Here is a 69576-nt window from a genome sequence, read left to right as displayed (position 1 = left end):
CTGTCTCAAAATTTAAAAAACGACTTGGGGCGGGGGGGTGGGGGTGGGCAAGGATGTGGCTTTATGGTAGAATGCTTCCCTAGTATACACATGGTCCCAGGTTAATCCCCAGCACTGCAAAACATAACAGACAATCCCCAGCACTGCAAAAATAAACAAACAAAAAATAGATAAGCTAAATAAAAAGTAAGGGAGTGGGGATGTAGCTCAGTGGTAAAGCATCTCGGGTTCAATCCCCATAACCATACACATACAAAGTCTCAAGCACACTCTGAAAAGACTCCCACAGCCAAACATGGGACAAGATGAGCATCAATAAAGATCAAGATCAAATACACTTAAATCCATACATTCACAATGATGCTTTTAAAACCCAACTCATTGATCACCTTTGGAGGATGCAAAGGAATGAACTCATTATTCTGAAACCTGGCAAATAATTTTTCAATTTTGATTTCATGTTGAACTGCTAATATTTGCATCTATTGGGTTAAATAAAATATATTATTTAAATTAAAGCTGGGCATGGTGGTACATACCTGTAATCCCAGTTACTTGGGAGACCAAGGCAGGAGGATTGCTTGGACTCACAAGTCTGAGACCAGCCTGAGCAATATAGCAAGATCCTATCTCTCTCTCTCTCAAAAAAAAAAAAAAAAAAAAAAAAAAAAAAAAGATCCAGTCTCAAAAAGAAAAATATTTCAAAACTTCTGTGGTTTCTTTTTACATTTTAAAATGCAGAGCTAGAAAACTTAAGTGGTTCTCATTTGAGGCTTGCTTTACATTTCTATTGGACAGCATTGGTATAGGCAATGATCATCAACCACTATCATCTCAAGAAGAAATTAAGACGTAGAAATGAAACTTAGAGAAGTTGTAATAACTCGAGCTTTGAGTGCCTTCCTGGTGTCAGTCATTTATTTGAAGTTGGTAATACCAGGAGAGTGAAATCCAACTTCTACCCTTGAGTTTAAAGTCAGTGTGAGAGGTGGCATATGGGAGGGACACTTTCAGTCTGGTCCTAAGCGAAGTGCTTGTGTGCCTTAATCTAACCCTTCCAACACTCTCCGTGGTAGCCATTTTCTCTTTTTTTCAGATGAAGGCATTGAGATTCAGAGAAGTCAAGTAGCTTGCTCAAGGTCACTCAGTTTATAAGGGATAGAACAGGATTAACCCAGATGGTCTTATTCCAGAGCTGGTGGGTCAGGGCAGGAAGCTCTCCTGGAGGAGGTGAGATTTGAAGGACAAGTAGGAGAAATAAATGGGCATCTCTTCTCTGGTTTCTGGAAGGTCTGCTTACCGTGACCAAAATCTTGGGCTGTCCTGGAAAGGTTTTATTTCTGTAGCTTCAAAACTGAGGGCCAGACCAATCATGGTGATCAGTAACCAAAATCATTGCAGCCAAGACATGTTACCTGGGCAGCCAGCTGGTCTCCTTCTGTGGCTTCTGCTTAAAAACTTTTAATAGTGAGATATATTTTCACTAAGTCTTCAAACACTTCTCTTACTGAGCAGCTCTAAAGTACTACAGTAGTTGAGTCTAATTTTTTTTAAAGACTTGAGAATAACTCATAAGTTTTTGCTTTCAACCTAGTTTAAGCAGATGACATTGGGCAAGATTGGGGGGAGAGGGTTACCCTATTTCCAAGCGTTGCCCCTAATAGTACCTAGGATTGCTATCATACAAGGGAGGGAAAATGGTTTTTAAATTTGGTTTTATTGTTGTGCTTATTTAACTTAAAAATTAGCTAGTTTTCAATTGACAAGTAATATACCCACAATAAAGAATGACGCCCTTTTCCTCACCAGAAACTTATAATTACCAGCTTCTTATGTGTTGCAGGGACCATTTTAAGAGGAATCTCTCAGGTAGATCACACTGGGAAGGGACAGGTGGCTGATGTTTTGTCCCCTGTAGTGGGCCGCTGACTCTGCAGAAGAGCCCTTGGCTGGGGTCTGGTGAGACAGGCTCTCCTCTTCACTTTTAAGGGGTTACGAATGATGTCCACATAAAAGAAGCAGCAATTTGAATCTTTTTCTGAACAGACCTACCTAAACAGACCATGGGGCCTGATTTTGGGGTCTGGAGGACATACTTCCTCAAAAGCTTTTTTCAACCTTTGCCTTCTTTCTAGCAAATTTGGATTCATGAAAGAACAGTGCTTTAAAACAAGCTGTGGCAGAAATGCCTTACCCCAAGACAGTGCCAATGGAGGCAGGTTCAGGACTCAGGAAGAAATCACTAGCAGGTTGCTGGTAAGAGGTGGACGAGTTGCACCTCAGATAGAGCACTAATCTCCAGGATCTATAAAGAACTCAAAAAACTTAACACTGAAAAAACAAACAACCCAATCAATAAATGGACTAAGGAACTGAACAGACACTTCACAGAAGAAGAAATACAGGTGATCAAAAATATATGAAAAAGTGCTCATCATCCCTAGTAATTAGAGAAATGCAAATTAAAACCACCCTAAGATTTCATCTCACTCCAGTCAGAATGGCTATTATCAAGAACACAAGCAATAATAAGTGTTGGCGTGGATGTGGGGGAAAAGGCACACTCATACATTGCTGGTGGAGTTGCAAATGGGTTCAGCCACTCTGGAAAGCAGTATGGAGATTCCTAAGAAAACTTGGAATGGACCCACCGTTTGACCCAGCTATCCCACTCCTTGGTTTATACCCAAAGAACTTAAAATCAGCATAGTACAGTGACACAGCCACATTAATGTTTATAGCAGCTCAATTCACGATAGCTAAACTTGGAATCAACCTAGATACCCTTCAATAGATGAATGGATAAAGAAAATGTGGTACATATACACAAGGGAATATTACTCAGCCTTGAAGACGAATGAAATTATGGCATTTGCAGGCAAATGGATGGAACTACAGAATAACATGCTAAGTGAAATATGCCAATCCCAAATAAAACAAAGGCTGAATGTTCTCTCTGATAAGTGGATGCTGATCCTTAGTGGGGGGTGGGTAGGGAAGAATAAAGGAACTTTGGATTATGCAGAGGGGAGTGAGGGGCGGGGTGGGGCAGGTGGGGATGAGAAGAATGGCAGAATGAGACAGACATTATTACCCTCTATACATGTATGAAAAAATTTTAAATATCACTGTCAAAATAAAAGCTAATGTTAAAAAAAATAAATAAAAGTTAAAAAAAAAAAGGTGGACAAGAGAGGAATGAGTGGTCCTGAGGACCACCGAGGTGAAAACATGGTTACAACACAGAATTCTTCTCTTCATTTAACACGTGGCAAATACTTTTGACATCCCAAGAGTAAAATGCAGTGTGAGTGTGTCATGGTGAGGTGACTGGATTTACTAAAAGCCTATGAAACCATGAGGAGATCCCCCCATGCACCTGTCAAGAGAACCAAACACAGAAGTGAGAACAGAACTGGCTGCGTCAAGTTCAGGAGCCACTCGACAAGACCCTGTCTCAAAATAAAAATTAAAAAGGGCTGGGATGTGGCTCAGTGGTTACATGCCCTGGGTTCAATCCCCAGTATCAAAAAAAAAAAAAAAAAAAAAGAGAGAGAGGGTCATTCAGGAAAAAATGTGGGCAGTTTCTTTTAAATCTAAACACACATGGACACATTATCCAGAAATCTCACTCTTGGGGGTACACCTGAGGGAACTGAAAATGTGGGTTCACATAAAGCCTGTAAAATGGCTTTATCTACAACCACCCCAAACTGGGAGAACCAAAATTCCTCAGCTGGATAGTGGATGAACAAATTGCAGTACATCCATATTTGGAATACTTGTTAGCAATAAAAAAGGATCAGACTGGGAGAACACACAGCAAACAGGGCTACATGGTTGTCAACAAGGGTGCTGAGACTAAGGGACTGTCTCTTCAACAAATGATGTTGGGAAAACATGCAGAAAAATGAAAGTGGACTGTTGGGGGCTATGCCATGCGGACTACGCCAAGATGGCGCCTGGCAGCCAGCCAGAAGTTGTTTTGATCACATCGGCGGTGAGGAAGTCGGTTAACATAAACACACTCAGGTGCTTTATCATTGGCCGTATTCAAGTGAGTCCATGCACACAACGTGTGCACATGTGTTCCCGAGTGCTCCTGCTCATGCCTGCTCATCTTGACCTTTGCCGTGATTGGGCAGCTGGGTCCTCGCCTGATCTTCGCTTAACTGGCGTGGCCCTACCCTCCGCCTCCTGGAGGGAATATAAGCGGGCAGTAGGCAGAAGGCAAAAAGCAGTGGGCAGATGGCAGATGGCAGATCGCAGAGTGGAGGACTAAGAACACACCTCTAGGTCGCAGATCACAGATCGCAGTACCCAGGACGTACCACTAAGAAGCACCACGGATAGACAGCGCCTTTAGCACGCACCTCTAGCACGCACCTTTAGTTCGCAGGATGCAGGACGCACCTCTAAGAAGAAGAAGCAGAACTCTAAGAAGAAATAGATCTCTGAAAGCATAGCAAGCCTCTCTTTCTCTAAAACTCCCTCTCAAAGCCTCTCTTCCTCTAAAATCAAGCAAGCCTCTCTTCCTCTATAAGCTAGAGAATAAGCAAGCAAGCAAGGAAGCAGCTCAGGAATAGAAGTAGTTTATTTCCAGTCCACCTCCGATAAATACCCGCGAGATTGTTGCTGCAGGCGGTAATAGTGGACTCTTACCTTAGAGCATGTGGAAGAATTAACTCAAAATAGATTTAAAACCTATAGTACATCATGGCCTAGTATGCACAAGGCCCTGGGTTTGATCCCCAGCACCAACAGCGGCCGGGGAAGAGAGTAAGGTGGTAAATGTTATACCTAAAACTACTAAACTCCTGGAAGAGAACCTGGGGGGAAAACTTCAGGACACTGGGCTTGGCAATGGATCCAACATTACAAGGACAGGCAACAAAAGATACAAACTCCATCACACTTAACAGATTACCCAGTTTAGAAACGGGCAATGGGCTGGAATAGACATATCTCCAGATAAGGAATACAAGTGGCCAATAAGCCTGTGGAAAGTTGTGCAACCTCACTAGTCATTAGGAAGTGCAAATCAAAACCATGAGCTCTCACTTCATACCTGTTAGGATAGGCCACTATCCAAAGAACAGAAAATTCTAAGTGTGGGCAAGGATTTGGAGAAGTTGGGACCCCGTGGGCCTTTGGTGGGAATGTGAAATAGGACAGCCATCATGGAAAGCAGTATAGAGCGTCCTCCAAAAATTTAGCACAAATTACCACATGATCCAGATACCACTTCCGGGTAGATGCCCCAAAGAATTCAAAACAGGATCTTGAAGAGCGCACATCCATATTCGTCAAAGCATTATTTACAAGAGTCAAATGGTGGAAGAAACCCGGTTGTCCATTTACAGATGAATGAACAAAGAAAAGGTGGTTTTAGGCCCAGAAAGGAATGTTCCACAACCTTAAAAAGAAGGAAACCAGGTCACACGCCACAACGTTGATGTAGGATATTGTGCTAAGGTGAAGTAAGACAGACACAGAAGGATAAACATCATAGGATTCCCCTTATCTGAAGTATCTAAAGTAGTCAGAGTCACATATGGTCCAACAATGTGAATGTCCTTAACCCTACTGAACTGTGCACTTCATAATGGTGAAGATGGTAAATTTCCAGCTGTGTTTTTTAGCACAAGAGTAAAAAGCAATGAACTGTTGATAAATGCAAAGTGGATGAGTCTCAAAAGCTAAGTGAAAGAAGCGAGGCTCAAAAGCCAACTACCATAAAGGTGGCATTCTGGAAAAGGGAAAACTGTAGGGACAGAAAGTGAGTCAATGTTCTCAGGAGCTGGGACAGCAGGAGAGATTGCTTATTATAACAAGTTTGGAGGAGTTTTTTAAACATGTCTTGTTTGTTTGAGATAGGGTCTCTAAGTTACTGAAGCCAGCCTTGAACTTGGGATTTTCAGGACTTAGACTCCCAAGTAGCTGCGGCTACAGGTGGATGGCATAATGCCCAGCTATAGGAGAGGCTGATTATAAAGGGGCAAGAGGGAAGTTTGGAGTGGTAAACTTGTCCCATATCTTGATTGTGGTTGTGATAATCTGGCTGCATGTATTCGTTAAAACTCCTCAACTGTACACCAAAAATATCTATTCATTGATGTAAAAGAAAAGTTTATATGTCAAAAACTCTACACAAAAAATTTATACTGTATATAAACTCTCCCTCAATAAACCTGATAAGAAACGCGGGGCCAGAGTGACCACATGTCAATACCTGAATAATCCGTGTACGGTGTGTTCTTTTCTACCCCTTTCATTATGTCTGGAACGTTTCCATCTGAAAACGTGAAAAACAAAAATGATTTTTTTAAAAAAAGCCAACCAGTTTATTTGAACTGCAATTCAATCCAATAACAGGATGCAAGTTTAAGATTGTATGCACGACGAAGAATTCTTATTTCAATCCTGTCAGTGGGCGCCTGTAACCGCGTGTATGAGAAAAGGTCAAATGTAAATTCGAGACCTTTCAAAAATGTGAATTCTGTGCAAATAGCCCTTATGCCCCTATAATATTTCAGAAAATACTTGAACAAGAATGGTCCTTGCCTGATAAGGCACTCCAGGAATGGCCGATGTAGAGAAGCCAAGGGTTATTTTCTTTTGGTTACGTTAGTCAAATGGTAGGACACTTTAGCCAAGACCGTGGGAACACAGTCTTGATCTCCTGGTAGCAATAAGCAACCCCTCTACAAGGCTGGAGGATTCTGCCTTTCTATTTGTCACCTATTTGGGTATGATGAATAAAGAAAGAGACCAGACACTGTGGCGCATGCCTGTAATCCCAGCTACTCAGGAGGCTGAGGCAGGAGGATCACCAGCAAGTTCCATGCCAACCTGGGCAATTTAATAAAACCCTGTCTCAAAATCAGAATTACAAAGGGCTGGGGGCATAGCTCAATGGTAGACAGCCCTGGGTTCAATCCCCAGTACTAAAAAAAAAATCATGATTTTAACAACAATAATAATAACCATTTCACCTCAAGCCACATCAAGGAGCAAAACAGTAGTTGATGCTGCCTCATGAAGTCAGTCTTTGCTTTTTTTCTGCCTAGCTACTCTTCCTATCTGACTTTTCAGGCTTCCCCTATGTGGCAGTTTCCAAGTGCAGAACTCCAAAAAGCTATATTGCCTTGATTCCTCCCAATGTTGGCACAGACTACAAGGGACTGTGAATGCCAAAAGTCCTAGAGGGACAGATGGACATTTCAAATCACAAACATTTGTGCACAACCCAAATGCTGAGGCTTGGGCAAAAATGGAACTAAGTCTTAGCCACTGCTTGTGTCCTTCCATGCTAAGGAGGGAACTTAAGAAAAACCAGGGCAAAGGAAGAGAGAAAAATGCTTTCATCTGAAAGATGAGAAAAGCCTGGCAGAAATGGGTCATCCGTGAAGTGAAAAGTTACAACGTTCCTAAGATTTGCAAATTGTATCTGAGTTGATAACAATTTGCATTTGACTTTATAAGAAGTTGACTGTCATAAAATTTACTTTTGGGCCATCTACTTAGAGTTTCAAGTTGGACAAAAGAGGGTAGTGAGATGATTTCTCAACTCTTGTCATAGTGTGGCTGGAATCATGTGGAGGTCGACTTGAAGAGGACCTAAAACATCACATAATTATAAAAACAAAAAACGGTTGAGCTGTAGGGAGCTTTATCCATATATTAATCCAGCCCAAATGAAGCCTAATTTAATTATAGGCTTAAAATTTCAAAACAGAAGATAGGACAAAGTGATTCACAGACATTAAGGAATAGAAAAGAAAGGAGAATTCTGGAAGTGAAGAGAAGGTTTCAAAAACAAAACAAGGTGAAAGTTTGGAAAACATAGTGGTTTTTTTTTTTTTTTTTTTTTTTTTTTTTTTTAGAGACCTGTTTCATCAATTATTAAAAGCAATCCAGAATTTCGCTGAAATGCTAACGCAATCCTTCGTAGAAAAAAATTGGAGTGTTATGTTTGAGTGACCCAATTATATTTTTATACACTGCTTCTGGAAGCCATAGAAAGGTACTAAATTTATCACTTTGATGATTTCATTTTGCATATAAATTTAATATATTTGGCATTCTTCTGAATGGGCCAATAAGTTTCTTGAATAAATACTGTGATATGTTTAGTACTTTGATATCTACTTCTGAATTGTTAGGTATAGCCAACATTCCTGAGTTTGGGTACCTCCTAAATAAGTCATTTTAGAATGGAGTAGCTTTCCTTAATCTTGCGGTCTCCAGGTCATTTCATAGAGTTATAGATTGACTTTGATTTTCCCTTTAAAACTTATAAATTATTCTACTTTATTTTTGTCAAAGTTTATCATCTGTTAAAAATGTTGCCATAGGGAGACGGAAGCTAGCTGGCGATCTCCTGAGATGCGTCTAAGACAAACAAGGGAAAGCCGGTGCCGACAGGGTCTGGGAGAGAATTCAAGGATTGAGCCCCCTGCTCTTTGGAAAGACCCATAGTCACCTTAGGACAGCGGTTCCTAAATTTCTGTCCAACCACCGGCTGCGACAGGGCATTGTTAGAAATACCGGTTCCTGGGTTCTGCCCTAGCTTACGGACGTAGGGCCCGTGAGGTTGTAGCTGGGAGTCTGCATTTTGTAAACAAGCGCAGCAGAACCAACAAGGAACCATAACCGGGATTTACGCGCCCCTGAACTCCGCCCTCGCTCAGTCCCCGCCCCTCACCCAGGCCCCGCCCCCAATCTCTCCTAGGCCCCGCCCCGCCGGCCTCGTCCAAGCCCCGCCCTCTACCGGCCTACTCGCGCGGCCTTGAAGGCTTCTTCCCGTGATCCCTCGCGACTGGATGTAGCGGTTGCCAGGCAACGCACAGTCGGGGCGCTGGCGGCGCGGGGATCTGCAGGGCCATGGGGCCACCGCGCCTCGCGCCGCTCCTGCTGGTGCTCCAGGGCTGCTGGGCCTCGGTGAGCGCCCAGGACGGAGCCACCCCGGCGGCGACTATCGAGGACCTCAACTCCACCGAGCCAGCCCCGGCCACTCTTGGACCCTCCCTGTCGCCCAGGACCCCAGGGGCCCCCAGAACCCCGGAGCCCCCCAGAACCCGGGAGCCTTCTTCCCGCCCCAGGCCCACCCCGGTTACGGACGGTGGGTACCAAGTGCTAAGTCCTGGGGGTCTACAGAGATCTGGAAGGGGTAGCCCGGTGAGAAGGTAATAATAGTGAGAGCTGAGGCTGCTGTGTGCTGACATTGAACGTGCCCTAGGCAGGAATCCCCCCAGCAGGGACCCTAAGAGGTAGATCTTATTCCTGCCACACAAATGAGGAAACTGAGGCTCAGCATAAGTGGGACAGTGTCAAATCCTTGAAAGTACGTGCAGTGGTCCTGGACAGCATGAATGCTAATGACAATAATGAATGAGTCCCTGCAGCTAAAGTTGACATGAAATAGAAAGTTTTTAGGCAGTGGTGGAGATTAATGCAGAGGTCGCATTGAACTTTTCACTTGAATTAAGAACAGACACCAACGTTCTAGCTTGTTAAGTTTGACTAGGTGAAGGCCCTTGTCAGTTGATTGGAATTTTAAAATCTCAGGATTCCTCCTGTATTTAATTGGAGTTGAGAAGGTATGAGATGAAGGCTTATGCCAGCTTCCTAGGATTTACATTTAGGGATAACTAACATATCTCTTAAAGTGATCATCTAATCCTGGAATTACAAATTTAAAGAACATATTTATGATCTGATTTGACACATGTCTTCAGGAGATGTCTGTGATCCCTTGAGATTGAGGGCAAAATTTTGGGAATGTGCATTTTTCTGGGATGAGAGTTCATAGCGGTCAACAGATTCTCACAGGGGTTCCTTGTCTCAAAAAAAAAGTGTTTTTTTTTTTTTAATCCTTTGTCTGGATTGAGATTATGACCAATAGGTGTACATGTATTTTTAAAATCTTTTTGAGAGAAACTTTTAACTGAGTAATGATGAGTATTAGTAAATAAAAAAGTTATTATTGGCTGACATCCTGAACTCTAGGACTTAATTTGTTACTGAACCATTATTTCTTGGAAGAGCCTCTTTTGTAAATTATGAGTAGTCAGTAAGAAAACGTACAGCCCAGGGATACGGCTCAATGGTAGAGCATGTACTCAGAAGGCAAAAGGCCCTGGGTTCAATCTCCAGCATCAACAAAAGTACAGAGAAATAGATTTGTACCTCAATATATAAACAAAGCTCCATTTTACATTTACCCTGTTGACCTGACAAATTGGTAGGGAAGTTAAATCAGTGATAAACTGGGACAATATAGCCAGCTATTCAGTGTCTGCAATTCTCTATAGAGTTTGTGGAATGGACTTTCATTCATGTAAGTACCCCATCAATTAAGCATTTTCTCCACAAAATGAAGCAATGCTTGGGTCATTATGATTAGGGCATATATTCAAGGTTTGTTTTCCAGTCTGGGTGATGAATTTGTACTTGCCTTGATCTTTTTAAAGGACCTTTCTTTAGGCCCATGACAGTAATAATTCTAACTATTTGCTGTGGGCAGGCGCTGTGCTATGCTTTTCACCTGTGATATGTCTTATTTAATCCTCCCAACAGCCCTGCACGTGGGCACTGTTATCCTGATTATTCAGGTGGGTGAATGCCTAACTTTAGGTTGCACAGCTTTAAGGTTAGAGCTGGCTCTAGAAGTAGATGGAGATTGAGTTGCAGGCTGTGCTGGTGGGAGAGTGATAACTGTTCATCCCAGTTCCCTGCTCTCCAAGTCAAGCATGCAGATGATAAGAGGCGTGGAAGAGCTGCTGAGTGCTACTTAGGTCTAGTGAGTGCTCAGCAGATACTTGGTGGATGATTAAGTGCACTTGGTAGAGACTTTTTTTTTTCGAGTCATTAAACACTATTGCTTTATCGTTAGCAGTCTTACAGCTACCTACAAGGGTTTTAAGTTTTGAAAACAAATCAAAATTGTAATTTTAAACACATAAGGCAGGGAGCCTAACTGCTCGTTTTATTTTTTACATTAGTGATTATGGGTTACATCATTCTTTTATGTAGCACACACCAGAGTCCTTGTCTAGAGTCAAGCATGTGACCTTAAGGGGGAAAAGGTTTGTAAGCATTGTGTGTTTATTTGCTAATAAAACCTTTCCCTCGTATACTTTTCTCTAGTGTAAACCTTTTTTGGGGCTACATTTTTCTTTCTTTTTTTTTTTTTAATGGATGTTTTAAAAACTTTATTTATTTATATGCAGTGCGAGGATCGAACCCAGGGCCTCACACATGCCAGGCAAGCGTTCTATCACTGAGCCTCAATCCAGCCTCATGGGTTACATTTTTCTAAAGCTCATTTTTACCACGAATTAATTCATATATGCAGATAAGAATCTTGTATGGACCCTCTACCAACATTTGCTTGAGACCCTTCTTTTGTTTGATTATTTTTAGGGTTGAGATACTTTTCTGAGAAAAGAAATAAAACACTATAGATAAGATCAAAGTCCTGATTTTATTCCTCTGTTTTTTTTGGTACTGGGGATTGAACACGGCGGTGTTTACCTGCTGAGTCAGGTCCTCAGCCCTTTTTATAATTTATTTTGAGACAGGGCCTTGCTAAATTACTGAGGCTGGCTTTGAATTCATGATCCTCCTGTCTCAACCTCCCAAGCAGTTGGGATTACAGACTTGCACACCACACCCAGAGATTTTATTCCTTTTATTTCTTCCTTCCAGGCAATAATCTCTACCAAAAATTCAGTGTTTTTATTCTCATGCTCTATTTCTTTGGAAGGGGATTGTTCCCTGTTTGAAAGAGAATGAATTAATAGAGAAGTTAAATCAGTGATAAACCGGGACAAAATATAACTGAGTATTCAGTGCCCCAAATTCTCAAGATTTTTGGATGGGGTTGTTTTTTATCCACCTAAATACCCCATCTGTTAAAAAATAGAGATAAAAATGTAGTAATTAGAAATCCGGATAATGATGAATTATTAATTAAAAGTTGCTAAGTGGGGAGATTCCTAACATCCCCTCTGTATTGTCTTAATTACCGAAGCTATTCTAAGCACCTGAGCCCATGTGATTCTTGTACAAGAACCTGTGAACATGGGTTTAGCTTCAAAGCTGCAGGTTACAGATGAGGAGAGGGACAGGTATGCAATTCTTTTTCCTGGAGGCCTTAAGTAGGCCCTTTCTCTGAACCATAATCTCTAGGAAAGGACTTGAGAATCTTTGACTGTGCATCAGTGCACCTCATGGTCAGGTTGGGGACTTAGGTGTGCTGTGTCAGTTATCAGCATCACCTGAAAAATTTTGGAAAACTGCAGGTGTCCACGTTTCACATTCAGCTTGCCAAATCAGAGTCCTTGTAGCTGGGCACAAACAACAGGACTTTCCAAGCTAGTCAAAAGATTAGCCACTTTGTGCAAACCTCTCATGTGGAGTGCTCAGACGACCAATTTCCACTTCACAAGTGCAGTAGGAAGAACAGAACAGACCTTTTGTGTGTTACTGGTTTCTGGTGCATTGTGGTGGCAGGGGGCAGTCGCTGCCTGCTGATGGCGATGCTCTGAATCCTGCCCCTCCTTTTTCTGTAGTTGCTGCTCTGTGTGTCTGTGACTTGTCCCCAGCACAGTGTGACGTCAACTGCTGTTGTGATCCTGATTGCAGCTCCATGGATTTTAGTGTCTTTTCTGCCTGCTCAGTTCCACTTGTCATGTAAGTATATGCCTTGTGGTTTTGATAAAATTTGACCAGGATAATAAAATTTGGGGAAAGAAAGTGAAAACTCGCCCAGGCCGAAAACCCCAAACCTGACTTCCTGTGTTTTGCATGGGTCACAAGGGAAACTGTGCAAAGCAATATGTAAACCAGCAGCTTTCCCTCATTTGCCTCCTGCCAGGTGATGGTGAAAAAGAGGGGGTGCATTTTGCTTCCCGGGAGTGCAGTGCCACCCCCAGTGTCCGGAGATGGTCACATTTCAATCTGAGTTGTGAACAGATATCAGGTCCCATTTTCCTGTCAGTGAATTCCTCATGCATACCTGAGTGAAGAATGCGGTTTAATTTTACCTCTCTTGTTTTGGACATAGTACTTGCAACAAACAGCTAGAAAGATAATCAATGCTTTGTTTATACTTTTCTGATAAATCTTCCAGGAATTCTCACAGTTCACACTATATAGAACACTGGGAAATGACATTCCCAGCGGATTACAAGATAAAGAAATCAGCTGTTCTGAAGGATTCATTCTCATATTTCAGAAATTTTTGAAAGAAATAGCATTTCCAAAAAGGTACATTTATTCAAGGGGAAGCCAATTTACTAGAGAGAGCTAATTTAAGTTTAGCCTTATAGCACCTTGTGGCAATCATGATAGGTTGAATTCTTTTTGGAAATATAATGGATTTTTCCATGAGAAACCATTTTATCAACCCAGTGGGAGATCAAATAGATTTCTAATACTGGAGAAGGAGTGTTCTAGTCTGATTAATTTTCTGGCTACCTGGTTGTCTTTGTTAAAAGTCATGTGCTCTCCTGCTTGGTAAGTACAGGAACCTGTGGGGGAGATTCCTACTCTAAATTGGTACCATTTTTTAAAATGAAAATTTTTTATTAGCTAATATGATAATTTTAGGTATAGACTATAGTATTTAGGTCAGGGGTCAGCAATTTTTTTTCTGTAAAGGGTCAGATAATAAATACTTTAGTCTTTATTGGTCCTAAGAATCTGAAGCTTCTCTACCTTTGTTGCACAAAAGCAGCCAAAGATAAGTCATTGAATGGACATGACTGTGTCCTAGTAAAATTGATAAAAATTGGTGTGTTTTGTAGACCCCTAGCATAGAAGTCAAGACTAAATCTCTAATACCCTCAGAAAAGGACCTTGATTTTTTTTTAAAGTTTTGCTTTTGACTTTCTCCTAAAGTACAGAAATAGCCAAAACAAAAGTCATGATCCCAATTAATAGAGCATTCTCATTACGTAGGTTTCAATTCACAAAAGGCTTGCTTAAACATTTTTAAACTATCAACAAATCCTGTATATCATCTAATAACTTGTAAATTTATCCATAAGCTGATTGGGTTAATGTTTCATGAGCACGCACATATTTTTTTAATCTGCCACCTGTGCACAGCCCAGCTTCTGTCATGTAGTTTTAATTCCTCATTAAAAAGGAATTGACTTGGGCTGGTTGTGGCTCAGTGGTAGAGCACTTCCCTAGCACGTGTGAGGCACTGGGTCCAACCCTTAGCACCACATAACAAAATAAAGGCACTCCATCCATCTACAGCTACAAAAAAAATAAAAAGTCGACTGGACTGGGGTGCAGCTCAGTAGTGAGGCGCTTGCCTTGCATGCATGAGGCCCAGGTTTGATTGAAAAAGTGGACTGGATGAATGAATTTCTCCCTGCCACCCCTAAATGTAGGCTGGAGGATCCCTGCCGTTTCCAGGCCTTTCCTGTGCACTAAGCAGTCTTTCGTTCCTTATTTATTTATTTTGATTTTGGACACTGGGGATTGAACCCAGGCAAACTTTACCACTGAATTACACCCCCAGCCCTTTTTATTTTTCCTTTTGAGATAGGGTCTTGCTAAGTAACTGAGGCTGGCCTCGAACATGCAATCCTGCCTTGTTCTCTTGAGTGCTCCTGGCTTCACTGTGCCTTTCTTGAGCACTCCTGTGTGCCTGTACCAGACAAATTCAGCCTTCGAGAACTTACCATTGATTGAGGGGGACAAACAAGTACATGGCAGTTTCTGTACCTGAGTCCCAGGAGAACTCTGAGGATTGGCATCTAACTCAGACACTAGGATAGAGAAGCCTTTCTAGGAAGATGATGGAAGCTGAGCTGTGTCCCGAAGGACAAGTTAGTTGGGCTAGCATGGAGTCTGGAGAGGGACATTCCGGGTCACATCCTAAGGAGGAGGAGGATGGTCTGTGCAGTTATCTGCACAGCTAGGGAGGGATGTAGCACAAGAAGTGTGGAGAAGAGCTTGGGACTCGGTGCTGAGGAGCCTGTGTGGTACAGATGTCCTGAAGTCCCATCTCGTGTCATTCAGCAGTGGTGTGCAAAGTGGACCACAGAGGCCAAGCCCAGTGGCAGGGAACCAAGTAAGACCCCACTGCAGACGTGGGTTGATGGCTCCCCTGCCTACCTGGAGGCTGTGACAGTGGGACTGGATGGGAGTATGAGATGTGAACTGAGATACTGCCGGGGCTGGAGTCTTCCTGCACCGGGGCCCTGGGTTAGCCCATTCCTACTACTTCCGCTCTGGAAGCTCCTGTCTCATTACTCACTCGCTAAAAACCCTTCAGAAGCTCTCATTACCTGTCGACTCCTGAGCTGGATTCCCATCCTCCCCCACCTTCTTCCAGGTCCAGGTTCCTGCTATCCTGCATCTCCAACCCCGGCCTTGGTACTGCAGGTTCCCAGAGACCATGGCTTGCTACTTGGTGAACGCTGTTGTAACCCTTGGATTAGCTCCCCATTCCCTCTGTGGATCCGAGTCCTAAAACAGTCCTTTAAGTAGAAAGGATTTTTTTTACAGTAAAAAGTAAATGATAATATCCAGTCTTTTCAAGGGTATGGGGAAATAGGCACACTTGAGACAGTGTTGGTGAAGACGGACGTTTGACCTCTATGAAGGGCAGCCTGGCAATGCCACAGAAGCCTTGAATAATGAATCCTTCTTTCGACTGGGCAGTTCCACTCCCAGGAACATAGCCCAAGGAAAGAACTGGAAACATTTATAAAGATGTTTGTATAAGGATGTCATTATAGCCTCAAATGTAATTGGGGAAAATAAGATACAACCTAAACCAAATGCAGAGGATTGGGTAAACACTGGAGTGTATTAATAAACTAGTGTACGATGAAGTCACTTAGTGACTTTCAAAGCATATCTGATGTCATGGGAAATATTAAGCATTATATATTGAGAAAGGCCTTAAGGCAGGAGGTAGATGATACCATGTTTATCATAACTCAATCATCACATCATATCTATATCTTTTTCAATTTATTTGGGTTCATCAGTCTAGGATTGACTGAAGACTTGACTGTACCATAATTTCTAAGCTTTAAACCTTCCAGATTTTCTTGTTCTTATAATCCTTTGAAGATAACTTTTTGGAAGACAAGGAATTTTGGATTCAGTCTGGGACTTACAAAGAATCTGAAGTTCTATAAAATTTTATATTTATGCTTTCAGAGTTTGCTAGGTTTGTTAACATTAAAATTGTACCCAGATCTGTTATCCTTACTTGACAAGATTTCCTTAAAGGCATGATACTTGACTTAATTTTTCCATGAGAGGAACGTTTCAAATGTCAGACATAAACTAAATAAGAATAGGTTCAGTTCTAACATCATGGTTTCATAAATGTCTTCCAAATAGCTGTTAACATAGTTCAGTACCAGCATCTGAAATTTGTTTGTTATGGTACTGCAGATTGAACCCAGGGCATTGTACTACTGAGCCACGTCCCTATCCCTTTTTATGTTTTATTTTGAGACAGGGTCTTGCTAAGTTGCTTAGGGCCTTGCTAAATTGCTGAGGCTGGTTTTGAACTTGTTATCCTCCTGCCTCAGCCTCCTGAACCTCTGGGATTACAGGTGTGCACCAACATACTCAGCCCCAGCTTTTTTTATTTTGAGACAGGTTCTCACTAAATTACTGAAACTGGCCTCAAACTTGAGGTCCTCTTGCCTTAGCTTCCTGAGTAGCTGGGATTACAGGTGTGAACCACCCTGCCCAGCAAGCATCTGACAGTTTTAAAACAATCTAAGATCACATGCTTATGCCTTAAACTTTATTAATTTTTAATTTTCAGGGGTGATAGCCAGTTTTGTAGTCAAAAAGCAGCCATCTATTCATTGAATTTTACTGCAAACCCACCTCAAAGGGTGTTTAAACTCATCAACCAGATCAATCCATCTATTTTCTGCATTCATATTACAAACTGTAAGTATTTGATGTTGATATATTTTGTGAAACTAAAAAGTTTTTCTTTTGAAGTTATTTTATGGAAAAATATCTCATTCAGTTAGATTTGAAGTGATCATTCTGTTTCGGCTATGTGTATAATGTCTATTTCCTGAGGCCATTTTACAAGTAGCTGAAAGTAACTTTATAGACCTGTGACCTCAACATTTTTTTTTTTTTTAAAGTGATCATGCTTGTATAGTTGTCTTCCATTCTCACACTTGATTCAAAGGTGTTTATATTCTGGAGACAGGCATAGGAGTCCAGATTTATATAACATACATGTGACTTTTTTACTTTATTTCCTCCTGGTGTAATGGTTCAAAATCAGGTTCAGTTTTTAACTTTACCTGTGGTTTCTATTTCCTTTTTCTTATTTTTGTTAAGTACATTTGCATGAAAACAGGATCTTTATTTTTATCTGAGTGTTTAGCTCCAGTAAGTGTCTCCATCCAAAGTACTTGTGAGTGTGAAATGTTATCAGGGTATCAAAGATCAGAGACACATTTATGGTTTCATCAGTTAAACTTCATTACCTTCATGAAATGGCTTTGTATATATTTTGGTATTGTTCCCTGTGACTGAAAACTTAGGTGGATGTACTTTGATTTGTTATCTGAATTGACAGCTGACCAGTGACTTTTTCTCTGCGAAAACATGAACCCAATAAACTTGCCAGCCCCTCCGTCCCCCTTGTTCTGTACACAGCATGTTTCCCTTGGACTAAAAGTGGGAGAAAGTGATGGATTCTTGTTGGCTTCTGTTGTGCTGTTCACCTGGTGCATGGGAAACCAAGAGTTCTTCACTGTTAGGAGGAGGCTGAGTCAAGTCACCCTGCTTTTGTAACAAGCCTCAGGGAATCCTGGGAGAAGTGAACGTGTAACAAGACACTGTGTCTTTTTCCCATCAGCCTTAATGTTTCTAAAAATCTGTTTCCAAAATGCTGTAGATGTCATATGTACATGTATATGACACATATATTTTATGCTGATTTAAAATGCTTTTTCTAAACAGATAAACCTGCATTATCCTTTATTAATCCAGAAGTGCCTGATGAAAACAATTTTGACAGATTGATGAAAACGTCAGCTGGTTTCACATTGAATGCAGAATCGGATGTTTCTTTCTCAGCCAAATTGGATGATGCGAATACTGCTAAATATGAGGTAAGCCAAGACTCGATTGAGTCTGCTCATTGTGTCACAGATACCCTGTCCTTGTAAGCTAATTTTTAATTTACCAGCAAAACTGATTTCCTGGGACATAGAAGAATTAATATCATAGACTAAAAAATTTAATATTTGTTCCTCTAAGTCAAAGATCATGAAAATTAAAATTGGATGTTTAAATTCTGCACATAGTAGTTAAGGTTGTTCTGGGATAAGGTTGTGTTTTGCTTCTGTAGAATTTGTTTTTCTCAACCTTAAAAGAGGCAGTAAAATGCTTGAGGCATGCTGCTGGGGACATGAAGTGGATTGGTTGGTGTCTGGTCCTCTTCTCAAAATTGTATTTACTTTATTTATAGACTTTAGGAAGATGTGTGCTATTTTATAGTACACCTTTAAAATGCGGTATGTATTAACATTGAATAAACTAACTTTTTCAGAAGCATCTTTTTTGAAAGGAAAGTATAAAATTAACATGTACTGGTTCTAAAAGTTAGAAATGTAGAGGTTTCTATGTAAAAACTGAAGTGCTCTTTGTCTCCATTAAAATTCACACTGCTGGGGCCGGGGGTGTAGCTCAGTGGTATAGCATGTGCTTAGTAGGCGTGAGGCTGTGGCGGGGGAACAATGCACACTGAAAATCACTGTGAAAACACTGGTGTGTTTTTCCCAATTTTTTAATGCATCTATAAAGCATACACGTAATATTATATAGACGTGGGATTTATAGTTACCTACATAGTTCTAGAAAGTTATTTTTTTGGTAACATGTCTTGTACATCCTATGTCCATACAGATGTTACCATTTCTTGAACCTTTTCCATGTGCTAGTCACAGTGTATAGATTTTCTTCTTTTTTCTTTTATTTTGGTACTGGGGTTTGAACCCAGGGGTGCTTTACCACTGAGCTACATCCCCAGTCCTCCTTATTTTTTTTATTTTGAAATACGATCTTGCTAAGTTGCTGAGGGTTTCACTAAGTTGTTGAGGCTGGCCTTGCATTTGGGGTCCTCCTGCCTCAGATTTCAGAGTTGCTGGGTTTACTGTGATGCGCCACCAGCTGGGCTGTGTAGAGCTTTTCAGGCATTTCCTCATACAACCCGGGAGAACACATCATTGTCTCATTTATCTTAGTAAAACCCAGGCACAGGAGAGTACCTTGTGAGAGCTTGTGTTAGGGCGACATTTACAAAGGGTTCCTGTGTCTATGTTTGAGCTATTGCACTCTTTTGTGGTGTTGGATTGAACCCGTGGCCTCACCCATGCTAGGCAAGTGGCAAGTGCTGTACCATTGAGCCATATCCCCAGTCCACGCCATTCCACTGCTTTTGTGAAAAAAAGAATTTTTAGATGTAGATGGACACAATATCTTTATTTTATTTATTTATTTTTATGTGGTGCTGAGGATCATTTTTATGTGGTGCTCTACCACTGAGCTATACCCGCAGCCCCAAAGCCATTCCAGTCTTTTTTTTTCCCTAGGAGCCGGGGATTCAAACCGTGGCCCTTGCTCAGGCTAGGCCAGAGCTCTCCAAAACGAGCTATTTCTTCAGGTCCACCATTCTAGTCTTAACGGACATTTGTTTCCAGTCTTTGCTATTATAATCCACAAGTGTGTGTGTGTGTGTGTGTGTGTGTGTGTGTGTGTGGTGATATACATATATATAAATATATATACACATTTGATTAAATTCTTAGGATATATTTCTATAAATGACTTAGGATCAAAATAAGTGGACATTTTGAATATTGGTAAACAGATTACCATTCAGAAAGGTTAGTTTGTACTGCCAGCTCCCTTCCTGGCACCAAGATGTTTGGGTAAACTTTTAAATTCAAGACAATTATCCATATAGTCAGTAGCTATAAATTTGGGTTTTGAATATTAGGGAAGAATTTCGTGGGGCATTTGGTTTGGGGAAAGAAGGCATTCTTTCATAAAATTGGTTTATGAAAATTTTTTGTATGGTTTAATGTATCCTGCAACTGCTGTTTAATTAATGGTGGTGGAAATGATTCTCTCACCCCCATGCCCAGCCACCCAGTTTGCCTGCAGAGGCAAACACTGTGTCAGCTCCTGTGTGTCCTCCCAGAGGAATTCTGTAATTCAGAAACCTACGAGCGCAGTGACTTGCACCCGCAGAAGCACACGTCAGCTAGATGTCAGCTCCCTGTGGGCTGCCCACTGTGTCCCCCATGCCAGCAATGCAGATGGTACCTAGCAGGTGCCCGCTGGTGCTGTAGGAGCACCATAGCCGACCTTGCTTGTGTCTTTGCAGTATGGGGCTCAGCTGCAGACTTCGAATGACTCTTCAGGTTCATTTTTGAGATTTCCTTCACCGCTGATGTCCTCTCTGTGCTCTGACGATAACCCAGCAGGTAAGAGAGCGGCCGCTGTTGTTCTCTGTCATTGGTTCACAGAAGCCGTGCACGAGCAGGCTTTGCGACCGCGACAGCCTGGGCTGAAGAGGCCTGGCAGCGCCAACTGGATTTCCTCTTCCACTACCCACAGTTGCTGCTGGGGCACTGTGATGAGTGAGCACTCACCACCAGCTAGCAGCCCACTTACTTGTCGGACACTTCCAGGTATGCTTTGGAAAGTTCCAGAGCTTGTCAGTAGCTAACACTTATTAAACACTGTGTGTGAAGTGATTGCTTGTGTTTTCCCATTTAATCTTCACAATGATCCCTTGGGGTCAGGTTAATATCTCCAGTTTTTATTTTTTAAAATTTCCTTTTCTTTTTTTTAAAAGATCATGGTCTATTTTTTCCTTATTTTCTTTTTTTCCTCCCTTTTTTATTGGTGCCTTATAATTATACATAACAATGGACTTTGTCACGTGTTCATACACACACATGATATAGCAATATAATTTGGTCTATATGTTTCCTCCAAGTTTTTGATGAGGAAGCAGAGGCCAAGGGTGGGGAGCCGATGGCCTGCGCCGAGCCCCACTGCGCTCCCTTGAGCCTCCAGTGAGTCCTGCTTCTCCCGTCAGGAGCGAGAGAGAGCCCAGACTGGCCGTAGGCAGTGGGGGGCAGCAGCTGAGGCCTCAGCAACCTTCTCTGTCCAGCCTCCTGTTGGGGAGACAGGATGCACGCTAGGAACGATGTAAATCAATGCCAGACACCATTTTCACCTGTCAGTTTGACAATGCTCAAAATATTTGAAGATGTGGGGAAATTGGCACTCACCTACACAGCTGGTGGCACCCCTGAGAAGGGCAGTTTAGCTTATGTATCAAAATGATGAAGGAATGTTTGGTCCTTCACCCAGCTGTTGAACCCAGGAGTTGATCCTGCAGAAATGCTGGCCCATGTGCAAAATAATAGGTGGCAGCATTGTTTGTGGCAGCAACGGCAGAGACAGCTTAAGTGTCCTTTAGTAGGGAACCGAGGGAATAATTATGCCACTTCTATACCAGAATGCTAATTATAAAAGGAGGAAGAAACTCTTCCTGTACTGAGACAGCCTGATCTTTAAGATATATTCATTGTTCAGTTTCTAAAAGGGGAAAAATAATTTAAAAAAATGTTGTAACTACTTATTTTCTTTTGTTTGCATACACTGTTTCCAGAAAGATATATCAGAAACTTCTTCCTGGTGTCCCCAAGGGAAAGACTGGTAACAGGACAGGAGCTGGAGCAAGACTTTACTCAGTATTTTTTAGTGCCTTTTGAATTTTGTGCATGCATTTCCTAGTGGAAAACCTATTTAAAAAATTCTTTTTAGTTGTTGATGGATGTGTATGTATGTATGTATGTTATGTATAGTGGTGCTGAGAATCGAACCCAGTGCCTCACGCAGGCTAGGCAAGCGCTCCAACTGAGCCACAACCCCAGCCCTGAAAACCTATTTTTAAGCCTGATTTTAAACATATTGTATATCAGTGTTGTAACTTATTTTGCAGTATTACCTAGATTATAGTTTTCTTCAGTTACCATTGGAAACAATTGGAAATTTTCTTCTCTTTTTTTTTCTTCTTGGGAATGTTATGACTTCCAGCGTTTCTGGTGAACCAGGCTGTTAAGTGCACCCGAAGGATAAATTTAGAACAGTGTGAAGAAATTGAAGCCCTTAGCATGGCTCATTACAGCAGCCCTACAATTTTGAGGGTAAGAATTACTTTGAAGTGGAACTAACTCATTAGATATGTTTTCTGTTCTTTGTACCCTTTTAAAATTTGAAAAGTACAGAATAATTTCCATACACGATTTGCACTGAAGTTTAAATTTCTCTTCTCTAGTACTCTGATACCAATGATTATTGAAATAATTTTTATATAGTTAACTCATATTTTGCTTTCATTCATTTTGATGATAACCAATATTATCTATTTTTTTACGAAGGTAAATTTTTAAAACACACTTTTTAAGTTGTTGATGGACCTTTATTTTATTTACACTTATGTGGTGCCAAGGATCGAACCCAGTGCCTCACGCGTACTAGGCGAGAGCTCTACCACGGAGCCACAACCCAGCCCCAATAATATCTATCTTGAATAAAACAAAATCTTTACTGACACCTAAAAACTTTAGAAATCATAAAAGTACCTCAGTGTCTGTGACAGAAATACTCATATTAGCACCAAAAAGGGCTTTTTTTTTTTTTTCTTTCTCATAAACAGACTGAAAAAGAAGAGAAAATCCACTTTCTGGTTGGCAAATAAAATAGGCAGGCAGGAGAGGACAGGAAGTGGGCTTGCTGGAGCAGGGGGAAGAGGTCCCTTGTCCTTGGTGGCAGTGACTGAAGCTGGAACTGAATATGGGCACGAGACGGAGGGGAGGGGGCTCCCTGAGAGGAGAAGACGTTTCAGGGATAAAAATGGATATGATTTTTGCCCCAGAGCCCCTTCCTGATTTCCTCTTGTGGGGAAAGCCGAGGTAGGGCAGTCCGTGGCCCCATTGTTAACTGGGCTTTAGGATCAAGTTAAGGTTACCTTTTCCTTTCCCTTTTTAAATTTAATTTTACTTTTTTGGTACTGGGGATCAAACCCAGGAATCCTTTACCAATGAGCCACATTCCAGTCCTTTTTATTTTTTGTTTTGAGATAGGGTCTCACTAAGTTGCTTAGGCCTCACAATGTTGCTGAGGCCGGCCTTGAACTTGTGATCCTCCTGCCTCGGCCTCCCAAGCCCCTGGGGTCGCAGTTGTGTGCCAATGAGGTTTAACCTTTCTTCTGCCTCCTTTCCTCTCCCTCTCCTCTCCTAAGTCAGCCCTGCACGCCTGTGAGTTCTTCCAGTTAGCTTCTCATCATTGTCGTCAGTAGTCCCTCAGCATCCCAGACATGTCCATCTGTCCCTGTCCCCAAAGCACCCAGTGGTCTAAAAGGTTGTCTGGTGATGAGGCTGGGAGCGAGGGAGACTGGAAATGGGGGAAGTGGACCCCTTCAGAAGGAGCCACAGCTGTGCTGGGGGTCTCCTTCCAGTGAGGACTGTGCAGCAAGTGAGCGGGAGGGCAGGATGCCTCCCTTCCCCAGGGTCGTGGCCTCGTGGAAACTGCGGTGATGGTACCAAAGCCTGGCGGTGTCTGACAGGCTCGCGGGAGCTGGCCTGTCATGCTTCCAGCCAGGAGGAAGTGATCGTAGGCAGTGTGACCATTATGACAGATACAGACAATAGATTCTGTTGTCCCTGAAAAATCTTTAATAGGATGAAATGGCCTTTAGTCAAGGTCTGACAAAGTTGTGAAAATACAGCTCTTCATCGTACTTCATAAAATTCATGTGTTTTCTTTTTACTTAGGTGCCTAATTCAGGAATAGAGGTAAGAGGTTTTGTTTTTTAATTTTTTTTTCAGTTGTGAATGGACCTTTATTTTATTTATTTATATGCAGTGCTGAGAATCGAACCAGGGCCTCACCATGCCAGGCCAGCGCTCACCTGAGCTCCCCCAGCCCCTCACTTTTCCCTGTTTAGACCATAAGGCCGACTTGACTGACAGCGGGGCCCAGTGCCCTTTCAGGGCCTCCTGCTGTCTTCTTGGTCTCCCACCAGGGAAGCTGGCTGGCTCCCAGGATGCCAGCTCCCAGCGTAGCACCTGGAAACACCTGGCTCCCTGGGTGCACACACCTGGGTGGGAGGTGCCTGTGAACCCAGTCCCCAAAGCCTTTGGAAGGGGTCAACTTTGGTTGTTACTTCCTCATCTGCCGTGTGCCTCCGCCTCCCTGGGTCAAGTGGGTCGGTGGCTGTGCAGGGCTGGCGTGGGGCTGGGCGACCTGTGCGTGCAAGGTGCAGGCATGGCGCCTGCACACAGGTAGCACTTGGATGCCGGTCCTGGCTGCAGTGGGTCTGGCTGAGTCTGGACACAGAAGTAGCCCTGGCTTTGGACTCCTGCTTGCACGTGGCCCTGAGCACCTCACCTAGGCTTGTTGTCCAAGTGCAGCCTGGGCCCTGCCCAGCGGGCAAACACTGCACCTGGAGCCCAGCAGCTCCGGGGGGCGCAGGGGGCGCCAGGAGCCCCGCCGACCCCCCTCCTCGATGGTTCCTTGAGAAACCCAGTGTGAAGTCATGTCAGGGGCTCCCCACGGCTCCAGCCACTGGAAAGTGCCCCGGTCCTGCCGACCCAAACTCGAGCGGTCCAGCCTCGTGTGTGCCCTGTCCTTCGTTCAGGGCGGCGCCCGTGTGTGGGGGACGCCTGTGGGTTGGGCTGAGTGACGACTGGCTGCCTGGGAGGATGGGTGAGTCGTAGGGAGGGCTGTCCCGGAGGATGGTGCTTCCCAGAGGCGAGCAGGCGCCTCTGAAGTCCTTGGGTGCCTCCGCAGTCACAGGAGGCAGGCCCTGTATTGTCACTCTGGGGCAGACGGGTCACAGGATTAGCTGGCCCAGGGCCACAGAGCTGAGAAGGGGTTCCAGGCTACCTGGCCCCAGGGAGCTTGCGCCTGCCCGGGACACCAGGCTAGCTGGAGCAGGCCACCACCTGGCCTCGCCTCACCTGCTCCCAGCGTCCCGAAGGCGGAGGGCCTTCCACCCCAGGTCTGAGTGACCCCACAGCTTGTGCTCCGAAGGACAGTCACGTAAACCAGAGCAAGGACTGTTTACATGAAAATTTAAAAAAGCAACGTTTGGGGTCTGTCAGCGAGTCGGGGACAGAGATTGGAGCCAGTGTCCCCGTTAAGGGAAGCTGCCGTTGTTCCCCAAAGCCTTTCCCCATCTGCAGCCCCAGCGGGAGAGGGCGAAGTCTGGCCCTGCATTCTCATGTCACTGTGTGCAGTTCTTTCTTTTCTTTTTTTTTTTTTTTAGTTGTAGATGGACACAATACCTTTATTTTTAAAATTTTATTTATTTTCAGTACTAGGGATTGAACCCAGGGACACTTGACCACCGAGCCACATCCCCAGCCCTCTTTTGTATTTTTATTTAGAGACAGGTTCTCGCTAAGTTGTTGAGGCTGGCTTTGAACTCAAGATCCTCCTGCCTCAGCCTCCCGAGCAGCTGGGATTACAGGCATGTGCCACTGTGCCCAGCCATACCTTTATGATCTTTATTTATTTTTATGTGGTGCTGAGGATGGAACCCAGTGCCTCACGTGGGCTAGGCAAGCGCTCCACCACTGAACCACAACCCCAGCCCCTGCTGTACTTCTGTACCGGTGGGGAGTCTGGGGATGGCATGTGACCCAGCGGGACATGGAGGAGATTAGACCAGGGTCACTGGTTCTCAAGGCTGTTCCAGTGAGGTGTTGATAGGCGAGTGTAGCTCCTGCCTTTGAGCGGGGCTTCAGTCGTTGCCAGCCAGGTACTCATCTGGATGGGCCTCCATTGGAAGCTGTTGTGGCCGGGCACAGCTTCTTGGGACCCATTCTCTCTACGGAGGAGGGGCCTGCATGTTCACAAGAAGGAATCCAGGGTTTTCAGTGACTTAAACGAGAGCTAGTAAATCTGAGCCCAGGACACCGCCTGGCCCTCCAACCCGGCAGTGTCCCGTGAGGTGGAGGGCATTGTGGTGGTTGGATTTGTCTCTGCCACTCTTGTCTCACAACAGCTGCCTTTTGTGAGTGAACCATGGCGTGTTTTTATATGAGAGGTTTTGCCCTAGGGCAGTTTCAGGTTTCTTGGTCATGGGAGCAGACACAGAAGGACAGCTTATTCATCTCTAACGTGACAGCCTAAGTACTTACAATTTAAAATTATGAACAGCTTGGCACACGATGGAGGGCAGAGTTCAGAACAACATGAACAACTGGATACATTAGCTTTCTTCCTAAGTGGTGGTTTCCAAAAATGGAAATGTAAAGCGCACGTCACGTTCGCAAAGGGCCCCAGCTGTCTTTAGAGGACTGCTTGCTCTTTGTCACTTTGCTGGTGATGGCCACAAATGACAAGTGTCCTTTAATAGCATTGGGATCACCAGGGCTTCCTGATTTTGCTTTAAAGGATTTCCTGTCTGTTTTGTCTTGTCCACGATTCCACCACCCACCCAGAGATAATCACCCCGTGTGTGTGTGTGTGTGTGTGTGTGTGTGTGTGTGTGAAGTTGTGTATCACTTGAGTGGAGAGTGTGTTCGTGGCGGCTGTGGGGTTTGTGGGTATGTATCTGGGGGCTGTGTGTGGAATGTGCACGTGTGTGTTTTCCTCAGGAGGAGTTGTGTTTGGGGATGAGGGCATTTGTGTGCACTTGTGTTGATACTATCATGGAGTTGTGTGTGTGTGTTGTGTGTGTGATCTAACTCACATACCTTTTTGTGTGTGTGCTGGGCTTGAACCCAGGCCTGCTGCCTGCTGAGCACAAGCTCTCCCACTGAACTCAAGCCCCAAACTTTCCATTTTGATGTGTAGTTCAGTGGTTTTTAGGGTACTCACAAGGTCGTGCCACCACCACGATGTTCCAGTTCTAGAATGTTCTCATCGCCATAAGAGAAACCCTGTGCTCATTAGCAGGGGAAGCAGTCACTTCCCTTTCCAGCTCTTTCCCAGAGAGAGAAAGTTTTTCCCAGATGGGAAAGAGAGAGTCTTTCCAGCTCTCTCCCCAGGCCATGGCAACCACCAGGCTACTTTTTTGTCTTTATGGATTTGCCTGTTTGGACATTTCATATAAATGGAATCATGTAATATGAGTAGCCTTTGGTGCCAGGCTTCTTTCTCTTAGCATGTTTTGAAAATTTATCTGTATTGTAGCAGGTAGTCGTCATTATTGTAGTATGTCATTTTTGTGGATGATAATATTCCCTCAGAAAGAGCACATTTTATTTATCACTCCTTAGTTTATGGCCCTTTGGGTTGTTTTCAGTGTTATGAACAGGCAGCTGTGAACATTCATTTATGAGTTTTTGTATGACTGTGTTTTCAGAGATAACTACTTTTCAAGTTTTGATGCTATCCTTCTCTAGCATTTTCCTTGTGAATGTATACATAGATGTATGTGTAAATATTTGTATTTTTGCAAGTGAGGAATCAACATATGCATATCATTCAGTAGCAAGCTTCCCCAACTTGGCCGTCTAGATCTTCAGAAGTTCGTTTCAGTTTTGTTATTTTAACCCTTGGTCATGGAGTGTAGCGTCTCTAATAATCGAGTTCTTCTTCACTTTGTAGGTTCCTATCACTATCCAATCCATCGTCATTCAGTCTCTAAATAAAACGCTGACCCGACTGGAACACACCGATGTGCTGTGGCCAGCTCTCGCCAGTGCTGGGCAGGAGAGAATCTGCATTAACGTTGTTCTTGAGGTAGGTACCCAGCTTGGCGTGGCAGGCTCTGCGTATGTGTGTCCTGGGTGGGGCATCTGGACCCCTCCAGAGTGGACTCTGGCTCACCGGGTGGTGGCCTGGCCTTTATGCTCACATCAGAGGGTGTTTGACGCACAAACCCAGCAACTTGCAAGAATACATCAAAATTTTGTTGCTGCTGTTGCATTTCTGTGGACGTTTCTTCTGCAGATAAGCTAGTGACATTCTACTTGGAGCAGCTGATTTGGAACCTGTTTACAGCAGATGGGCACAGAGTCTCAGGTGGCCCCATCCACTGGGATGATACTAAGGGAGTACCTCCTACAGGAAATATCCGTTGGACCACAAAAAAGTTGCAAGAAATGGGGAAGGATTTTCTGCTTATGGATATTTGAGTTATGAATATAGTTAGTGAAATGTAATGAGGCAGGTGTATTTGGAGTATCATTTTGTTTTAGGTAAAGTACAGCCTCACATATACAGATGCAGGCGAAATAACAAAAGCCGCTCTCTCATTCCTTCTGGGGACAGTTAGCCGTGCAGTGATTCCCCTGCAGCAGAAGTTTGAAATTCACTTCATTCAGGTGAGTTTAGCCAGTTTTGTTCAAGTATTTAAGTACCAAGTTAAGAAGGAACCCTAACTTCTTAGAATCACTTTAGAAGTATTGCCACATCTGACCCTTTGTACTGAAGGGCTTGTGTGTGGCCTGTGACGTCTGTAATGAAGCCAGGCAGGGTCCCTGTGTCTCTTTCCTTCTGGGAATAAGGCTCCCTTCTGTGTCAACTTGTTCCTTCCCAGCGTGGCGCCCTCCCACACCCAGAAGATGTATTTATAGTTCTGAGTGGGGGGAGATTCTTTAACTGGTTGGCAATTATGAAAGGCATTTCATTTTCTCCCTGTTGTTTCCTTATTAAAATGAAGATTATCTGGGGGCATGTCTTCACTGTCTTTCAGCAAGAAACAGAGCCGGTGCCTCTCAGTGGAAACCCTGGTTATGTCGTGGGGCTCCCGGTAGCGGCTGGGTTTCAGCCTCAGAAGGGATATCCTTTTTGTTTTGTGGCGGTTGATTTCCCTGTCCACACGCGTGGCCCACGCTTCTCTTTCCTGCTGAGGTCCTGTGAGGACGAGAGACCTGGTGGGGCCAGAGCTTCATCAGGACAGCTCTGTGGGCGTGCGTGTATGTCCATCTGTCTGTCTATTTGACTGCACAGCCAGAGGGACTGAGTGGAGACAGTGGGACTTGGGAAATGCTGGTGTTTTAAAACCAAATCTTCTGATAGATAAGTTGATGTTGGGATGCATTTAATTTCACATTTAAACAGAGACTCCTAAACAAACTTAGTGATTTTGAAAATTTGGAATGAATTTTGAAAGATGCTTTCTGAGGATTTCTTTTTTCCAAGGAACCTAGTTATAACAATTACTTTGTCCCCTCCTGGGAAAAACTGTCAGCATCCCAGAGGCCTAGAGAAGGGGACTTGGGGAACTCCCTCACATCTCATGTCACACTATTTTCTGACTGACTGGAAACCAGGTTGCTCTAGCACCAGGCGACTGTCCCTTAACTGTCCGTGAATGTCCGGGATCATTCAGACAGCGAATAGATTCGGACAACTCACTATCCTCCACAGCTCGGCTGAGCAGGACTGTCTAGCCGTGGAGGGGATCCGGACCCCAGTGTTGTTTGGTTACAATATGCAATCTGGCTGCAAGCTGAGGTGAGAGAGTGACTTGGAAGTTGCTTGTGTTGATCAGAAAACAAAACATTCAGGGCTGGGGATATAGCTTAGTTGGTAGAGTGACTGCCTTGCATGCATACGTCCCTGGGTTCAATTCCCAGGATAACAAAAACCAAACAAACAAAAAAAAACAAAAACCAAACAAACAAAAAAAGAAAACAGAATACTCCCAGTCTTCCCATTTTAACCAAGCCTCTGCCTCAGCAGATGAGCGCATATAAACGCCACCACAGTTTATTATCATTATTAATGAATAGTAGCAAAGTAATTACAACCATTTTTCTTGCCAAATATGGCAGACTAAAAATCTCAAAGTGTGCTTCATGTTCAAGGTCACATAGCACTTGTGTTCAGAGCAAAAATGTTTCCCTGGTAGTCCTTCCCATATTTCTGAATTTTAATGTACACAGCACAAGAAAACCAGTGAAAGGAAGGCTGAGTGTGATCTCTACTTTGAATTTATCTTTTTATTATCAAATATGTGTACATCATATAAAATGCCCATCAGCTCTGTAGGCCTTGTCATACAAGCAGCGGTTCTTCCCCTCATTCGCCCATCCCAGACACCATCACGCTCAACTCTTCTAGCTGGGTTTTTGGAAATCTACCTCCAGATCTTTAATCTGCATATAATGCATTGATTTTTTTGGCTTTATAAATTTTTTTTTATTGAGCCCCCCTTCTGGGAGGAGGAGGCTTGGCTCTTTCCTCTTCGCTCCCTTTCCCGCTGCCCACACTTCAGTCTTCTCAGGGTGGTTTTGTCACTGTTCTGGTTAGGCCAGCTTTCATCATTTCCATATTCTGATCTTAGACCAGATTTCTCAAAGGGGGTTCCACAGAATACTTCTCGGTAAGACATCCGTAGAGGTCTATGATTCAGGGTGTTTGGGAACACCAGACCACCAGGTTAGAACCGTGAGTCCTTCCTGTAGGACTTCTCACATGCCAGTGCTTCAGGAGGGACAGGGGGACATGCAGAGGCAGTGTGTCCTCAACTTCTGTCCATGGCACCCTTCCTGTACAGAGAACTGGAACACAATTTGGGAAACATGGTTTTGGAGTGTCTCCATGGCCAGGATTCTGCAAAGTTAGGGACACTGTAGTTTCTGTCCAATTATTTCCCCCTCGGAAGTGAGGAAATAATGCATATGGAAAGGGGTGTGTATCATTGAGGCTTTTAAAACTGGTGGATGACTGTCACCTCATTCGGCTGGCCTCTTTTTCCTTCCCAAAGACTGACCAGTGCCATCCCATGTCGGTTAGTGGCGCGGAAGGTGAAGGACCTGCTGAGGGGCCAGGGCTTCCCAGATTATGTGGCCCCATTTGGAAATTCCCGGGCTCAGGATGTGCTGGACTGGGTGCCTGTCCACTTCACCACCCTGTCATCCAACGTGAAGGTAAAGGGGAGAAGTCCCTTGGACTTCTGGGTGGGGTAATGGGCAGCTAGGGCTACGCCCATGAAGAAGGTGGGGTGCTCTGTGTGAGGAGCTGGGCTCTGTTGGCAGAGTGGCCTGGATCTTGAATACTGCTTTTGCCTTTGTTGGCGATGTCATGTTTGGTCAGCCAGTTCACGGGCTTGGGCCTGTTTCCTCATCTGGGATGGGAACAATGGTACTGACCTCGTGGGGTTGTTGAGAGGGTTAAATGAGACCCTTGGCAGGTACCTAGTGTCACTCCATAAACAAACCTTTACAATCACCATCCTATTACTACAGGTGGGGCATCCCTGATCCACAACTCGGAAATTCTAAGTGCTCCGAAAGCTGAGACATTTCAAATACCCATGCTACTACACAAGTGGAAAATCCCACACCTGGCTTCCTGTGATGGTCACAGTCAAATGTAGCACACTAACGATATCGCATAGCCAGACATGGTGGCATACGCCTGTAATCCGTGATGAGGCAGGAGGATAGTAAGTTCCAGGCTAGTCTCAGCAATTTATTGAGTCCCTGTCTCAAAAATTTAAAGGAGAGGTAGCCCAGGGTTAGAGTACCCCTGGGTTCAATCCCCAGTCCTGACAGGTAGGTAAGTAGGGAGGGAGGGAGGTAAATAGAAAGAAAAAGCTAGCTCCAGTCTATGTGTATATGAAACAACTGAATTTCACATTTGAGGTTGGGCCCTGTCCCCAAGAAATGTCACTCAGGCATTTGCAAATGATCCAAAATCTGAAGAAAAAAAAAATCCAACACACTTTGGGTCCCAAGCGTTTCAGATGCGGGATGATCGACCTGCACCTTTACTGTGGGTGCTGTGCGTGCCCTCCCAGCACGGGGACGTCTCAGGCTTCCTCCGCCTCCCTGCGTCCCAGCCATGTTCCTGGTCTGTAGAGGCAGCCCACGTGAGTGCTCTCAGTGCCAAAGTTCCCCAAGGAGTTTAATGGAAGTTGACATCCCACAGATCGGTGCCTGGTCACACGTGATTCTTCCGCCCATGGTTTTCTTTTGTCTTGCAGTCAGTGTGGGCCGTCCCGTCACAGAGGCCTGCGCTCCAGCTTGTGCCCTAATTGCCCAGCTATTTCTTGTCATGCTTTCTGCAGGCCTCTCATTATCCGCTTCGCATATTTATAGCTCGGGCATAATGGGGTGAGGCAGCTCACCGGCTCTGATCCCGCCCTCCCGCAGCAGAGACCCAGGATCGTCCGCTGCTGCTCCGCTGCTCAGTCTCCACTAAGCTCAGCTGCCTAGTGAAGCTTGCAAATTGCTCTGGCCTCTTGGTGCTGGATGTGGACACCCGGTTATTACTGCCCCTCGGAGGGAAGGTGCTGGCTGGGTGCGGAGGCAGCCTCCAGCCTGAGCTGGGCATCTGGACCATGGCACAGATGCGCTCAGTGCAGAAGACATGTTGCTAGTATCTTTGATAACATACACCACTGGATACCCACTGTCGCCTCTTAATTGCTAATGATGGAATTAAGTAAAAGAATGCTTACATTTCTTCCCACTCCAACCCCCTGGCCCCAGGGCCTGGTGCCTACCAGCTCTCCCAACCCTTTTTATTTTGAAACAGGCTTTCACTAAGTTGCCCAGGCTGGCCTTGAACTCTTGATCCACCTGCCGCAGCCTCCCAAGTAGCCTCTCAGTGCATTTTCATGTGCTGTGCAATAGAGCAACCGAGTCGAGTTCACATCCCTCCCCACTCCCTCCTCTCCTCTGGCTAGTTTCTCTCCTGAATTATCTCTGAGGTCGATGCAGATGGTCCCAAGTCCCTGAGCGTCCCACAGCTGGGGGCAAGATGGCCAGTGCTGCCGGCCTCCTCGGGACCAGCAGGGATGGAGAAATGATGCCAGGTGTTATGGTATTTTTGGAGCATTGAGGACTTTAATAATATGTGCCTTTCAAAGCTGTTTTTATCTGAACTTCTAGTCTATTCATTCTCTTGCTCAGAACATTTTGTAATATGTGGAACATTTTATAATTAAAACTCTGAACTGCAGATTAGGTTTGACTTGAGGTTGTGTAATATTCAAATTGATTAATGGCATTTGGTTTTGCAGGATTCTTGCCAGCTTCCCGTGGCTTTGGTTATAGAAGTGAAGTGGACTAAGTACGGGTCCCTCCTGAACCCACAGGCCAGGATAGTCAACGTCACTGCCAAGCTCGTTTCCTCCTCATTTCCTGAGGTAGGTCTACCTGGAGTGAAAGGTGCGGGTGGGCCTGGCGTAGCTCAGTGGTGGAGCGCCTGCCGTGCCTGCCGGGGCCCTGGTGCCCCCAGCACTGCAGATCAACACACCACAAAGTCTGAGACAGATTCAACAGAACTCAAGTGGGACAGGTGAAATTTATTCCTTGGTAAAAAAGATTACATCTTAAACAACATGGAGTGCTAAAACGATTTTCCTGCCATTAGTATTTACATGGAGGGGGAGCCCGCTGGTAAAGGTCTTATTTGTACTGACAGTCTTGATTAGATTTAATCTTTAAAACTCTCATGAAATGGAATCAGTTGATAGTGGCCGGTCAGTCGGGACCACCTGGGCCAACTCCTCTCGGCCTGGGCAGTGGCCCATTGGCCCCTGGCTACCTGTCATCTCCACAAACTGGGAAGAGGAGAGAGGTCTCGTCTCCGTCCTCCTGGCCCCACGCTGCAGGGTGGGGCTGCATCTCCCGCTCTCTATTACAGGCCAGCGCCGGAAATGAAAGGACAGTTCTCATTTCCTCTGTGGTGACTTTTGTGGCAGCGTCCGCACCTGCAGAGCCGGGCTTCAGAGCTCGGCCCGCCATCAACGCCAGGCTGCCCTTCAACTTCTTCTTCCCATTTGTGTGACGTAAGTGGTCCCTGGAGGATACCGAGTCCCACCTCGGGTCTTCACCTCTGGAACGTGTGCACATGGGGCCACAGTCCCTGAGACAGCCCACTTCCTCACCTCCGCAAGCCTTGGTGTTGCCCCCAAACCAGCACATGCTGCCCCTGGACTGGCTCCGGCTCTCTTGTCTCCTTCTGGAGATTTCACTCTGCTTGGTTTGGATTTAGAGTTGGTCACGGATGGAAATGGTTTTTGGGGGTTGGTGGAAAGAACAGACCCCAAAGTAGCGAGCATGTCAGGGATCTACTGGTTTACTCAGCCCTGCTGTAATGCAAGTTATTTTTAAAATTTTCATTGTTTCTAGCTCATGTTTTCTTTCAAGTCCTATTGAAATAAGTACAAAAATAGCAAAATACGTACAAAATCATGCAAGTAGGGTGTGAAGCCTCACCAGGGACTCTTAACAGATCATGTGAATTACAGGGCAGCCTTGGGTCTAATTGCCACCCTGCCCCGGGCCCTGCAGTGAGCTGGCTCTGCAGGTGGCGGGCTGCGTGGGATGCCAAGGGTACGGGAGGAGGGCTCAAGGGAAGAGGTTATTTTATACATTCATTGTACAGTAATTGAGAACCATGTGTCAGGTGGCAGAACACGGATACCTCATAGGAGGGTCCTGGGCACCCGAATGACATCCCTGTGGTGACAACAGCAGAAGCTCTTTAGAACAGCTTGGGGATAAAAAGGGCTTTTCTAGAACAGGCTGGAGGCTAAGGTAGCTGCTTTTCTTTTTCTTCCAGAATGAAAGGATGTGCCAGTCCCAGCAAAATGATATGAAATTCAAAAACTGTACATTTGATGAGATTAAATCTTATATACAACTAGTATTTGTTCAGCGTGTTCATATTTAAGCCGAGAGTACAGTGTCCATTAAGAGAAAATATAGTTTAACACATTTGTTCTACGCAGCAGGAGGGCAGCTCTTGGGTCACACCAAGGAGGAATCAGCCTCTGGCCGGCTGTGTTCAGTGGAACCCTGTGGCCCGACCTCTGACCCCGGCCAGCCCGGAAGGCAGGGGCTTCTCTGGGGTGGGCTGGCGGAGTTCACCTCGCCGAGAAGCCCGTGCTGCCTCAGTAGCTTGTTGAGTCTTTCAATTTCTTGTTCCTGTTGCAAAAGCAGACAGACACTGCAGGTGACCTTCTGAGCCTCCGCAGGGATGTGACCATGAGTCCATGAGCCCCAGGCCCAGGGACACAGGTATGAATGGGAGCTACGCTCCTTGTGGAATTCAGGCTGCTGAGGCAGATGGGGTCCCCAAGCAGCGGCTAAACCTGAAAGTCGCCAACACAGTGAGGGAAGGCGCAGGGGCTCAGGCCCCACGGGAGTAGAAGCGCCAGGCCCAGGTGGAGCTGCAAGCCAGACGCTGTCCCCACATATCTTACCTTCTCAGAGCAGCTGAACTCAAGGTGCTGGATCTTGGCGGCCAACTGAATATTCATCTGCTTTAACTTTAAGAGTTGCCGTTCTGAACGTGTCTTCACCGAGATAATTATCCCTGAAAGATAATTGAGAGCCATGATATTTCTAGTCTAACTGTTGGGGGCGGGAATGATTTCTAGATGTATATAGTGGGGAAAAGTGACAAGTGGCAGTCATCACAGGGTGGCCTCAGCGCTAGGGGGGCCAGGTGTTTCCCTTCTGAGCCTCTCAGTGTCCCCCCTCAGCGCACGTGGGCTGAGAAATCCTTTAAAATAATCACAGCCATGAAGCTCCTTGACCCAGACCCCGTCCAGGACAGTGGCACTGGTCCGTGGCAGCAGGCGCGGATGTGCCACCCCAGCCCCAGGCTGGCCCAACTGACTTCAGCCCTCAGCAGTGATGACTGAGCGTCCTTTCTGCCCTCGGACGGAGGGTCTGGTCTTTGTGGGCTTTGCCCTCTCCACTGTGACCGGCCCCACTGCCACAGCTGCTGCAGCCTGTTTTGCCTGCAGGTCATGCTGGAGCCCAGCGGGCTGCAGCCAGGCCACCAAGGGAAGCAGCTCCATGTCAGAGGGCATGTGGCTTCAAACCCGTCACTCCCTCCGCCCCCATGAACCACAGCCTGTTGTGTTACCCCTGATCCAGGGATTCCCAAGCCCCGGCTAGACACCTGGAGTGCCCCATGGGTAACCTGGGCCCAGCCTATCAGACTTTCTGCTGAGGACTGTTGAGAAGCAAGGTCTGAGGGCAGCTGCTGTGGCAGGTCCACAGGCCAGCGGTGGTCACTTCCACGTAGACTCAGGAGAAGCACGGCTCCCCGACATGGAGAGCCTGGTGCACCGGCGTGCGTGCGAGGAAGAGGGCTTTTCCTGTGGCGGAGCAGCAGCCCGTGTGCTTTCCAGAGCCAGTCTGTGCGTGGTTGTGAGCACCAGGTGACTTCCTCAGAGCTGTGACTTCCTCAGAGCTCACTTCCTGCACCTCTGGTGGAAGGTCCCTCCTGGGTCACCTGGGCTGGGTGGCCTCCTCTTAGGAAACACCAAATTAAAAACATGCTCGGCTGGGGCTGGGACTCAGTGGTAGAGCACTGGCTTAGCATGTGGGAGGCACTGCGTTCACCCCTCAGCACCACATATAGATAAATAAATAAAGGCGTGCTGTCCATCTACAACTACGGAAAAACGAAAAACAAAAACAGATGCTCTGGGGAAAGCCCGGAGGCTCAGCCTCGCCTCAGGGATTAGCCTAACCCTTTCCGTGAATGTCTTTTGACAATCATGAAAACAGCCTGAGGAGGAGAGGTGTTTCCAGAGCAGGTGTCCTGGTCTCCATGTGTGGCCACAGTCACCAAGTCTCACCTGGCCCCCACCTTTCTCTGGACTGGGAGGAGGTGGTGGCCGTGATGGAAACCAGGTGCGTGTGAGCTCAGGCTCCCGGCTGGCTCAGCAGCTGGCCTTGGCACCCACTCCCTGTGCCCTCTGCAGCCCAAGAGTGCTGGGGTCATACCATTGATGATCCGGGCCACCCGCCACAGCCGGAGCAGGATCAGGAGGCCGAGAGCCTCAAACTCATGCTCCCGGAACACGAGGACTATGTCGAGGATGAACGAGATGACCACCACGACAGCATCCAGGATTTCAAAATTGTGGTGAAAGAATTCCAGGCGGAAGACGAATATTTTCAAGGAAATCTCCACCGTAAAAATGACCAGGATGGCGATGCTCATGTAGTGGAACACCTGAAGGGGAGAAAGCCACAGCCAGGGCAGGTCACACGGACCGGCCAGAAGAAGAGTTCTCTGGGATGACAAATGCCGACCTCCAGCCCAGGTGTGGTGCCGGGGTCTAGAGAGAGCTGGGCGTCACTGCGTGGCAGGTAGGCAGTGCCAGAACTCAGGCATCCGCCATGCCCCCTGCCCAACAACTCCGCTGCCAGGAACACATCCTACAGCGAAGCCTGCCTGTGCACAGCGATGTCTGATAGGATGTTTACGGCGGCGGTTTGCAGAACCAGGGATTTTCTGCATTGTCTGTGAACAATGTCATTGTCATTGGAAGGCCCCCACCCCGTGAATGGTGGCACCTCCATACATGCACCGTTCCACGGTAAAAGCCTGGGGCATAGCCAACCACACGTACCCACTGGGAAAGACCACCAAGATGGGTGGTCAGTGAAGAGGGTCCCCAGATGTCGATCATAAACACCTCGCTAGGGACACAGCTTCTGATTCTGGAGCAGAGAACATTAAAAGTGAGCTAGGACTTCGTGTGCCAGAAAGGAAATGCACAGACTTAAGGGCATCACGTCAAAAGGACACAGCAGTCAGCCTGCAGAGCCTCACAGTGACCAAACTTGGGACAGTCTGAACATCAGAAAGGGTGACCAAGATCGACTGAAACACACTGAATGCAAAATAACAATCCATGCGTCCACACGGGGTTGGAGAAAGCGGGGTGGAGAAAGCTCCTCTCAGGGAAGAGCAGCAGTAACTAAAGCTGGGGGAAAGATGGAATCAGAAAATCACAGTCTCGCAGCCCTCGGCTTGCTCATTGCCTGGCGCAAGGGTCATAATAATGCCCACCAGGGAAGAGGGTGTTTGTGTCAGGACAAAGTACCACTAGGCAGGTTGTTTGTAACTGCAGAGGGACACGAGTCCCGGGACGGTGGCATGGCCCAGCACTTGCTACCCAAATTGAACGATCCTGCTGAGCGTCACTGAGCAGAAGCCCCGGCTTCATAAGGCACTCCTGAAGGTGCCATATAAAGAATGTCACCCACGCGTGGAGAATGCGTGCTGACGGATCCTCTGGGCCTTGGAGCTAACTAAAGGCCTCTTTGTCTGGATTTGTCCAGACTAAACTAGAACCTGAGACTCTACAGAACACTTGACTGGACTCTTCAAAAGGTCAGTGGCATGAGGAGGGGAGAAGGGTGGAGGTCTGGCTCCATGCAATGGAGGACATCTTGGGACAAGAGGAAATTCAAAGTGGTAAGGATACACCTGACCATTGACTCAGGTCTGATGGTTCCTCAGGAGAAAGACCGTATTCCTGCCTGTGTCGAAGTGTTCGGGGGGAGGTGTCACTATGTGTCTTATTTTCAAATGACCAGGCACAAATGCCTGTGCCCGTGTGGATGTATACTGATAACAGAAATCGTGCACTGGTCATTTTTCATAATTAAAATGTTGGGGGCTGGGTATGGCGGCGCACGCCTGTCATCCCAGCCGCCCAGGAGGCTGAGGCAGGAGGATCGCAAGTTCAAAGCCAGCCTCAGCAAAAGTGAGGCCCTAAGCAGCTCAGTGAGACCCTGTCTCTAAATAAATACTAAATAGGGCTGGGGATGCGGCTTAGTGGTCCAGTGCCCCTGAGTTCAATCCCCAGTACCAAAAAGAAAAGAGAAAAAAAAAAGTCGAGGGAAAAGTTAGTATGGCAGGTATGTTGTCAATCCTACTAAGAAAGCGGGCGGGACAAGGTGCTCCTTCCCCGCAGACCAGGGCCAGCACAGGAAGAACAGACCGGGCTGCCTCTGCCCTCGGTCGTTCATAAAGACAGGTGTTCACACAGTGATTCCATTTTTCCCTTAAAGCACGTGGGGAGGTGCCCGAAGGCTCGGCTTTCCTCCGGTAGCCCAAGGTTGGTGTCCACCGCCTGCTGGGTGAGCACCCGGGGTGGGCACCTCTAATTCAACTGACGGATAAGTCACTGAAGGGACTGCACAAACACCAACGGAAGACAGGCGGACACTCCTGACCCGGGGAAGGGACATGCATCGTGCCCCTGATGAGACGCTCCTGGAACCAGCGCCGGGCTCCAGCAAGCTGGCACCACCAGCTCACGTGAAACAAGGTTTCCTCCTCGTAGAAAATGCTTCTCTCTCAAATTTGGAAAGGCAGGCACTTGTCCGGCCATTACTAAAACACCCAACCACTTCCCAGCAAGGCCCCATTGCTCCTGGTGGGTGGCAGCTGCCCCGCTCTGGCCCGGTGAGCTAGAGAAGCGACCGCCTCACCAACACCCCAGAGAGCCGAGACCCGCTACTACCTGGGCCACGTAGTTGTTCTCGTCAGGCTCGATGATCTTCAGGTCCAGAACGAGCTCGGCCAGCACCAGGAAAGCGTCCAGAATGACCAGGCAAATGATGACGACCTGCAGGTCACGGGAAGGGCCAGAGACCGTGAGCCCGAGCGGGGCCCCCGGCCACCCTTAGGAGCAGGCCTGGGGACATCAGGGTGAGACCGCCAGGCACGGTGCCGAGGACGGAGCGCCACTGCGATACCTTCCCGGAGGAGCCTGTGGGGCAGGTCCCCGAGGCCACGCGTTGCCCCTGCCCACCTCCTGCACCCCAGAACCTCTCTGCAGCTGCTCACTGCCCTCAGACACCGCTGGGCTTTCCGTGCTCGCTCACCGTTCCTCAGGGCCGGCCCAAATCAAATGCCACTTCCCAGATGGCAAAAGCGTTTTAAAGTCCCAGTTTTCTATTTCTGGGGATTGCTGTTGTCCAGGGTGCACAGAACTGATCCTCGAGATCATCAGACATCCCGCCTCAGGGCTCTGGGCTGGGAAGGGACTCCAGGGGCTGCCTGCTCTTCAGGTGGCAGTGACGCCACTGTACACAGAGGCCAGCCTCTGCTTGTTGGGGAGAGGCCTGTGTTTCCTGGACAATGGGAGAGCCGAGTGGGGCTTTCTGACCCGCTGGTGGAGGCTCGGGGGGCGCCAGGGCGGAGTGAGCTGGGGGTCTCACTGCTCACTGGTGGGAACAGCAGCAGCGGGAGGAGCCCCAGGGGACCCCGTGCGATGCCCCTCCTTCCTCAGAAAGCCCAGACCCCAGGCTTTGCCTCCTACGCTGCCAGATCAGTAGCCTCTGACCTCTGAAGCTTAATCTGCCTTACGCTGGCAGCCTCGCGGTGACGTCGACAGGTCTGGGCCTCTGCGAGAACGGACGCTTCACGTTCTGGCCATCTCAACCTGTAGGTAACTGCGTGAGTGTGTGCCAGATGTGAGTTTTCACACACACCCAACTCAGAGGCTTAGTGAAGACTCAAGCTTCTGGTGTTTTCTTTTCTTTCTTTCTTTCTTTTTTAATCTTTGGTTTTATTTTAGAAACAAAGGGATCTGAGAGTTCTTTTAAAAAAAAAACAAAAACTCAGGCATAGATATTAAGAATAGTCCCAATATTCATCCCTAAAAAGGAATGAAGTGCTGGCACATGCTACATCACGCCACGTGAAAGGGGCCAGACCCAGAGGACCACGTGTGGGTGACTCCTTCCCTCAGGGTCCAGAACGGGCACATTCAGAGAGAGGATGCGACTGGTGGCTGCCTGGGGGTGGGGGAGGATGGGAAACGACCGCTCAGTGGAACTGATAAGAATGTTCTGGAACTAGAGAGTGGTGAGTCCGTAACACCGAGTAGACTACATGAATGCCACAGAATTATTTCAAAATGATTAGTTTCATATGAATCTCACCTGAGTTTCTACAAAGCGAAAACAAAAATGAGAGAAAGACTTAAGACTAAGAAAGCCACAATGCCTGGACCCCAACCTGGCCCTACCAGCCCTCGAGGCCCCAATCCGCCAGCTCACCAGGTGGCACTGTGCCACCCGGGAAAATGCAGAGGATCTGGAGAAGCTGGTTGATCCCCAATCCTCCCTGCAGGGCCGGGCCAGGCCTGTGGCTGTCCCAGGTCCCCTCCGCCCCTCGCCAGCACCTTCCAGTGCTGTGGAGCCTCCGTGAGCTAAGGCCTCCTGCGTCCTCCAGAGAAAGTGGAGTCGGCCGCATCTCCTGTCCCCAGGTGACAGGGAGGGTGCTGCCCATCGCGGCGTCCACAGGGGTGTGTGTGGGCCCTGCTTTCTCTCCCTGGGTGTGCCGCCCCATGTGAGAAGGGACAGCATAGCTGCCACCTCACCTTGGCCACCTCAACACCCAAGAAAGGGATTCCAGGACCTCAGAGAGCAAAGCCTGAATCCCTGCCCTCCAATCTGGCTTCCCTGGTCCACCACAGCCCCTCTCCCCACCCAAGGGGGTTGCACCTTGACCCCCGCGGAGAGCCCACTGCCCGCCACGCCCCTCCCTCGCCACCTCCTGCTGCGGGATCACTGCCCACCACGTGAGCCACGGCGTCCTGGCCACCCTCCCAGGCAGCTGGCCCTTCCCTGCGCGGCCCTTGGCAAACATGGCCTCACTACTTGGAAAGTGCCCTCTTCCATCCACAGGGCTTGTTCCTGCTCAGCCTTCCAGTGCCGGGTGACACATCCCCTCCTTCTCCCTGGACCTCCCTTCTGTCCCCCTGTGGAGAACTCTCTCCAGTTGTAACCAGAATTTTTCTGGGTGATGATCCCTGTAATTCCTGTCTGTCTGCAGACTGTCCAATCCTCCTCAGTGAGGGCAGGGACATGTTCACTGCTGTATGCAGTAGGTGCTCAATAAATGACTGTCACATGACTGAATAAATATCTTGATTTATTTCACGACAGTCCGTTGGCTTTTTCCTGATAGTGTCTCTGGGGTCCTGGCTCTGGGTGCCAGTCCCATCCTCCCGCAGGCTGAGTGGACCCGTGGTCCATTCAGGAGGCAGGGGACATCCTGAGGGGGCAGTCCAGGGCTCCAGGGATCCCCTTGCAGCTGGAAGGAAGCTGGCTCCTTCCCGCTGTTCCTGAAATTGAGGGTTTGGAATTTTAACCCCAACAAGTTAATTCCACGTTTCCCGCCCCGTCACAGCCACAGAGGCGCCACAGAGCGGCCGGGAGCGCCCGGCGCCCGTAGCTTCCCTCTGTGAGCCGGACAGGATGGGTGAACGGAGGCCCAAGTCACTTGTTTCTGTTTTACCCTGAACACGGCGAGAGAGGGCAGTGGCCAGGGCTGCTGGCCTCTCTGCTTCCGGAGGGACCTGGGCTCCAGGGAGGACACCTGCAGCTGTGTCCCCAAATGCTTCCCTTGGGAACTGGACCTGCGAGGAGCGGTGGGCTCCCTCACTGGATCCTGCATTCTCCCAGACCCAGGATGTGCTTCCAGACACCAGCCTGCCCCGCTCATGGGTATCCCGGGGGCTGACCATACTCATCCTGCATTTGACCTTCAAAGCCAAAAGGTTCTGGTGACCCATGAGGCTCAGTTCCCTCTACTCTTCTTTGAGGCCCAGGCCTCTCCCTGTTCTCCACATGGACACGCCTGGAGGGCGGCGCTGGTTTAAGCCAGGAGCTACTCTTGGCCTCACCCCACAAAGAGAGGCTGAGGCCCATGGTCACCAGCCGGTGAAGCCGGGCCCTCCTGGCCTTGCTCGAGCTCAGGCAGGCTGCCTTTGCTGATTTCACAGGACCGATTATTTTCCTGCCTCCAATGATTACCCTTTAACCTACTTTGCGTGTGTGTTAAAATCTGCGTGACATAAAAACCGCCACTGTGACCAGGTTTAAATGGACACATTCTCCAGGTGCAGCCATGCCGCTCCCCAGCTCTGGGACACCGTCCTCACCCCCTGCCACCCAGCAGCGGCTCCCGGGCCTCTGCCTCCTCACTGGGCCCCACCAGCCTGTTTTCTGCCTGTTCCGAACCTCTGCCATCAGGGGCCGCCGTCACCACGTGGCCTGAGCACCTGGCTCGCTCACGTGGCCTCACGTTCTCAAGGCTCGTCCCTGTGGCCCGAGTCAGAGCCTCGCTCCCGCACGTGGCTCAACGGCCCGTAGTGCGGACAGCCCGCACTTTGTTTACCAGGTCACCTGCTGACGGCCTTTAACTCACTATTGGCTGAGGACTATTTCCTCCCTGACAACCTGGGAGCGGCCCCTGGCACCCCGGTGCGCTCGGGGCTCCTGGCACGTGGTAGGCATCTGTGAAGGAACGGGCAGTGGCAGGGCAGAGGCGGGCCTCCCTGGCAGGCCTCCCTGGCAGGCTGGCGACTGGCAGAAGGCCCTCCCCCACCTGGGGCCTCCTGGGCCTCTGCCCCTCCTACCTGGAACCTGTGGGAGCTGAAGAGCTTCCTGAACGTGCTCCTGAAGTCGCGGGCAGGCCTGGGCGCCGGCCTGGGTGCAGCCTCGCTGTCCGCGGCGTTGTCCTCCTCGCCCGAGGCTGGCCCGTGTGGGGGCCGCTCCTTCTCCTCCTTCTCCTCCTCCTCCTCCTCCTCCTCCTCCTCCTCCTCGTTCTCCCATTTCTCGTAGTTGATGTTCCAGGCGTGGTAGTCGTCCCCCACCACAGTGAAATGCCTCAGGAAGTTGCTCATCCTCTGGGTAGGAGCCACCTTGGCCCTGTGGGTGACCTGGGCGGGACAGAAGGCAGAGCTGGAGGCAGGGCTGATGGGGGAGCAGGCCCAGGTGGCCCCAAGGTGCTCGGGCACCCTGAGCACAGCCACAGGAGTCTCAGTGGTTTCTGTGCTTTTATTTTTAGAATCCAGGGCCTCAGTGTCAGCGAGGCAACAGGAAACCCCAGACCCACCAGGCCTGTCCCTGCTGACTGGCTGGCAGGAACCAGCGGAACCTGTACTAGGACCCTGTCACAAAATACCCACAGCAAGCCCAAGTGTAAATACCGGAAGAGCCGCCCTGCAGTTCAGACCTCACGGCCGAAACCTGGAGGTGAGCGGGCAGGGCGTGGGGAGGAGAGTAAAAGTGTCACAGAAAAGTCGTGGGGCACTCTCTCCCTCCATGCCACAGATCCATCCTGGATGGACAGGGGCGGCAAATGGAGTTTGTCCTAAGCTCATCCAGTGCTGTTTTAATCACACTGACAGTTGCTTAAAGAGAAAAAAAAAAAAAAAAAAAGAAAAGCAAGTATTCCATCCCTTTACTTGACCCACCTTATCCTACCAGATATCAAATTTTTTACCAAGCAATATCACAGGTATGAGTACAAGAGTAGGTGATACAACATGCAGAACAGGAAACGAGTCCAAAGAGACCCATGTCCCTGGGGAAACCTCCAGGTAGAGTAGTACCAGTTTACACCAGTGGGAACAGATTGGAGAAGTTAGGGGAAAAAAAGAAAAATCCAGTCCCTGCCTCACACCATACACAGAGGAAATTTCAGATGCCTTAACATTAACAGGTAGATGTTAAAACAAAACTTAAAGCATCAGAACAAATACAGGCAGGTATCTTGATGCTCTCAGGATAGGAAAAGATTGTGTAAATAACACAATACATGCAAAGTAGATTCAACTCTATCCAAACCAAAAGCTTTCATGTGACATGCACGTGTATACACACAAACACGCATCCCTGCGAAATTAAAAGATATTCCCACAGACCTAGAGTAAATATCTGCGATGTACTTAATAATAAACAAAGATTTGCAGTTCAGAATATAGATAGAAAGAAATCTTATAAATCAAAAAGAAGAGGAAAAGTCACCGGGCAATGGATGTTAACAGGCAGATCAGGTTAAGTAAGAGAAGATGCAAAGGGCCCAATGCCCAACCTCACTAGTACACATCTTTTCACTCCTGAGATTGGCAAGAATCTTCAGAGTCTCCAATATCCAGTGCTGGGGATGGTGTGAAGCAGCAGGGTCTCTTGAACCCTGAAGTTAGGAATGGATGCCAGCAGCTTCATTTTGGGAAGCAATTGGCATCGCCTGGTCAAGTTAGGTTGTATCTTAATCATATAGTGATTCCGCCCCTTCACAGTGTCCAAAGAGAAACGTGCTCAAGTTGGTGATGTGTTCAAGAATCTTCACTGCAAACAGTCATTCCCATAAACGGTGGGCCATAGGAAAACGCCACTTCCCTGTTCACACGAGGGAATGCTATACAGCAGTTAAAAACAAAGAACTCACAGTAGATCCCTCCTTCCCTGGCTTTAGGTGCCACATTCTCCTGGTTCTCCTCTGTCAGTCTCTCTTGCAAGATCCTTGAGAGGAAGACCTTATATTTAAGTACTGGAATTCCCAGGGCCTGGGCTCTGCCTACCTCTCTTCTCCATTTTTAAGTACCAAGGGGATCTCACCGGGCACCATGGCTTTAAAAACCATCTCTAATTGATGATACTCAATATCACTTGAAGCTCCATCTCTCACCTGAACTCCAGACTCAATGGCCAGTTGCAGGCAGAGCATCTTCCTTAGTTTCTAACAGGTAACTCATAGCTGGCACATCTGAAGCAGAACTAGCCATTCTTCAGCCAAACTGTCCCCATTTTAGTTTAGGACATTTCAGTTGTCCACTTCCTTAGACCCAAAACTCGAGCATCATTCTCCATTCTTCTCCCACCCAACTTTGCCCAACTGTAAGTCCTTCTGGCTCTGCTTTCCAACTACATTCCAAAGAGGACATCTCTGGTCCCAGCCAATCATTCCTTGTCCTCTGCTGCCTCCCAGTAACCATCCTCTATACAGATGTAGAGAGAACGTTCTAAAACCGAAATGAGATCATGCCACGCCCTCACCCAAAGCCCTCGGATGGGTTTTCACTGCACCTGGTCCCCCTTCCTGGACATCTGCCTGGCTCACACCCTCACTTAGGGCAGACTTCTGCTCAGATCTCACCTCCTCTGAGACCCCATCACTCCCCAGTCCCACCCGTTTCCATTCCCTGCTTCTCTTCTCTTCATTACACTTCTGCTGTTAGATCTTGCTTGTGCACTTATTATCTGACTCAAAGCTCCATAAGAGTGGGACGTTTCCCTGTCTTGTATAACTGCATATCCAAATGCCAAGAACAATGCTTTGCACTTAACACTCAGGAACACTCATCTGAGGGGCTGAATGAATACAGGAATGTAGATAGACCTTTGAACACGTTCAGTGTAAAATGAAGATGTGGAATAATATGAACAATATAATGCCACTCAAATGAAAATTTAAAATTCATGGAAAATATTACTGTATATTGCTTTTGGATTGTGTAAAAATGTGAGCATAATCATAGAAGAGAATGGATTTTCTGCTTCTGTCTATGCTAAAGTAACTAGTAGTAGATTATCCTTCTTGCTAGAACAGATATAAAACTAGATGAAATTTATAAAACTAGATGAAATTTAGCTGGGCACAGGGGTGCACACCTGTAATCCCAGTGACTTGGGAGGTTGAGGTAGGAGGATCAGAAGTTTGAGGACAGACTTAGCAACTTAGCAAGACCCTGTCTCAAAAGAAAAAATAAGGGCTAGGGATGTGGTTCAGTGGTAAAGCACCACTGGGTTCAATCCCCGATATTCCCCCAAAATATTATTATCTCTGAGAATAGAGAATCACATGATTTGAGCCCCACAATCACCCTAAATTTTGACCTGGGGGTATTTTCTGGACTAAGGAGGTAAAGACTGTGTTCCAGGATTATTGAGTCTCCCTCTTTCAGGGAGTACCATAGAAAAGGAAGCTGTGCAGAGAAGGATCTCCAAAAAATGGACTTTGACTGGGTCCTAAACATATAGAGCAGACTCCAGGAAGCAAGGAAAACATAACTTTCAGGGGTAGAGGGAACTCCTGGGGAGTTGTGAATTGAACAATGACCAGAGGTAGCACAGGGTTGGATTGGGGGATGTATGAGTTTCCAATATCCAGAGTAGATTTTATGGGACACCTAAGCATTTGTAGAAATTCCAGAAAAGCAGGTCACAGAAAGAGACCTAATCTAAGCCTACAGTAAGAGCTACCGTAGACTCATCCCGACAAAACTTTTGAAAAGTCTTGAAAAGATCAAGCAGATCCCTAACTAACTGTTGGAACAAAACTCAACACTCGGTTGGGGAAGACAACAGCATACACTCAACAACACAGAATACATATTGTCCAGCACATGATAAAAAATTACTAGATAAAGAAGCAGAAAAGCATGGTCCACAACCAGTAGAAAAACTGGTTAATAAAAAACTCAAAATGGACACAGATAAAGGAACTGACCAACAAAGACTACTCTAACAAATACATTCAAAGATTTCAAGGAAAACATAAATTCAATGAAGGAACAACAACTCACAATAGAGAAAATGTAACTATGAAAAAGATTCAAATGGTTACTCTTGGAACTAAAAAATACATCTATGAAATGAAGAATCAATGGATGGGATTAACAGCTGATAAGATACTACAGAAGAAAACAACAATAGTTGTGCCCCATTTGTGTACAATGAGCCAAAATTTAAAAAATTTAAAAAATAATAAAAAAAAAGATACTACAGAAGAAAAAGATCATCAAACTTAAGGACAGAGCTAAAGAAAACATAAAGTGAAAAGAAAAATGGCTAAAAGCTTAAAAAAAAATCCTGAGGGACAGTATCAAGTGATCTAACATGTTGGTGTCTGTTGTACTGAAAGGAGATGATAAGGAGATTAAGGAAGAAAAAAATGTGAATAATTCATGGCTTAGTATATCCAGATTTGATGGGAAAATATAAATCTATATATCCCAGAAGCTCAATGAACTCCAAGCAGGAAAAACATACAAAAGAATGTACTAGAGGGAGACATCAGATTCATGATCGTGGTTCCCTCAGGGAAGGGTAAATGCTGTAGCAGTGAAGATGTGAGAATCAAAAAGTACTTGAACTCTACCTGAAAAATATCCTTTTACATTATTCAGAGATTTGATTAAAATATAACAAAACAAAAGATTAGCATCTGCCCGTTCAGGTTGAGGATTATGTAAGCCTTTGATAATATTTCATTCTTTTGTATTTTTAACAATTTTTTTTTCAAAGTAAGATGAAAAAATCTCTCTCCACCTTTGGTGCACACTCCAAGTTTTCTCCATGATAAGGTTCATGAGCTTAGAGAAGCTCAGCGCGCAGAGAGAAGACCTGGGTTGGGACACCCACGTTCCGTGAAAGGGGACATTTCAGAGATGCGGAGCAGGACTGGATGGAGGTCAGCGAATCAGCAGCATCACACTTGGGAGAGAGGAGGAGACACAAGCTCTTTGGCTCCTGGTCCTCTGTCCTATCCTCTGTCCTATCCTCTGTCCTATCCTCTGTTCTGTGGGACCTTATACGTTTCTAAGCTCTAAACTCGGTCAGAGAACACCGCCTCTTTCACAAACCTCGGAACCCCTACATTTTCTGGTTAAGTGCCTTGGGGAAGCCCCTGGCACCTAAAGACTGCGGGGTGAGCTGAGCGGGGTGTTCAAGGGGTGCTGCTCCAAAATGCCACATCCGGGACTCCAGCTGCCTCCCGCCCCTTCTCCCATCTTCTTCAGGCACCTTGGGAACCTCAGACCTGAGATTTCCGCAGAGGCTGGAGACCAGAGGACAGCTATGAGCCCCGCGTGAACCCTGAGGGCTCCCGCAGTCTCTTGCCTTCTGATCCCGGGCCGTCTCCAGCTCTCTCCTCACCTCCACAGTTTACTTCCTCCTCTGCGGCCACCAGTCCGAGCTGTCATCTCCACTGCCCAGGAAGGCCACACAGCCTCCAATTGATCTGATTCATCCAGTGCACCTGATTCTCCACCCAGCAGCCTGAGAACCCTCACCCTGAGCTGTCACTGCTGCCTGCTTCCCCCTATAATGGCCCCTCTTTACTCTTCCAGTAAAAGTACAAGGCCTCCTGTGATGTACACAGCCCCATGGGGCTTGGCCTCTCTCCTGCCCCACAGCCTGCTCACTGTGCTCAAACCGCACGGGTCACCCTGTCCCTCCAATGCTCCAAGTCGCCCCAGTCTGAGCCCTGTTCACTCAACTGGAATGCTCTCCTCCTCACTCCGAGCTTGGCTCACTCTTACTCAGGCTTGAAGTCTTGACTGAAATACCACTTCCTCCCAGAGGTCCTCCCTGACCCCTGAAACCTAAATATATCCTCTCCCAGTCTGATCACCTCTGATCACCCCTGATCACCTCTGATAACTTCTGATAACCTCTCCTCGCAGTCTCGGCTTTTCCTTGAGAGCCTTATCATTGCTTCCAACTGGAAATCGTGTGGTGTGCCATTGACATATTTCTTCTCTCTCAGCGTTTAAACTCCAGGAAGGTGGGGTCTGCGTTCCCTGAGCCTCATGTGACATCTGACTCATGGTAGAAGTTCCTGCATACCTGTCAGCAAAGGACACTGGTGCTCTGCCTCCCACACCAGGTCACAATTTCCCCCAGAAACATCACCTGGGGACCAGGGTTGCCTCAGCCATTTCTCTGCATGGTGGAAGCTCAGGGTGCTTTGCAAAAACCACATGTGTATTTATTTCAGAGAGGAAAGTTTTCTTTCCGAAACCTTGTGACAGGTCAAGAGGCAGCTTTTAGTAATTTGGGATGGAGATATTTGTGGCACCCAGCAGAGCAGAAAATCATTCTGTTTTTAAGTCAAGACTGTCATGGCAGAAGCAGAAGAGTTCCAGAAAGAGGCTAAGGCACTGCTGACCAGGGAGACTGGGTGGCCCCTTGGCACTCAGGGGAAGATGGTGGGTCAAGACACAAGAGCCCTACCCCACGCCTGGCCGGGGCCGTCCACTCATCCCCAGTGAGAAAGACCCTCCCGTCCTCCACCTTTGCAGCCTCTGTGGAGTCCGCTCACCCACCTGCTGTTGGCGCCCTGCGATGCCCAGATCCCTCTGACACGTGAACTGCTAACGGAGTCCCTTCGTGCCCGAAGCTTGGTGGAACTTTCTGTCACTTGCAACCCCAAGAATCTGCACCGCAGAGACACTGACAGGGACACTCCCCAGCTCCCTCTCCCCTGCATGAACCCCAGCTGTCCCCACTACCTCCTGACACTCCTGTCTCCCAGGCCACCCTCCTGGATCGAAGTCCAAGCCTCCGGTTCCTACTGGCTCGACGGCGACACCCCCATGGACAGCTGACCACGCTGATTTCCTCCCGTCTCGGCTGCCCCCTCAGGCTGGGTGCCATGCTCCTGCCCCCGCGCTGGCTGCCCTGGGCTGGGGGACCCTCCCGGCTTGCTGGGCCCGGCATGCCCGCATTCTCAGGTTGCTCACTCAGAAATCAAAGCCCGCAGCCTGATGCCTGAGGCTCTTTAGTTTGCTGTGACCCAAACTGAACTCATTTCTCCCTCAATCTGCTGCTCCTTCCAGTGGGTTCCCAAGGGCATGGCCCTGCCCCCACCCGGCTGCTGGAGCCAAGCGCTGCCCACTGTCCTGGGCTCCTTCCTCCCTGGAGCCTCGGAGGCGCCACGTGCTGGAGGCTGCGCGTGCCCCTGAGCCTCCTCTCCAGCTCTCGCCCTCCCTGGACCTGGACCCCCAGCAGCCTCCGCCCTGGCAGGCTGGTCCTCCGTGCAGCTGGCCAGGGGCCTCCTTCTCCACCGCGGTCAGGCCGAGTCTGGCTCCCTGCTGTCCCACCCCAAGGCCATCTCAGGATAAAGAGCGAGTTGTCCTGGGCCTGGGCTGTCCTCGGGGGCCCCTCGCGGGCCTCGGTCTCCCCAGCGACTCCGGACTCCTCGGGCTCTGGAGTGCACCCACCGTCTGCTCCTGGGCTCCACCCAGCCTGTCCCCGGGTCTGGCAGGCCCTTCTGCCCCTCTCGTCCCCTGTCCTGGGCAGAGATCTGCCTCCCCGGGAGGCCTTCCGGCGGTGCTTCCTCCATCTCTGTCCCCGGCCATGACCTCTGTGTTGCCTGCCTCCCGAGCCTGGCTGGGGACGCTGGGGTGCGGTGGGGGTGGGCCGAGACCCTCCCTCCCTCGGGCACAGGGAGCACAGGCCCCAGCGCATCCCGCGGGAGGGGGAAAGCCGGGAGGACAGACCTAGAAGGCACCATCTGCAGCAGGGGAAAGTCCCCAGGGAGGGCCACCCCACGACTGCAGAAAAAGGCACCTGTTTAGAAATTCAGGCCGCTCCCCATTCCCAGAGCCTGACAGCCTTCCGGCCGTCTCCCCTGCTCCCGCCCAGAACTGCTCTTGGGGACTTATCTGCTTATCAGCCTCCACCTGATCCAAGCTCCAGCAAGGCCCGGGGTGGGGCAGCTCCTGCTCCCGTCCTCCTCCTGACCCCTCGTTCCCATCTGAACTCTAGCAGCTGCTGGAAACCAAGGCCTTCCTTTGGGGTCTCGTGGAGGGAGGCGACTCACCCCAAATCACACACTGCTGAAATCCACCCCTGGGCCGCCACGTGGAGACCACGTTCCAGGACCAACCAGAACCCGGAGGGGGTGGGCAGCCAGTGACCGCAGATCCCCCAGCTAAGGGGGTTGAGCTGTGGTCCCCAAGCTCACGCGCCCTCTGAATGTGACCTTACTTGGAAGGTGGGACTTCACACAAGTAATTAAGGATCCTGATAAACTCCTCCTCCGTTCTGCGACGGGTGTCCCTGGGACGAGAGGAGGGGACGCGGCGATGGAGGAGACTGGGGTGATGCGTCTGCAGGCCAGGGACACCCAGGACCGTTGGCCCACCTCGGGGACCAGCCCGGGACGGATCCTCCCCAGAGCCTCCAGAAGAGCCAGTCCTGCCGACACCTCGAATTTGGACTTCTGGCCTCCAGAACCGAGTCAGAAGAAATTCCCGTGGCAGGTTGTGACACCAACGCAGAGCAATCCGAGGACCTCGCACTCTGTCCCTTCATCCTCCTGGGACACAGATCCCACCTGGACCCAAGGAGCAACCGTGCTTCCCCAGAGGCCACCAAACCACTGCACAGACGTAGCGCATCTCTGCCGCCGCTCCCAGCAGGGGCTCCCTCTGCGCCCAGCTTGAGGCCAGGCCCACCTGCTCTCGCTTGCTGCCCGATGCCCCTGATGACCCTAAGAAGCAGGTGGAGTGGCAGGAGCAGCCTCTCCATCTGCAGGAGGGAAAACGGGCACAGAGAAGACAGAACCGGCCCCAAGTCACTCTGAGTCACCACCAGTGGCGGGTGATGGACAGGGTCCCAGGCACTCCTGGAGACCCCCGGAGGCACGTCAACAGGAGTGCCCTCTGTAGAAGGGACACCAGACATTCCCTTCTTTATTTTTTTTAAGGAGACATGGTCTTGCTATGTTGCCTAGTCTGGTTCCAAAATCCTGGACTCAAGTGATCCTCCTGCCTCAGCCTCCCAAGTACCAGGGAATACAGTCATTTGGAAAAAAACAACAAAAAAGTATTTGTCCTTCAGCTGTGCCAGGTACCAGTGTGCAGGAGGAAACGGGGCGTAGACGGGTTTCTATCAAAATTTATCCTAATGAGAGACACACGTGCATAGCCCTGCTAGGTCAGCCCCAAACCGGAAACAACCCCAAGCTCTGTGGCTAAATACACCACGGTAGATCCATGCTGCGGGGGGCATCCAACACAGAGAGCCTGGCTGAAAGTCCCGATCCCCGCGTACAGGGAACGCTGACAACCTCCCAGCCAACCGGTTTCTTCCGAGATGGGCGGAGAGTGGGACAGGGATGTGGGGTGGACAGCAACTTTCCTTTTTTTTTTTTTCCTATTAGTTTTAACCTTAAGGAAGATCTAGCTTTTAAAGAATTAAATGGTGAGCTGGATGAGGTGGTGCACACCTGGAATTCCAGCAATGTGGGAGCCTGGATCACAAGTTCAAAGCTGGCCTCAGGACCTTAGCACGGCCATAAGTAACTTCGTGAGACCACGTCCCAAAACAAGAATAAAAAGGGCTGAAGATGAGGCTCAGAGGTAAAGCAGCCCTGGGTTCCCTCCTAGTATAACAAAAAAAAAAAAAAAAAAAAAAAAAAGAATGAAGTGACAAATGAGTATTTAGTAGGGGTAGGGAGAGAATGAACCAAATATCTATATATGACTCGAAGCCCTAAGACACCAGAATAACAAAACAAAGAAAGATAAAAGTCAAGAAAACTTTCTGGAAATAAAAGCGGACTTTAAAAAAAAAATGCCATTTCTGTAGGTTAAAACTGGTAGAAATGGATCATTTAATAAAGTCCAACCGAACGGATCTTTGCCTGCAGACATACACATTAGTTTAGCTGCTTAGGCTGAGGACTTGTCCGTGTGGAGTTGTTAAAAATGAGAAGCAAACGAGAAACCCAGGCTCAAGACCTAGTCTACCTGCTTCATTCCAAGACACGCTGCCGAGGGAAAACGTGGCAGAAAAGATTTTTCAAAAACAAGAATGATGGTCACGGTAAAAGGGGGAATCAGGCCCGGGCGCGGTCTCCTCACCATTCAGACGGGGACACCGAGGCCCCGCAATGTGGCGACCCACCCAGGCAGTGGCCGGTGGGACTCGGCCCTGGGTCTCCACCAGGTGGGCAGGAGAACTGTCCCAGCCCCGCCTTGGTCCCGCCCGCCACTGACCCTCCGCCTGCCACCGAGTCCGCTCTCTGGCCGGGAGGTGTCCCCGCGCCTCCTGCGCGAACCGCCTTCCACCAGGGAGCGAGAAAGTTTTTAAGGTCAAGGGGCAGGAGCCCAAGGACTCGGTCCCCTCCTGCGTCACCAGCCCTGCCTGTCCTGTCCCGACTCCTCCCTTGCTGGAGGAGTCGGAGGCCCTGCTGCGCCCCTGGGGGAGGCCTCGCCTGGTGTCCGGGTGCCTTTTCCCCTTTACTGATTTTATTCTGGGCCCTTTTGCTGCAAAAAAGTTTCAGAAGTACATCTGCGTGCTGGCGGCCGGGGGCTGTCCTGGTGAGGCGCTGGGGCTGGCTGGGCTGGGGACCCCTGCCTGTTCCTTTATTTAAAGCTTTTCCTTGGTGTCCCATCGCTCTTCAGTGGGAGCAGCCAAAATGCCCTCCGAGGCCCCTGTCCCTGCTGCAGCCCTGCCCCCTACCTGACCTCACCGTCTACCTCTCGCCACTCTGGCCATGCCGCCTCCATTCACCTTTCATACCAGGCAGGTTCCTTCAGCCACAGGGCCTTTGCACATGCAGCTTCCACTGCCTGGAATATGTAACCCTGTTCTCCTTGTCATCTATCTTCCTTTCCTTCTGTCAGCTCCCTCTCAAGCATCCCCGCTCACGGGAGCTGGCCGGGGCTCGCCCACGGCATGTTCACCACCCACCTATCTGGGTGACTGCATCTGTCACCCCTGCCCCTGTCTCAGGGACACACACGGGAGGGAGGCTTGAGACCCTCCCGCAGGGGAGGCAAGGCGACTTGGAGCCCGGTTCACCTGCCCCCTGGGAGCCCGTGTTCTGAGGAATGCCTATTTTTAAAATCAGGGAAGTCTTTAAATAAGCGTAGAAGGTTTTCCTCCTCTGGGGCGGGGAGGAAGTAAGTCTGAGGCTCATGAAAACAAGCTTGTGCCCCTCGGCAACCGGCCAGCGGGAGGGGGCACCTACGGGCTGGAGCCCATGTGGCGCCCAGGTCCCCACCTGTGCTCCGCCACCTCTCCGGCCTTCCTGATTTGACAGGCTTGGCTGCAAACCCGGCTCAAGGACCGTGAGGCTGCGTGGAGATGATGTCCACAGGAGTGGAAGGCCACTGGAACTATCTCCAGAGCACCTGCGGTGGTAGCCGCTCTCTGCAGAACTCTTTACAGCACAGGCAGGAACCCCGTCAAGGGGGCCCCCAAATGTCTCCATTTACAGATGAGCAAACTGGGAACAGAGAGGCCAAGCAACTGCCCCAGGTCACACAGCCAGTGAGAAGTGGAACTAGGACTCTGACCAGGGCTGCCCAGCACAGTGTCATCCTCGTGTGTGACCCTTGTGAACACTGCCCAGCCTATGCCAGCTCACGGCTGATGAAGCCCCACGCTGGGTGGGAGTTGGGCAGTACCCTGCAACGCCCTCAGACTTCACATCCTGCCTCCTGGCGCACACTGACACGCAGTCTGTAGCTAATTCTATACTTACTAGATACTCGGACTTCCCATTTTATCCTCTTCTATTTCTTAAAAGTCTGGTGACCGCCCACTGAATGGATTTCAGGACCACCAATGAGTTTGAAAGACACTGGCCTAAGGGGAGAGGCTGCCTGTTTCCCTGGATGAGGGAGAAGATGAGAGAGAGGTGAGAGGGTCCAAGTCTGTAGCAACAGCCAAAAGGGCATAAGTTGTGCTACTGATTTTACAAAAAGCAGAGGAAGAAAAATTTCTAGTTATCCAGTTAGAAATTAAGAGTTGTGCTAGGCTCTGTGGGGCAGGCCTGTCATCCCAGCGACTTGGGAGGCTGAGGCAGGAGGATTGCAAGTTTGAGGCCAGCCTCAGCAACTCGGCAAGACTCTGTCTCAAAATAATAAATACCTTAAGCAAGGCTGGGGATGTGGCTCAGTCATATCGTGCCCCTGGTTCAATCTCTATAACCTAAATAATAAGGGTTGTCACCAGTGTGGCTCAGGCCCAGGGCCAATGTCTTGGTGATGCTTCAGCCATGGGAATGACAGCTGTAACAGTTCAGGGTCCCCTATTTCCTTCTCCATTTCACAGAGGGGCCCTGCTCGGCCCAACCGGTGGCTCCTAGCCTCAGCTGTATGTTGGAATCACTTGGAAACTTTAAAAAGTCCTAATGAATCTGTAGATTCAGAGATTCTGATTTAATTGGCCTGGGTGTGGCGATCGCTAATGTGCAGCCAAGGCAGCCAGCACGGGGAAGGCCACACAGCTGCACCCAGCGCCTCCAGGCAGAATGAGCCAAAGGGCACCTAGGCAGACAGGTGGCACGCGCCTGGAATCCCAGGGACTCGGAGGCTGAGGGAGGAGGATCACAAGTTTGAGGTCAGCCTCAGCTCTGCTTCTCACTGGCTGTGTGATGTGAGGCAAGTCACTTGGCCTCTCTGTTCTCAGTCTGCTCATCTGTAAACAGAGACAACTTAGTGGACTGTCTCGAAATAAAAAATGAAAAGGGTTGGGGATGTAGCTCTGGGGCAGAGCACCCTAATTCCCAGGCTCCCCAGAGGGGGCCGGCGGGTGCCCCTGTCTGCACTGGGCTGAGGAGTAAGGTGGACCCGTGGGCCCCTCGTTCCCACCGTGGAGCGTCCCGCTCTGTGAGCTGCCCCCAGGCCCCCGGCAAAGCGCTTTCCACGCAAAATCCTGACGCGTCCTCCACCGTGACTCTGCAAGCTGGCGCCCTTGTCCCCGTTTTACGGAAGAGGAAGACCAGGGCTCAGAGGTGGGGAGAGGGACCCCGGCAAGGGCGGAGGGAGGCGTCCACGGTGGGATCACGCGAATCCACCACCGCGCATCGGGTCTGCCGGGGCGGAGAGCCGGGTCCCCTACGCAGTGGAGAAACGGGCGGTGAGAAAGCTGCAGGAGGCCGGGCATCAGGAGGCGAGGCGCCCGACGAGCACCGGCCGGGAGGCGGCGGGGCTGCCCACGGTCCTGCCCGCTGCCCGGGGCCCGCCTGGGGGAGGTGACCCCCGGGCCTGGTGCAGGTGGGGCGGGCGCCGCCCTGCCCGCCCTGGTCCCCGCACCCGCCTCACCAGGCCCCTGCCCGCCCTCCCAGGGACAGGGGCAGAGCCACCCCCAGGACGCAGACCCGCCCCCTCCCCACCGCGCCCCCCTCCTCGGATCTGCATCCTTTACAGTTACAGTCAGAGACCTGGAGGCTGTGTCCTCCCTCCTCCCGCCAGGGACAGGCCCAGCCTCAGCCTCTTCCCCGGCCCAGCAACGCACTGGATTTCCGGTTTCTGTTTCACGCCTTTATCACCCACTCTAAGGCCGCCTTTGCTCCACTTTTTTTGGGGGGTGCTGGGATCGAACCCAGGGCCTTGTGCTTACAAAGCAAGCACCCTACCCACTGAGCTGTCTCCCAGCCCCATTTTCTCTGCTTTGACAGCACTGAAACCCGCGTTCGCCTTTCAGTGGGTCTGGTTTGCGTTGTCGCCAAAAGTTCTATTTTTTCCCACGGTGCGAGGGTCAGACCCAGGGTCACGGGCTCCACCAGGGAGCTGCCCCAGCCCCGCCTTTGTCTTCCCAGTACGTAAAATAATGGCACATGTACTATCAACAGCACCTGAAATGCTAAGAAAATAGTGCCAAAAATGGCTTTTTCCTTTTTATGGATTGCTTCCCATTAAGGAGACGACTACACTTGGTGTGAACATCCGCACGATTCCCTTTTTGTTTTCTGGGGGAGGGGGTACAGGAATTGAACTCAGGGGGGTCGGCTATGGAGCCGCCTCCCCAGCCCTACTTTATTTAGAGACAGGGTCTCACTGAGCTGCTTAGGGCCTCGCTGTTGCTGAGGCTGGCTTTGAACTCACCATCCTCCTGCCTCAGCCTCCCCAGCCACTGGGATGACACCTGTGTGTCACCATGCCAGGCTCTGTCATGATTCTTGATACAAACTGTCACCTTTCTTCCAGCACAGCTGTGGGGATGCCCCTGAGCCGTCCTGCAGGGGTCCTTTCTGGTTCACCTAACTTAATAGGAAACTGCAAACCAAAGAAAAGTCCCTGCTGTTTTCCTGTTTCTTTGACACTTTGTAACTAGCGGTTCCTGGAACGCAGGGAGCACCTAACTCTGGCAGCCACTGGGCTAACCGCGAAATCCAAGGCTGTGACCAGTCCGGGTCCTGCTGACCCTCGCGGGGCTTCTCGGATTTGCTACCCTTAGCTCTCTGGCTCGACCCTCCGCAGCTGGCCTGGCTGGACCCCAGAACCCTGTGTGAATGCCGGAAGGGAAAGTCAGCACTTCTTTCCCCCCCTTGCAACTTCTGCAACCAATATCCCCCAAACCCACCACCCTGCACCCCGGATATCAAGGTCAGAGCTCATCAGTCCTACTTGGATAGCCACTCAGGACAGCCACGTGATCCCGGAGGCCAAGCATTTGCTGTGAAGTCAGGCCAGGTTGAAATCCCATTTGATACTTCCCAGCTGTGTGATCCCGAGCAAGTGGCTTTACTTCTCTGTGCCCAAGTACCTTGACCTGTTAAGATGGGACGCTAAGGAAGAGCCCGGACGGCCTCAGCTTTCGCCTGGTGTCTGAGACCGCTGTCTCCTTGGTCCTCCAAAGGAACCTTCAGGGGTCGAGGTGGGAACTAATCTTTTTGTCATTTTCCAGATAAGGAAACTGGGGCAAAGGGAGGCAGAGGACCTGGCCTTGTGACTCAGGATTGTGAAAATGGGAAGCTGGGATTCAAACGGGTGGACTCAGGCTCCCAGGCTGCCTGGAGGTCACGTGAGACCCTGCCACGATTCACCTCTGTGGCTGTAGACAGGGTGGGAAGGCCCCGGGCAAGGGTCTCTCAATCCTGCGGGAAACACCAAACAGAGCTATCCTCGGAGCGGGGAGGCCCTTCGGCGCTGCCGGACGCCCCAGGGAACTCACCTGTACGTCACTGGAGGCCATCTTCCTCCGCCTCTGGGTCTGGAAAATAAGAACAGTGGTTTGCGTCCCTCATCCTGCTGCTGCTGCCCAAGCCCGGGCCTGGCTCCTTTCTACCAGAGCAGTTCTACGTTAAGTTAGTTTCCACAGAGTCTGAAGAGCGCAGAGCTCGCCAGGTCTGCAGAAGGACACGCATCCCGGACACGCCCCCCCCCCCCCAAGAACTGAAGACGGGCACGGCAACAAACCCCTGCGGGAGGACTGGGTCCACATTTGGAGATGGCAAACGGTACGTGGGAGAAGTATTCACCATCTCTGAAAGGTGGGAGCCACCCGTACGTCCGTGGACGGGAGTGGATGAACAGAATACGGCACGTCCACGCCACAGAATATTACGCAGCCATAAACAGGAATGAAGCACGGATGGCTGCCAAGACACAGCGGAGCCCTGAAAACACGATGCTAAGAAAAGGTGCTGGACACAAACGTCGCACGCCATGTGACCCCATTCGTGTGAAATTTCCAGAATAGGCAAATCCACAGGGACAGAAAAAAGGCTGGTGGTTGCCAGGGGACTGGGAGAAGGGAAGAGCGGGGAGTGGCTGCTTAAGGGGATGGGGTTTTCTCTTAGGGTGATGGAATGTTCTGGAACTAGATATAGGAGATGGCTTGATGGCTGCTCGCTAGACTGAATTAGGAGTTCAGAATGGTTGACTGTAATGCTATGGAAATTTCTCTGCAATGCCAAAGCCGGGCATCGTCCTGCAGCGAGGGCCGGGGGTCTGGGTGGTTGGCTGACGTGCATCTGAGCAGCGGGGGTTGCCCAGCCTGCATGTGTCGCTGTAGAAAGAAGACAGACAATCCCGTCGCAGCACGGCGGGTGCAGGGCGGCCCCTTCCACGCAGGAGAAACACACATGTGCTTTACGAAGCTTTTTTATTTTAAGTCTATGAGGGCAGCAGCCAGAGCGTTCCCAGCGGTCCTCCTTGGGAGCGGAGGGAGTGACCTGGACTTGGGCTGAGTGGCTGCCCGCCTCCTCTTTGCTCCTGCACAGTCTGCACTTCAGCAGTTCTAGATGGGCCGTCCTCCAGGGGCCTGCTGAACCCGGAGGGCGTTCGTAAGTGGAGACAGATGTGAGGCAGCAGAGGCAACAGAGCGGGAGGAGGAGGAGGAGCAGGGGAGTTGGTAGGACAGGCCACCAGAGTGTCCCCCTCCGCTGGGCCTCACTGAGGCTGACCACAGGCTTCTGATAAATGTGGGTTGTTTTAAGTCACTGAGTTGTGGTCATTTGATGGGCAGTGAGAGGAGACCAGGATGACACCCCTGAGCTGGTCCCAGCGCGCTGAGGGTCAAGGACACCTCCTGTGACAGCCACCCAGGAGCCCCCTGCAGGGACAGACGGGTCTGTCCACTAGTGATGGACAGTTAGGTTGTGTCCAGGCTTTTCTTGCCCCAATGTGCCAATGAGGGACTCTAGGGGCCTCGGGCTCTTTTTGTAGCTAAAGAAGTAAAATATCAGCATTTTGGAAAAACATTCACATACAAAGAAAAAGAAGCAAAAACCCCACGTTCTCCTCTCCCCAGACGGAGTGCACACGGGACTGTCCAAGACGGTCCTGCCGGCTGGCTAACGGAGCCGCTCTGCAGCCCGCCCGGCGCCCGGGGCCCTGCCCCGTCCACACCAGATGGGCTCCAGAGGCTCCATTGCCACAAACGAAGGGGAAGGGAAGACTGAGGTGCCCTGGAGAGCCCCCTCCTTGAGACGGGAAGCAAGCACACCCAGCAAAACACCCGGCTTCGCCGTTCAAGCAGCCGAAAACGTACAGCCCCCACGCTCTCCCCGCAACCAGGGGAAAGGGACAGAAGTGGGGCGACGCGTGCTCATGGCCCGGGTGGCTTCATTTTGGAAACTGTGTTTCAAAGAAGTCACTGGACGGCAGACGCGGCGTTGACGCGCGTGCTGGGTGCCATCTGCAAGAGCCCCGCTCAGCGAGCAGCTGACAGGCGGCGGCCAGGTCTGCGCAGGGTGGAGAAAGAGCTCTTAAGCAACAAGCAGGCAGAAGTGCAGGCCGCGCCTGAGGCTCTGCTGGCTTCTGTGCCCAGCTCTCTGACCCCTCCCTGGACGCCAAGTCCCAGGCTGGGTGAAGAGGCAGGGAAACACGGTTGGCTCCAGGGTGGGCTGACGTTCAGCCCCGGCGAGCTCTCGGCCCCAGGGCTACGTGCTGGGAGGAGAGGACCCAGTCACGCACTGGCGAGCAGGCGGGCCAGTGGCGCAGTCAGACCCTGAGGAAGTGACTGTCAGTTTCCTGAATTTCAAGGGCGCCCATCATACGAAGACTGGGGGGAGAGGCCTCCCTGGGAAAGGGAGAGCCAAGAGCTCGGGAGAATGGGAGGCTCCTGCTGGAGCAGAGCGGCGGGAGATGAGCCAAGCATGGAGCGGGAGGATCGCAAGTTCAAAGCCAGCCTCAGCACCTAGGCAGACCCTGTCTCAAGATAAACAACAAAAAGGGATGGGGATGTGGCTCAGGGGTTAAGCGCCCCTGGGTTCAAGCCCCAAAACCCCCCCAAAAATTGCCTGGGGCTCCAAGTATGGAGGGCTGCTGAGGAATGCTGGGGTCAAGGGTGGCTGCGGCGAGGCCTGTGAAGATGGCCGCAGGATCTTGGGGTCAGAGTGGGAACACAGAGGCCAGACTCGGGTGCTGGGGGAGATGGCGTGGGGTGGGGAAGGGAGCACCAAGGCCCTGCGGCGAGCCAGGCTGGGCCAGGGCACGCTGGGCTTCCTCCTCCTTGCTAAGCAGTGTGGGTCTGGGAGGGCCGGGGGCCACAGAGGAGTCTGGAATTATGCCAGGCTCAGTGCAAAGCTGTCAAAACCCTGTTCGCACCAGCTCTCTCCCCAGGGACTCACAGGGGAGAAGTTGCTGGCCCCAGCCTGGTTTTACTCAAGTTCCCAGTGGGGCTGTCCGGAAATACTGCAGCTTTGAAAGCCCCAGGCAACCTGAGGCTGCAGGGGCCCAGCCGAGAAGCCCCTTCAGAGGGGTGGAGAGGGGAGTGGAGAGGACACAGCTGGGTAGGGGGCTGGGGCGGGCGCCAGGCTAAGTTTACACCAGGCATCTCAATCTCCTCAGCATCCTGTGAGGTAGGCACCAGGCTGAACCCCAAGGGCAGATCAGGAAACTGAGACACAAAGCGACAAAGTCACACGGCTTAGCCTGCAAGAGCCCTTGCGCCCGGCAGAGGAGCCTCCTGAGGGAAGGCTGGAGGTTCCTAGAGGGGGCTGGCTGAGAGAAATGCCCCCTCTCCCCAGGAGATCACCCCAAACCTAGCCCACCATTCTTGTTCCTTGGCACCCCTGACCCCAAGAGGTGGGTGTTCAAAGCATTTCCAGGTGAAGGATCTGCGGGCCGGGCCTCCCTCCTGCAGGGATGGGCGTCGGCTCAGTTCAGCCTCCTCCTCCCTTCCTTGGAAGGAAGCACCCCGCCCACCTTCCCTGTCCCCCAGTCTCCCTGGGCCTCAGTGGGCTGGGGCAGGGCAGAGGGACCAAAGGACCAGGGCTGCACACAGACCTGGCTGCAAGTTAAGGCTCAGCCTCCAGGCTCGGCCTCCTTCGGCTGGGCCTCCAGGAGTCTCGGCGTCCTCACCTGTGAGAGGGAGACAGTGATGGGCCCGGCGCCACCTGTTGCTGCCCTGCGGTGATGAAGCGAAAGCGCCCGGCCAGGTCGCGCCCTGCGGGAGAGGACGGCTCCCGGACGAGGCCGTGGCGGGAGGGCTGCCCTGCAGGTGCCCGGGCCCGCACCCGGCCACACGGGGTCCGGGGGTCCCTCCCCGCGCGGGGCCACGAGCACAGGGGGCTCCCGCGGCGAGCACGCCACCGGGTGCGAGGGGTCCCGGCTCCGCGGAGGCTCGGGCGGGGCAGCAGGGCGCGACCCCGCCGGGCACTCACCGCGCGTCCGCGGCCACCGCACGACTGGCAGCCCCGGCGCGCCGCGCCTCCCTCCCTCCCTCCGCCCCGCCCCGCCCCGCCGCCTCCCGCAGACGGACAAAGGTCCCCCCGGTGGCGGCGAGTCGCGAATCACGGGAATCCCGGCCCGCGGCCGGGGAAGGGGCGGAGGAGGGACGCACTTCCTTCCTCCGCGGGGAGGAGCGAGGCCTGGCCCCCGGCCTCGGCCACCCCTGCCTCCCGACTCCACGGGTGGCCCGGGCCCGCCGTCCCCAGCACTGTATCTGTCATGCAGGGGGCGGAGGGTGGCAGAGTGTCCTAAGGGGGTGGCCAACCTCGAAGTCCCCAGGGCTCCCCTTGATGGGCTGAGGCTGGAGGAGAGGAGGGGGCGCCCTGCTCCAGGGCTGAGGTCATCAGAGGAGGCCCGCTGGCTCCTGTCCCCCTGGGCCTCCAGTTTGTCCTCTTAGCTTGTCTTCTTCAACAGACCACTGGTCCCAGGCTCCCAAGGGCGGAGGCCATCTCCTGCACATCTCTGTGCTCCGGCTTACTCATGCGGGACACAGCTCAACCCCTTGGGGTGGTATGAGTTTCCTGTTGCTGCTGTAACATGTTGCCACAAATCCAGTGCCTAAAATACCACAGATGTGTTCTCTTACAGCTCCGGGGACCTGGACTCTGAAGTGGCTCTTACAGGGCTGAAAGCAACTTGCTGGCCCGCCGTGTGCCCCTGGAGGCTCCAGGGAAAGCCAGCTCTGCCTGGTTCAGCTCAGAATTGCCTGTGTTCCTTGTCTCCTGACCACTCAGTCCCACCTCTGCTTCCCTCTCTTTGCCCCTTCTGCCCACCTCATAGGAACCCTGTGATTTCTGTAGGGGAGGGAAGTGATCACTACTTCCCCCTTGGTTCTTCTGTGGACTTTTTGGCTAGATCTGGGAACCCAAGAACTGGTTGTCAAGAGAAAATCATGAGAGTCATCTCAACTTCACACATGCATGTGATCTTCCCAAGAGGGTGAAGTATGCAGAAATGACCAAAGCATGACGTTTTCACAAAGAAGTGTCAGGTCAAACAAAACCCTAGGGACATTGCTAAGAGATATGTGGAGGAGAGGCGATGTGGAAGTTTCTGGGTTACTTCAGAGTGCTTGTTGATTCAGGCCAATTGTAACCCTAATTACCGGTTTCTGGGGACTAAGGTGCTTTTCCAGCTTTGGCATGAGAAGGACATCTCTCCTAGAAGAATCTTTATGGTGTGCTGCTGCATGTAGGGAAACATTGGCCAAATGGCCCTTTCTCAAATCACAGATCTCAGGTGACTGGACTTCAAATAACCAATATTCCCTTTTTCCATATTTTGAGATGACACATCTTTCATACCTGGATTTCATCGGCCCCACCGGCACAATCCAGGATCCTCTGCCATCTAAAGATCCTCTGCTTTTTCACCAGGACAAGGTCCCCTTTATCACGGAAGGCGACAGACTCACGGGTCCTGGGATTTAGGACTGGATAGTTTGTGGGGCTTCGTCCACCTCCCTAGCGATGTTTCCAGTGGCTTCTCTCCTACGGCTTCGGCTCTTCCCGGTGCCACTGGGCAGCAGACTTTCTTAAGGCCACGTCCCCGTGACGTCTCAGGCTGTTATTCTTACAGCTGCCTTCCAGACCCTATGGCATGGTCTGGTCCATTCTAAACTTCTTATATTTCATCAAAAACTCTGCTCTTCCCCCAGGGCCAGTGGACAGAGTGGAGAGGGTGTGGGCACTGTTCTGCCCCGAGGTCCCCACAGTGGGACTTTCCTACAGTGGGGAAGGGAAGAGGGAGAGGGCGGAGCCACCCCTCACCTGCCAGCAGGCTTCTTGGGTCCTGCTGGTAGTTACAAGCCTAGTACAGGCAGGTGGTGGCCTCCAGAGGCTAAGCTCGGGCCCTGGCCCCACCCCCTACCAGATTCCTCTTTCCGGATCCTTCCCAGTGACCGTCTCTGCACCACACCGCAGTGGTCCTAGCAAGGCCTTCAGCTCCCAAACTCAACTATGTCCTGGGGCCTCCAGTTGGGATCTATTTCCATACTTTTGGGGACATAGGAGCCCACGGAGCAGTGTAGTATTTCTGGAGAATTTAGTAATGTCTTCAACATTGCCATCTTCACTGATATTTTCCTATCTTCTCAGGAGACAGGAAAAGATCTCAGCTGTGCACAGAATTTGGCACTTGGTAGGTGCTTTACATTTCCATTGCATAAATTAATGAGTATCCAGCATCAGAAGACAGATGTACAATTATTGCTATGATTCAACACAATACTGAAGATTCCAGCCAACACAATAAAACAAGAAAGAAGTACAAAAATTGAAAAAAAACTCTTCATTCACAATCACTGGACTTACTTCCAGAAAAATCTAAGAGACCTACATACTATTGTGCCACTGAGTAGCAGGCCCGTTCTCGATACTTCCTATCACATGGAGGAATGGCCTCTGCCCGCACAGAGTCCCATTTTGGGGAAGTGAGGCCAACCATCCTTAGGGCAGAATAACCTGTGGTCCACAGAAGGAATCCAGAAGGCCCAGGAACTTGGGTGGGGAAAAAAAAATTACCTCTTTATTTTCATTAACCTCTAATTGAAATTTAGCATTTTCTTTCATTATGAACATAGGCAACAAAATCTCTGTTGCATTTGCAATACCAATACTTTGTATCAAACAGATGTTTTTGAGATCATATCTCAAAATAGTACTTGTATTTACCACTACAAAGTTATAAATTATTGGCAGCTGACCTCACAGTTTAATGCATTAACCAATAACTTCATGTATTTATCCTAATTTGAAAATGAAGGGGAACTGCATTTCAAGGTAACTTTGTAACACAATGCATTGAAAAGCATTACTCTGAGAAGCACTCAGAGGCTTCATCAGATGGCAACAACCCCAGGTTACAAAAAAGATTTAGGAACTGCTTTAGAGGAAGGATTCATTCTGCTTTGGGCAATGCCATCCCGGTCCCTCCCCAGGGAGTCCCTGCCCACCCCCACCAGTCAGCCCCGTTTGCCTGTCAGTCATCATCTCAGGATTCTCTAGGTGTCCCGCTTTTTGATGTTCGCGGAGCATTTCAAGGAAGATCTAAGCCCACTCCTAGGGAGTCTGTAATTGCTTGTGTCCCAGAACATCTGGGGCTGGGCCTGCAGTCCAGTTTGGACATTATGCAGAGGGAAGAAAGGGCTTCCTCTGCTGGTTTTGGTTTCTCCGGGGCAGTGTTTTTAGCCTCTGCAGTTGACTACTTCCCTTCCTAGGGCATAAGCCAGGTCCTGCTCTAGGAGAGTATGAGAACACGGAAAGGAAGAGAGACAAGTAGAAGAGATTCAGCCAGGGGTGCAGGGCTCTGTGTGGGCTTCCCAGAGTTACATCTGCTGTCTGGGTGCAGAAGCGCCTCCCCAGCAGATGTGATTCATCGACAGCAGTGACAGCCACATGACGGCGTCGTATGAGGCTTGGGTACTTATTTGCGACAAGGCAGCTTTGTTAAAAGTGCTTGCTGCTGGGGCTGGGGCTGTAGCTTGGTGGCAGAACACTTACCTAGCATGCATGAGGCCCTGGGTTTGATCCTCAGAACTGGAAAAAAGAAAGGAAAAGGGAGTGGTTAACTTGATCCGCTTCTTATCACACAGAAGAGCAGAAGGAGCATAGGAGCTGGCGTCAAGGAGGCCCGCACCCCAGTCCTGCTCCGTCCCTTCCTTTCCTGGCTGAGTGATTTTTCATTAATTTAGCGAATCATGTTTGAGTGTCAGCTAGGAGTTGGGTACTGAGAGCACGGAGGTGAGCCAGACAGGTAGCTCCCACCTGCCCTCATCCCGCCCGCTCCGCAGGGAGGCAAACGAAGACCCATGACAAAATGGACAGTATTCAAGCGGAGCGAGCAGGGGTCCTGGCAGAGAAGAACAGAGGTGGGGATAGAGATGGGGACCCATGGAGCTGTGCGGTCAGGGAAGGCCTTTCTGAGCAAGTGACATTTAAGTTGATATTAAAAGATGAGGAGGAGCTGGCTGTGAAGAGGAACAACCTTCTAAGCTGAGGGAACAGCACGTGCAAAGGACCTGAGGTGGGAGGGAGACCCCACAGGAGACCTAAAGGAGGCCAGGACCCCGGGGGCATCCTGGACTGCGGAAGAGAGGAGAGAAGTAAGGCCTGGCGCGGGCAGGGGCTGCAGGACTGGAGCCCATGCAGAGCACAGGAAGCCGGGGGGTTTGAAGCAGCAGAGGGACAAGTTTGTTTTTTTTTAAATGTAAAATACACATAACATGAACATTTTAACCATAATGAAGTATGTAATGTGGGTGGCATTTAATACATTCACAACATTATGTAGTCCCCGCTACTACCTAGTTCCGGAACTTTCTCATCTTAAAATGAAACCCTGGACCCATTAATCAGCTACTCCCCATTCCTGCCTCCCTCTAGTCCTGAGCACCGCTAGTCGGCTCTCCATCGCTGTGGATTTGCCTCTTCTGGAAATCCCACAGAACGGCTTCACGCAACACGGGGCCTTGCCTCTGGCTTCTGCCCAGCACGGGGATTTCGGCTTCATTCCTTCCAGGCTGACTCGAGTCCCTTCGCCCAGACACACCATTTTGGTTATTCATTCACCCACGGATACAGTCTGACTTAAAAGGACAACTCTGGTTGTCGGGTGGGACTCGGATGCATGTCGGTGGCGGATGCCGATGGCCTGGACTTGCCTTGGGACCAGGGAGGGAAGAGAGGTGTGACAGCGATGCCTTTGGGAGACAGAGCGACGGGTGGGAACTGGGGCGCACTGGCAGGGAGGGGCGGGCGCAGAGGTGTTGCCTGGCCAGGAGGGGCCTGGGCGGGGCTGGCCTAGCTGGTCCTAAGTCAGCTTGGGACGTGGAGGTGTCGCGTGGGTAGCAGGTTCGAGTCTGGCGCTTGGCAGGGCAGTTTGGCTTCCTCGGGGCACAGCTGCTCTTGAAAACCAGGGCTGGGCTGAGATCCCCTCTGGAGCGTGGACGAAGGGACCCAGGACTGAGCCACAGGTGGAGCAGGTGAGGAGGAGGCTGCACAGGAGGCGGAGAGGAACCTGGGGGCGGAAGGGAGACTGGGCACGTGGGGACCTGGAAGCCAAGAGAGGAGGGTTGCTGATGGAGGGGGAGCCGTCCGGTCAGGTGCAGGGCAGCGCTAGAAACACCTGAGGGTCAAGCTCTCTGCTCCCCTGGGCTCCTCCTGCCCCTGAGGGCCTCGCAGTGGGGAGGGGAGTGGCCCCTGTCACCTGGGGAGTTGGCAGCAGTGCCTTGTTCCACCTGCTGGCCACTTGTGGAAACTGCTCTCCACGGTGTGGTCGGCCCCGTGGAGATGGTTCCACCAGGCATCCTGGGGGACCACCCACCTTCTCTCCACCCAGAGAGGCCCACACCCAACCGGGGCCCCCGGCCCCCTGGCCGCCATCTGTCTCAGGAGAGGGCTGGTGACCCTCTGCTCTGGCCAGTGAGCCCTGAGGAAGGTGCTGGGCTTCTGGGTGTTCTCCTGCCAAGGACAGCAGGGCTGAGACAGGAGGCGCCCGGTCCCGGGAGCAGCTCACTGTGTGCTTGCTGGCTTCCGGTTTTGAGTGGGGCTCCTCTCTGGGGTCAATGGCGGACCCCAGCCCCACCCACATGCTGTTGGAGTTGGCTCTGATCAGGGCCCAGGTCACTCTTTCTGCATGGGGACCCACCCCCACCTCCAGGTCTGTCTGGTGGAACTGCTCCTCAAGGTGTCCCCTCTTCCAGCCGAAATGGGACTGGAGTCCAACCGGGCCAAAGGATGGCATTCCCAGTCGGGGTTGGGATCGGGACTCTGCAGTAGTTCCTCAGGGAGCACCAGGGGCTGGGGGGCTTTCGGGGTCCAGGCTGGGTCTCCTGCCGTCCCCCTCCTGCGGGCCCTCACTGCCTTCCGGTACCCCCTGCCCCTGCAGCCAGCCTGAGCTGGTCTCTGCTGTTTGCAGCGAGGAGCCCAAGCCAGCCAGGTTGGGGGGAGCTGGGGGGGTGGCAGCAGGGACAAGGTCCCGGCTGCGGGGAGCTCACAGCCGTGCAGAGGCGGAGCTGGGCACGGTGGCCTCAAACCAGAGGTGGCAGGAGGAAGGGCAGAGTTTCTAGAACATCAGTGGCTTCATTGAGTTCTTTCTCCTGTCACAGGCTGGAGGCAGGAAGTCCAGGACGTGCTGGGGACCCTCACACCCTCCAGCTCACGGCTCTGCCATTCCCGGGTGTTTCTCCTCCTGGCAGCAGCGTCTGTGCCTCAGGGACAGTCCCAGGAAGGGATAAACAGAGGGCAACAGATGCAGGTCAGCGTCTCCGCCAGGAGGTTCCCAGAATGGCCTCCCAGAGGGGCTGACCCACCAGGCCAGCAGAATTCCTGCTGGAACTGCCATGGGTGAGAAGGGACCAGCTAGCCCTGGAGCACTGTGGGCAAAGGCCTGGGGTCAGGCAGAGCTGCTGATGGAGACCAGAGGCCCCTCCCTGAGGAGCTGGCGAGGCCCTGCCTCCCACTGCCCCCAGCGCTCGCCTGGCTGTGGCTGGTTGGTGCACAGCGGTCAGACCTGCCTGCATCACCATCTGGGCCGACGGGGAGGACGCGTTTCCTAACCGCCGTGGGCCTCGAACAGCGTATGTCCACGTGCTCGCAAGGCCGGCAGCGCTGAGGGTGAGCTGATGAAGACCACCCTGCTGGGCCCCGGAGGCCAAGTCAGAACCCGGGCGGCCAGGCCCACCTCTGCATTGGCAGGGGATCCCCATGGCACCCTCTGTGAGTCTCAAAGTGGACTCTGGCCTGTGAGCCGAGCCAGGGCCCACTACCAATGTGGACTTTTCAGTGACTGTCACGCAGAGCCCTTCCTTCTTCAGGGGTGTTTCAGGCGTGCCCAGCTGTGCTGAGGAGACGGGTGCCCTCTCTGTCCCCCCTCGTGTCTTCCCTCTCAGGAAAGCACAGTGGCTCTCGCTTAGCTGAGGCTCCGGTGCTGTGAGCCGGACTCCGGTGCTGACTGTCCCTCAGTCCCTGCCACGCTGACCATCCTGTCTTTAACTGGAACTTGTAGGCATGTGGACTTGTCGCTCACACGAAATGAAGGGCCTCCATCCTTCCTCACGGCCCACCAGACCACTCCAGGTGGATCTGTCCTTTGTCACTGCTCCAAGTCACAGGGACGGCGGATTCCCGCCCATGCCTCCGCTCTGGCTTGCAAAGCCTCTGCTTCCACACTCCCCTCCCGAGGCCTCTTCCGCTCACCGTGCTGGGGTGCTTTGCATGGCTCTCGCCTCTTTATTAAGACGTATCTCGGACTTCAAAAAATGATACCGTGAGGATGTTTCTGTCTTCACC

At 50.1% G+C, this 69576-nt stretch overlaps 2 protein-coding genes across 9 annotated transcripts; one reads left to right on the top strand and one right to left on the bottom strand.

Moving 5' to 3' along the window:
• The first annotated feature begins 8832 nt into the window (after window positions 1-8832).
• Tctn1 (tectonic family member 1) lies at window positions 8833-34674 on the top strand. Of its 5 annotated transcripts, none has more exons than XM_047562241.1 (16): window positions 8833-9124; window positions 12579-12699; window positions 16820-16950; window positions 17986-18137; window positions 20417-20453; window positions 20559-20723; window positions 22144-22253; window positions 23883-23903; window positions 27670-27804; window positions 28263-28388; window positions 28760-28845; window positions 29383-29523; window positions 30779-30941; window positions 33041-33166; window positions 33667-33811; window positions 34588-34674. In XM_047562241.1, exons 1-15 carry the CDS (start codon window positions 8887-8889, stop codon window positions 33808-33810), a joined length of 1896 nt encoding a protein of 631 aa, XP_047418197.1. In that variant the 5' UTR covers window positions 8833-8886; the 3' UTR covers window position 33811; window positions 34588-34674. The 5 variants fall into 5 exon arrangements, with proteins under 5 accessions (XP_047418197.1, XP_047418195.1, XP_047418200.1 ...); XM_047562239.1 differs by having other exon boundaries at window positions 28727-28845; XM_047562244.1 differs by lacking the exon at window positions 20559-20723 and having other exon boundaries at window positions 20417-20516.
• Hvcn1 (hydrogen voltage gated channel 1) lies at window positions 33306-65822 on the bottom strand. Of its 4 annotated transcripts, none has more exons than XM_047562246.1 (8): window positions 65788-65822; window positions 61844-61918; window positions 58284-58322; window positions 43217-43519; window positions 39308-39412; window positions 36771-37002; window positions 35231-35343; window positions 33306-34952 (listed from the first exon to the last, which is right to left on the bottom strand). In XM_047562246.1, the coding sequence occupies exons 3-8, from the start codon at window positions 58302-58304 to the stop codon at window positions 34776-34778; spliced, it is 951 nt and encodes a 316-aa protein (XP_047418202.1). In that variant the 5' UTR covers window positions 58305-58322; window positions 61844-61918; window positions 65788-65822; the 3' UTR covers window positions 33306-34775. The 4 variants fall into 4 exon arrangements, with proteins under 4 accessions (XP_047418202.1, XP_047418201.1, XP_047418203.1 ...); XM_047562245.1 differs by lacking the exon at window positions 65788-65822 and adding an exon at window positions 62221-62268; XM_047562247.1 differs by lacking the exons at window positions 61844-61918; window positions 65788-65822 and adding an exon at window positions 61919-62260.
• Window positions 65823-69576: the final 3754 nt, after the last annotated feature.

This window comes from Sciurus carolinensis, chromosome 8, assembly GCF_902686445.1.
Source record: "Sciurus carolinensis chromosome 8, mSciCar1.2, whole genome shotgun sequence".
Lineage (NCBI taxonomy): Eukaryota > Metazoa > Chordata > Mammalia > Rodentia > Sciuridae > Sciurus > Sciurus carolinensis.
The sequence above is the reverse complement of the archived record's forward strand: the minus strand, read 5'-3'. Positions and strand labels throughout refer to the sequence as shown.

What these genes read in the sequence shown, in the direction of transcription:
- Hvcn1 (XM_047562246.1), bottom strand. Translation starts at nt 58,304, where the DNA reads ATGGCCTCCAGTGACGTACAG. An exon ending in TGGCCTCCAGTGACGTACAG is followed by an intron (nt 43,520 to 58,283) that starts GTGAGTTCCCTG and finishes TGTCCCGCCCAG; the next exon opens with GTCACCCACAGGGCCAAGGT. An exon ending in AGAACAACTACGTGGCCCAG is followed by an intron (nt 37,003 to 39,307) that starts GTAGTAGCGGGT and finishes TCTCCCCTTCAG; the next exon opens with GTGTTCCACTACATGAGCAT.
- Tctn1 (XM_047562239.1), top strand. Translation starts at nt 8,887, where the DNA reads ATGGGGCCACCGCGCCTCGCGCCGCTCCTGCTGGTGCTCCAGGGCTGC. An exon ending in GCCCACCCCGGTTACGGACG is followed by an intron (nt 9,125 to 12,578) that starts GTGGGTACCAAG and finishes CTTTTTCTGTAG; the next exon opens with TTGCTGCTCTGTGTGTCTGT. An exon ending in CGAATACTGCTAAATATGAG is followed by an intron (nt 18,138 to 20,416) that starts GTAAGCCAAGAC and finishes GTGTCTTTGCAG; the next exon opens with TATGGGGCTCAGCTGCAGAC.